This window comes from Mirounga leonina, unplaced genomic scaffold, assembly GCF_011800145.1.
Source record: "Mirounga leonina isolate KUSES-001 unplaced genomic scaffold, KU_Mleo_1.0 Mir_177, whole genome shotgun sequence".
NCBI classification, from domain to species: Eukaryota; Metazoa; Chordata; class Mammalia; order Carnivora; family Phocidae; genus Mirounga; species Mirounga leonina.
The window spans coordinates 5,375,743-5,445,467 of record NW_023270459.1 but is presented as its reverse complement, the minus strand read 5'-3'; the positions used below and the strand labels follow the sequence as shown (position 1 = coordinate 5,445,467).

General features: G+C 39.6%; 1 protein-coding gene across 4 annotated transcripts; it reads left to right on the top strand.

Annotated features, from left to right (window-relative positions):
* The first annotated feature begins 12,499 nt into the window (after positions 1-12,499).
* Positions 12,500-69,062, top strand: LSM14A (LSM14A mRNA processing body assembly factor). 4 transcript variants are annotated; one of them, XM_035023490.1, is made up of 11 exons: positions 12,500-12,788; positions 40,183-40,346; positions 43,678-43,807; positions 52,411-52,533; positions 57,471-57,647; positions 57,932-57,997; positions 60,633-60,815; positions 60,921-61,089; positions 62,349-62,580; positions 67,321-67,379; positions 68,318-69,062. In XM_035023490.1, exons 1-10 carry the CDS (start codon positions 12,668-12,670, stop codon positions 67,342-67,344), a joined length of 1,389 nt encoding a protein of 462 aa, XP_034879381.1. In that variant the 5' UTR covers positions 12,500-12,667; the 3' UTR covers positions 67,345-67,379; positions 68,318-69,062. The 4 variants fall into 4 exon arrangements, with proteins under 4 accessions (XP_034879381.1, XP_034879382.1, XP_034879379.1 ...); XM_035023488.1 differs by having other exon boundaries at positions 12,504-12,788; positions 60,918-61,089; XM_035023491.1 differs by lacking the exon at positions 57,471-57,647 and having other exon boundaries at positions 12,503-12,788; positions 60,918-61,089.
* The last annotated feature ends 663 nt before the right edge of the window (positions 69,063-69,725 follow it).

Below are 69,725 nucleotides of genomic sequence, written 5' to 3'. Positions count from 1 at the left end.
GGCCACCACCACCACTACGATGACCATGACCACCACCACCACCACCACCATGATGACCATGACTGCCACCACCACCACCACCATAACCACCATGACCACCACCATGACCACCACCACCTTAACTACCACCACTGTCTCTGCTCAGCACAGAGCCTTTAAAGCACATTTCCCTCACCTAGAACACTCCAAAGCCAGAAAATATTGTAGGGAATTACCTTCTTCCTGACACTAGAGCATACTCACGTCCAAGACACTTTGGGATTCCAACTAACTACGTAAATAAACACCAATATGGTGCCCAGATCTTGTAAGTGGTGAAGTGTATCTGGAAAGATGACCAGTTCTTTAAAACATTACCCCATGAAATACCTCTAATTTTTAATATTTTGGTAGAGGTAAGTGATGTGCATTGGTCTAAATATCATCATTTTCAATAAAGTAATACTTTTGGCAAGGCATCCAATAACATCTAAATTTAAGAATTACTGCTATGTAATTTACATAATGACTGCAATATAGTAACATATAATTTGCTGTTATATAATTTACTGTTCTTTTCATTATTTTGCTCAATTTTTTTACTTTTGTTCTAAAATTGTTTTCTATAAACTCTGAAAGTTGTTCTATTGTAATTTGTTTCTTTTTATGATGCTTTGAATCTCCAGGAGAAGGCCATTTTATGAAAGTGTTTTGCAGTACTATATTGATGAGTTACTCTATCATTTTTATTTGCCAATAGTTACACCTATACTTATCATAATTTACTTATTTATATCTTCAATAACTCAGGTCACTGTCAGAACACATAAGATATAAGGTAGAGCAAAAATGAATTTTGCACACAAAGATACAGAGCTGTATCAGTTACCAAGTGGTTGACTTTCTCTTCTAGCTGCGGTAGACAGAACTGAGGTTTGGAATGAGAAGCTGTGAGTGCTGGTCTTGGCTCAACCATTAACCGCTTGAGGTCAAAACCACCACCCTCCCGGCGCTCAGTTTTCTTCCCACTGTAAAGAGAGGAGCATGATCACACTGGCTTTCTGCTCTGCAATGCAGGTCATAGGAAGATCAAATGATAAAATGCTTTACTATACATTCGTGGGCTGGTTGTTATCATTTTGTGGCATGCCAAAGCTGTCCGTGGGATCGTGATCCCTAATGCTGTGGTCGCATTGCTTTTCTTTACAGATGTTATCAGAACAAATAGCAGTCCTCTCTCTCTTTATTGGAATCCTACCTTGGGAATGAGTGCCTTCTTAAATTGTGTGTGTTGGGGTGCCTGCCTTGCTCCACCTTAGCTGTGGCCCTAGTGCCCTGGGAGAGATGCTTACAAAGCTTGCAGATACAGAATAAACCATTGGAGTTGTTTCCTGGCCTATCGTGCTCTGGTTACTGAAGCTCCATCACAGAGGGGTTGGCCTTCTGCATTCCTCTGTATTGAGCTAACCATGGACCTAGAAGTCATTAGCTTTTAACTTGTGGCTGCCCACGGATTAAATCTCCCCTCTCTGCAAACTTTACATCTATGCATACACTTCAGGGAAAAAAATCACAAGAGCAGCTATGAAGCTGTATTGCAGATTCTCTTTTGTTTTTTGGTGGGTTTTTTTTTTTTTTTTTTTTTTTTGGCAGGGGAGAGCATGCAAGCAGGCAGGAGTGGGAGGGAGGGGCAGAGGGAAAGGGAGAGAGAGAATCTTAAGCAGGCTCCATGCCCAGAGTGGGACCCGTCACAGGGCTCGATCTCATGACCCTGAGATCATGACTTGAGCCGAAATCCAGAGTCAGAGCCTTAACTGACTGAGCCACCCAGGTGCCCCTGTAGATTCTCTTTTGAATCTTGGACCTGGGGTTGATGTATCTCACCAAGTTGGGGGAATTTTGAACACTGGTATTTGTTCTTTTTTTCTTTTAATAATTTTTTTAAAGATTTTTTTATTTATTTATTTGACAGAGAGAAACACAGCGAGAGAGGGAACACAAGCAGGGGGAGTGGAAAAGGGAGAAGCAGGTTTCCTGCAGAGCAGGGAGCCCGATGCGGGGCTCGATTCCAGGACCCTGGGATCATGACCTGAGCTGAAGGCAGACGCTTAACGACTGAGCCACCCAGGCGCCCCTTGAACACTGGTATTTGGAATATATTTTCTCCCCCGTTCTTTTCTTCATCTCCTTTTGGCACATATAATAGACCCTTTGATACTGTCCCAAAGGTCACTGAGATTCTATTCATCTTCTTCAATCATTTTTTCCCTATATTTCATTTGAATAATTTCTACTGACATGTCTTCCAGTTGACTCTCTGGCATTCAGCAGTTCCAAGTCTGCTCAATTAGGCCATCCAAGGGATGTTTTTGATTTCTGATCACTCTCAACCCTGGGCTTACTTATAAGTCACGATCCTTTTGGTTTTCAAGAGAAAGATGTAGGACTTCACTGAGCCCCTCCTACCTGTCAGGACTTGAACTTCAAACTAGTATAGACATTTCTGCCTAAAATTCTAGCCAAAACTTTCAGCTGGGTTCCCTGAGGTCTTGCCATGTGCATGTTCCCTCTAGGAGTCAGCCAGAGATTACAGGGAATTTATATGCACATTTTGTAGTTTCTCCTTATGACTCTCTTCTTCTGGGCAGCCCCCTTCAATTCCCAGCTGTTTTGGCAGCCCTGAAGTCTAAGCTCCCTCTCTTCAGCTAATAAGACCTCCACTTGATATTTTAACTCTACTGGACCATGTCACATGTTCCTGAGAACTAGAAGTGCCCTCCGAGGAAAAGCCTAATAAATTGGAGCTAACCCTATTTCCTTCCCTTCTTACAAGACTCATGTGTCCTTCAATTCCTGCCCACTTTAGGTTATTTACCAGTGCCCTCAAGCAATAGCATTAAAAAATGTGGGGTTTTTTTTGGGGGGTGCCCGGGTGGCTCAGTTGATTAAGCATCTGCCTTCAGCTCAGGTCATGATCTCCGGGTCCTGGGATCGAGCCCCATAGCAGGCTCCTTGCTCAGCGGGGAGTCTGCTTCTCCCTCTGCCTCTGCCCCACCCCCTTCATTTTCTCTCTCTCTCTCCCTCTCTCCTCTCAAATAAATAAACAAAATCTTTAAAAAAATGTTTTTTGTCCAGGGCTAGTAATTGCTATCAACAGGTAAGTGGGTCCAATACAAGATACTGTCATTTCCAGAATTAAAACCCCACCTTCCATAGCATTTTATTTATTTTTTATTTTTTTAAAGGATTTATTTATTTATTTGAGAGGAAGAGAGAGAGAGAACCCAAGCGGGGAGAGGAGCAGAGGGAGAGAGTGTCCTCAAGCAGACTCCCCGCTGAGTGCAGAGCCCGACGCAGGACTCGATCCCAGGACCCTCAAAACATGACCTGAGCCGAAACCAAGAGTCAGACGCTTAACCAACTGAGCCACCCAAGTGCCCCTCCATAGCATTTTAAAGGAGCTACTTTTTCTCTGACACTTTATTGCAATAAACTCATACACAGTGAAGATAGAAATCTTAACGGTTTCCTTTCTTTAAAAAAAGTTTTTATTGTGGTATGATATCCATAACATAAAATTGACCAATTCCACCATTTTAAGTGTGCAATTTAGCAGCATTAAAGGTATTGACACTGTTGTACAACCATCACCACCACCTCCAGAACTTTTTCCATCTTCCCAAACTGAAAACTCTGTACCCATTAAATAAATACTCCCCACTATCCCCTGCTCCAGCCCCTGGCAACAACCATGCTACTTTCTGTCTCTATGAATTTGACTACTTTAGGTACCTCATACAAGTGGAATCATACGTTATTTGTCCTTTTGTTGGAATATCCCCTTTTCAAAATGAGTGAACTCCTGGTTATAAAGATGGCTGGATTTTTGTTTTGTTTTGTTTTGTTTTCTGTTTTTTAAGATGGCTGTTTAGGGACGCCTCGGTGGCTCAGTCAGTTGAGCGTCTGACTTCAGCTCAGGTCATGATATCAGGGTCCTGGGATCAAGTCCAGCATCGGGCTCCTTGCTCAGCGAGGAGCCTGCTTCTCCCTCTGTCTGCCGCTCCCCCTGCTTGTGCTCACTCTTTCTCTCTCTCTCTCTGGCAGATAAGTAAATAAAATCTTTTTTTAAAAAAAGATGGCTATTTAATCCCACCTTTTTATCTCCATGCCCTCCCACCCAATACCCTACTAAAATAATAGTAAAGGAGGTAAAAGGTGCAAATCCACAACAAGAGATGGGAATTTCAATAGAAATCAAGAAATAAGACATTTCAGCAGAGTTATTAAAGGTGTAAAATAGAGAATGGACACAAAGAACAAATATTGTATGATTCCCCTTATATGAGGTACCTGGAGTAGTCAAATCATAGTCACAGAAGATAGAATGGTGGTTGCCAGGGGCTGTGGGGAGGGGTGAACAGGGAGGCATTGTTTAACAGGTACACAGTTTCAGTTTGAGTAGTTGGAAAAGGTCTGGGGGTGGATGGTGGTAAGGGTTGCACAACACTGTGAATGTAGTTAATGCCACGGAGCCATATTCTTAAAGATGGTGGAAACGGTAAATTGTATTTATGTTTATTTTACCCTATGTATACACAAAAATAGAGAATGGAGGTAACCACTAAAGCCAAGTACAGAAGGCCAAAGACTGGAATGCACATGGTGGGGGAGAGGGAAGCGGCAGTCAAGCAGGGAGCAAATCACCCCCGGGACCCCCAAGTGGCTTGTGTCATATAAATACCCAGTACTACAAAGGGTAGGCATAAGACAAGGGCTGAGCCTTACCCTCTCCCCACCACTCTGAACAAACAGCCATGTGATGGCTTGACATGGCACCCCACGCCCAGAAAAATGGCAGAGGTTCTTCTCTAAAAAAGAATTGAACATCCCCGAACTCCCACAGTCTTGCTTTTAGAGGTCTGCCGGTTAAACGTCTAAGAGAGCGGCTTCCCACCCGATGACCCTAAGTGAAGTCCTTCAGTCTGAGTCCACTGCAAGCACAGAGGCCCCATCACAGAGAGGATTTACGATCTGTTTCTCCTATGTGCTCCAGTAGTCACCAGAGCTGGATGAAAGCCTCCAAAATGAAGACTCACCCGAAGGCAGCACTCAAAACATACACCCAAGAGGCGAGGGGCATCCTCATACAATGGAACTGTCAATAAAGCAAAGGCTGCACATAGAACAAGACACCACCCGGACATAAGGGGCCCACCTGACAATGCATGCAGCCTCGGTCCCGCACGACAGAAATAAAGGCAACTCGGGAATGGAAAAGAAGTTTAAAATACCTCTAAGTACTACCCCCGTGAGAGAAACCTTCATTTAACATAGCTAGAAATTAAGATAATGTCTAAAATGGATGAATCAAGACCTGGTGATGTAAGCATATTATTTAGAGAAACCACCAAGAGAAACAGCCGAATGAGTTAAAAGGGGTTGGCCTCCATGGGACCATGGCGGGGGAGAGGTAGGCTGGGAATAATTGCTATCCAATATAAGCCCTTCTGCATGATTTGATGGTTTAACCTTATGCATGTATTAGCAGCACTTTGATTTTTTTTTTTAATTTTTTTTTTAAAGAAAATGCCTGGAAGGTTTTGTTTTTGTGTTTTTTGTTTTTTGTTTTTTTTTCTCGTGTAGCGTTGTTTCATTCTGGAATTTTCCAATTAAGCTTTTGGCTAAACACATACATATGATAATGATAATTATTCAAGAATCGGGAGGTTTGTAAAAACGTTGTGTGCCATTAGAGTAATCAAGCTCAGCTCTAACACATCTTGGCTTTTCAGGATAATTAGACCACACTGGAGGCCCAGATGGGGTGAATGAGAAAGCCATGGGTGTCTGCCACATAGTAACAAGAAAACATCACCCAGAACTACTCAACTGGCAATTGAAATTTGCATGTTAGCTTAGTACACAACAAGAAATGAATAAAAAATGCCTGCATTTGAGGCAAAACATTTCACTTTAAAAACCAAACATAGAACATAGGTGTGATAACGAAGCTCCTACACAACTCATTTTAAGCCCTCAAGCATTAAAATAGAATCTGTAGGGCGCCTGGGTGGCTCAGTTGGTTAAGCGACTGCCTTCGGCTCAGGTCATGATCCTGGAGTCCCGGGATCGAGTCCCGCATCGGGCTCCCTGCTCGGCGGGGAGTCTGCTTCTCCCTCTGGCCCTCCTCCCTCTCGTGCTCTCTGTCTCTCATTCTCTCTCTCTCTCAAATAAATAAATAAATAAAATATTTTTAAAAAATTAAAAAAATAGAATCTGTAAAGCTAGAAGTGGTTCCTCCATATCTCCTATTTTTTAAAAAGGTCACCTTCTACTGTGAGCGTCTTTCTTGAAAATTCACAAAACACCAAAAAATCGTGTGTCTATCAATTCACCCGACAGAGATGTTCTGCATGTCTGCACAAGTTCCTGAGTTGGTACTAAGAATGCAGAGGTGACAAGGCATATACAGTCCCTGCTATCAGCACAACTTACTGACCCGGGTAGAAAATGGATACAGAACTAGGCAATTCACCTCAACGTGATTAGCTCAACAGCAGAATTAGCACAGGTTGGATAGGATCACATGGACCGAGCAACTGTCTCGGACAGCCGCTCTCGGGACAGCAGTGAGAAGGCCCTGGGACTGGTATCTAGACAAGGAGTCTCAGGGAAAAGACTTCAGAGGGAGAAGAATCCCAGAGAAGTCTAATGTGACTCCCCGAACCGAGGGACGAAGGCTGGAGGGTAGAGACAATGAAAGAGGACTTTAACTGCCTCCAATTTTGACCTCAAACTTTCTAGTTGGTTCTTCTTTCCAGCCTGTCCCTTGGCTCAGGTGGAAGACCCTATGGGCAAAGCATCCCGTGCTGGGAACCAAAACTACCCCCTCAAGCAATAATGACTGTCCTGAGCCAGTAGACCCTGCCCAGGACTGTCTTTAAGATAGTGATCCATTTGGGCGCCTGGGTGGCTCAGTTGGTTAAGCGACTGCCTTCGGCTCAGGTCATGATCCTGGAGTCCCGGGATCGAGTCCTGCATCGGGCTCCCTGCTCGGCAGGGAGTCTGCTTCTCCCTCTCCCGCTCCCCCCTCTTGTGCTCTCTCTCACTCTCTCTCTCAAATAAATAAATAAAATCTTTAAAAAAAAAAAAAAGATAGTGATCCATTTGAGCTTCACTGCCTACCTGCTCACACCCACCCACCTTTGTCCCACATTTTCCTAATAAACCTGGGAGTATTTTCTGCACTTTGGAGATAATCTTTGAGACACTAGTCTGCTGTCTTCCCCGAGGTTGGCCTCACTGAAGTAAAGTCCTTTCTCGTTTCCCCACCACCCATCTCGTGCCTTTGGATTTCATCAGTGGTGAGTGGCCAAACCTGGTCTGTTTGAGACACCACCACCCCCCCACCCGCCCACCAGGGATTGTGCACCACCCCAACTGACTACAAGAGCAGACAGTCGAGGGGTTAGAGGTAAGACAGGAGAATTAAGCAGGAGCCAGTTCACACAACAGACCCTAGGTTATTCTAAGGTCATAGAGCTGCAAGGAGTCATTGAAGGTTTTTTGGGATAGGACTTGAGGACCAGGTCTGGCATCATAAGATTTGCATTTCAGAAAGATTTTCCTTGGATAAATTCATTAGAGACTAGTTTCTATTATTTTGCTTACTTTCCAGTCACACACACTTCTTACCCATTTCTGTCGTTTGTTGTTAAGGTCGTTGGACAGATATTTGAGTAGTGGTAAGATTAATAATATAACTAGGGGAGCCTGAGTGGCTCAGTCGGGTAAGAGTCTGACTCTTGATCTTGGTTCAGGTCATGATCTCAGGGTCATGAGGTCGAGCCCTGCCTCAGGCTCCTCGTTGGGCATGGAGTCCACTGGAGATTCTCTCTCTCGAAATAAATAAATAAAAATATTTTTTAAAAAAGATTAATGTAACTAATTACAGAGTGCTATTAAGTTTACAAAGCAGTTTATGCACTCTCATGGCAGGTACTTAGGAGGCAAATGGTATAGACTGAGATTTCCAGGTATCACCACTCTTCCACCTTGTGTCCACGGAAGATACTGATAACCAATCATGGCACAAAGTCCTGATGGTTTCAGACACATCCTCAGAATTGTCAACACGAATCTCCTGGCAGGCAGTGCCATCTACTTGAGTTGTCCTCTGATGAAAAATTCGATCTGCCATCCTAGAATGAGGTAAAGCACATCCATTATAGAAGCATATGGATGAGGTTGAAATTCATGATTTCCCATCTTAGTGTTGGATCTAAGTTACTTGATATCCCTGAGCCTCAGTTTCCCCATCTAAAAATAAAAATAAGAAGGGCACCTGGGTGGCTCAGTTGGTTGAGCGGCCAACTCTTGATTTCAGCTCAGGTCATGATCTCAGGGTAGTGAGATGGAGCCCTGACTCAAGCTCAGGACTCAGCAGGGAGTCTGCTTGAGGATTCTCTCTCTCCCTCTCCCTCTGCCCCTCCCCCCTCTCAATCTCAATAAATAAATCTTTTTAAAAAATTAGAAATAAAAACATGTTATTCAGAGCTACTATTAATTAAAAGGCAGCAAATAGGCGCACCTGGGTAGCTCAGTCAGTCAAGCGCCTGACTTTGGCTCCGGTCATGATCTCAGGGTCCTGGGATTGATCCCTGAGTTGGGGAGGGGGGGGTCCCTGCTCAGCGGGGAGTCTGCTTGTTCCTCTGCCTCTCCCCCTGCTCGTGCTATCTCATGCTCTCTCGCTCTCTCTCCAATGAATAAAATCTTTTCAAAAAGATAAAAATAAAAGGCAGCAAAAAATGAAATTGTATCATCTGTGCATTTACTTACGGAAATTTAATGATGATGCTCTGAAAAGAGAGAGGGAGAGGGACAGAAATCAGTCACAATTCCACATAATGTACTGGCACCGCAGACCAAACATGGGACCATCAATTAGTCTCAGTTTTAATGTGTATCTCATAGAATGAGCATCTCACTGCACAGAGAGTGGTTCTTTGAAGGGACATATTTTCCAAAAACATAAGCCTTAAATGCAAGCCAACAATGTCATGTTACTTAACTGAAAGGCTAGCAGTCTATCCCAACTCTACTAGAAGAAAAACTGACTGGGAGGGCCTCTCTAAGGATAAAATGGACATATGCCTAATGGATATATATAACCAAAAAAAATCTCCCCAATTCCACTTCCAATTAGATTGAAAAGGTCACAGCAGACAATCACTTCCCCTGTAATAATGGGGGGGGGGGGAAGGAATGGGTAAAGTAAAATATGTTTCTTTTTACAGATATCACAAAGTAGTCTAAAGGAACTAAATTCTGGAGAAGGGGGACAAGACTTCATAGATGAGAAGAGATTAGTGGCTACCGGGGGCATTTACCACATCTGGGCATGGGCAGGCAAATAACGGGGCCTGCCACAGTCAGAGGGCTCTGCTTGGCGAAGAAGAAACTACTAATACTTTAAACATTTCTGTGGGGTAAAGCAACAGATAAGAATAGATGAAAATTCAAAACACAGAGCTAGTCTTCCTCTTTGGTTAAATGGGTGGCAGTGCAGAAGGCTGGGGCCTGAACTGAAAGACATCATCATCTCCTGATGCTTGGGTCCAGGTCCTACTAGAAGGGGAAGCCTGTAGGACACATAAATCATATCTTGCCCTAAAGGCATTTGAAGCCCAGGTGAACTTGTTATACTGTGATTTATAATACATATTTGGTCTTCATCCTGTTTCTGGAACAGAGCTCCTAAAACACTTGGAATTTCCTAAGTAATGATAGTGATAAAGGTGTCTTCTTGTATGTAAATGAGGTAACTTCTAGAAAGCGCCTAAGAATGGAGGCTGGTTGCCAGTGCAGCGGACCTGGTAATTACAGGGTTAGACCTCTCAGTGCCACCCTCCCATTCTCTACCCCCCACTCCGTTGCCTCCAGGGAGGCAAGAGAGTCTGGAGATTGAATCAATGGCCAATGGCCAATGAGTTAACCAACCATGTCTGCGTAATGAAGCTTCCATAATAACCCAAAAGGATGGGGTTTTGAGAGTTTCCAGGTTGGTGAAGATGCAGAGATGCAGGGAGGGCAGCATGCCTAGAGAGGGCATGAAAGCTCCAGGCCCCTTTCCATATACCTTGCCCTGTGCATCTCTTCCATCTGGCTATTCCTGGGTTATATCCTTTTATGATAAACCAGTGATCTAGTAAGTAAAATGTTTCTCTAGTTCTGTGAGTCACTCTAGCAAATGAATTGAACCCAAGAAAGGGGGTTGTGGGAACCTCTGATTAATAGCCAGTTGGTTAGAAGTATGGTAACAACCTGGACTTGTGACTGAGTCTGAAGTCCAAGGGGGCTGGGGGTTCATTGGAACCCCCAATCTGTAGCTGGTTGGTTGGAAGCACAGGTGATAACCTGGGCTTGTGATTGGCATCTGAAAGGGGGGCAGTCTTGTAGGACCTCAACCTCAACCTATGGGATCTGATGCTATCTCTATGTAGATAGTGTCAGAATTGAGTTGAATTGTAGGACACCCCAGCTGGTGTCCAAGAATCGCTTGTTGTTATGGAACTCCCTATATGCACATTGGAATTGGGATCTTGTGGCTCTTAAGCAGGGGAGCAACATGGGATTTGGGTTTTTGGAAGCCATGGTAAATGAAACATGTCACAGTTCTCAACTGTTTCCTAGCACACAAGGTGGAGATTCATATACATAATAGACTATGGGCTATCACACTGATCAGCTACAATTATGCATGGTTCCTGGTGCCATAGGGTGCGGGAAACCATGAGTCGCAAGACATTAACTAGAAGCAACAAGTTTGGTGATCCATGGAGTGTAGCTAGAGGAGTACTCTTGGTTTCAGTATTGGATACCTGGTTCAGTCCTGGGGCCAGTGATGCGAATGAGGAGCATGATAAAGGGCAGGTTTATTTGGGGAAAGGAAGGGTACAGATGCAGATAATTTTGAACATGTTAGGTTGGAAGTGCCTGTGAGACACACCCCAAACAAGTGCATCTAGAAAGTACATAGTTTGTGTGACATGGGAGTCAGGAGATCCGGAAGGAAGATTTAAATCTGGGAATCATCAGCTTTGAGATGGAAAAGGATGAGCTCAGGAAGCATGAGAAGCTAAGCTAGGTTCCAGGCCTGGAAGGGAAAGGAATGAACACGAGTAAGAGCTCAATTCCCTGTCAGGAAGCCGGTACTGAAGCAGGTTATCTCATAGCCCTCCTTTGAAGCCATTGTGCACCAGGCTCAACACAACCTCTAGTCTTCTTTCCTGCTTCCTGCTCTCCGCGTTGCCGCGCTTCTGGGTGAAGAAAGGGCGGCTAAAACAGAATGGTGAAATGAGGCAACAAGGGGCTAAATCATACATGTTTTTATAAGCCTAAGTAAAGAGTCTGGCTTTCACTCGGTGTGACAAAGGATCACTGGGGAGAGGAGTATTGAGTAGAGGAAGGATGTGATTTGACTTAGATTTTGGCAAGATCCCTCTGGCTGCTGTGTGGAGAATTAACTACTTGGGGCAAGAACAGAGGTAGAGGGACCTTTTAGGAGGCAATTGTGGTAACCCTGGGCAGGGTAAGTGGGGTTTGTTGTAGAGGGGTAGGGATGGAGATGGTGAGAAGTGATCAGATTCAGTTTATATTTTATAGCTGGAAAGGACAGGATTTGCAATCAGAACAGATTTCGGGGTGAGAGAGAAGTCAAGGATGACTCCAAGGATGAGCAGTCGAATAAATGGTACCAGTTACCTCAGTGGTGAATAGTGGGCAAAGGTTAATTTTAGAGGGAAAATAGGGAGCATTGCTTTGGAGACACAAAGTTAATTAGATGCCGATTAGACATCCCACTAGAGAGGCTGAGGAGACTATGGCTTGTATGAATCCAGAGTTCACAGAATTGATCACGGCAGCAGACAAATGCTTGGGATTGGTCTGTGTAGAGTGGCACTGAAAGCCACGAGTCTAGACGAGACCATCTCAAAAGTGCTGGACAGAGTCCCAGCTCCAGCAGCTGCGAAGGGGAGTAGAGGAGGGGACTTGGTTGGGTTATGGGATGCTGTAATGGGGTCTTGGGAGCTTCAAGAGGGGCACAGTAGCCTCAAAGGGGAAAGGACCGGGTCTTAAAAGGGCTCGCCAGGAGCTCACAGGCGGATGGGCCACTTTCCAGGCTGAGAGATCCGCATTAGCAGACACGGGACGCAAGACAAAATACGACGGGTCCGGAAATGGCGGAGGCCGCAGGTGAGGTCAAGAGGGCCGCGCGCGCCTCCACTCCAGCCCACCGTGTCCTGGCGACACAAGGTACTCCGCCTCTCCCTGAATCGCCTCTCAAGCGGCGCGACCACCGCCGCCCTGAACCAGGCCAAGCAGCACCGACGGGACTACGGCGACCGCCGGGGAAGGCTGAGCCGCCCGCAGCCGGCCGAGTCTCGCGAGAGCGCGGCCTCGCCAGCCCAGCATGCCCCGCGCCGCCGCCGCCGCTGCCGCCGCCGCCGCCGCGCCGCGGCTTGAGGGCGGGAGGCTGGGGGAGGGTAGCGGAGCCGGCGCCGCCGCCATGTTGGGTCTGAGGCGGCTGCTGTAGGCGCCGACGGAGCGAGCGGGCTTGCGGAGCGGCGACAGCGGCGTGGGATCTGCCTCTCTGCGAGCGGCCCGGAGCGGCGGCGGCGGCGGCGCCATGAGCGGGGGCACCCCTTACATCGGCAGCAAGATCAGCCTTATCTCCAAGGCGGAGATCCGCTACGAGGGCATCCTCTACACCATCGACACCGAGAACTCCACCGTAGCCCTCGCCAAAGGTACGCCGGGGCGGGCCTCGGGGTGGGGTGCTGCGCGCGGCTCTCGGCCCGCGGCCTCCTCGCTCCCTCCTTGCCCCCGCCGTGGTCCTCCCGGAGGCCGCTCCCTTCCCTCCCTCCGGGCTCGGGCGTCGCGGGCCGGGCCGCGGCCTCCCCTGGGCTTCCTGGCTTCTACCCCGAAGGTCCGCGCCTTCAATCCGGGAACTACAGGACCGAGAGCGGGGCGGGCGGGGCGGCCCGGCCCTGAAGTCCGAGGACGGGCCGGAGAACACGGAGAGACGTGTCTTCCAACTCCGAAATTCGGGGGTTCTGTCGTCTTGCCACAAAACAAAGCCTGAGTATTCAAAGAATTTTTCCGCCTAGCTCGAGTTTAGTGATTTGTTGATTCTGAGGCACCTATTTCCTCACGTTCTTAATTTCGATTCGTTGCGGTATTCATCAGGTGAACTGTTAAGTAATGTGCCAAAACTTTGGGTTTGCCCAGCGACGCAGACGGTCTCCAGATGCCACCGGGTACCATCGAGCAGATCGCATCCCACTTGTCTCCTACGTGGTATTTACCTGTTAAACCGGAATCCTCAAAGACTGTTGTGCAACCATCTCTTTAGAAACGCTTGCCCTTCTCGCATCGACCCTGTTTCTGGAAAGCCGGTGGGGAGGGGGGGTCAAGCTTGATCCAGGAGCCTTGTTCCGAAGGCAGATCTGAGGAGTCGGTGGGCGCTGACCGGTCGCTGTGGAGGCTCCCTGGGATGGCGAGTTCTGGGCGTTGAGGAGGAAAGTGTCGTACGCGTAGTATTTCATTAAGCGTCGCACAGTCTGAGTGGGTTTTGTTTCCGTTCACACGTGCTGTGCCTTAGCTCCGCCAGAAAACCAGGAAGAAAATAAACTTTAGCTCCTGCTCTTAAAACAAATCTCCCAAGTTTGAAATGCTTAGGAGAGGGTGGCGAGATAACGAAGGTGGCTTTCCAGTACATCTAGTAGAATTATGGAATGAATACCGGCGTAGAGACAGAGGTTCAGGGCTAGGAAGAAATTTTCTAAATCTGTAAAAAGAAAAATTTAATCTATAACTAGTAGGAGAGTCATTTCACAGTATCACACAAGTATTTAGTGACATTTTTGGGGTCCTTTTTATTTATTTTTTTTTTTTAAGATTTTATTATGATAGAGAGCACAAGCGGGGGGGAGCGGCAAGCAGGCAGAGAGAGGGGGAGTAGACTCTGCTGAGCTAGGAGCCCCATGCGGGGCTCGATCCCAGGATCCTGGGATCATAACCTGAGCCGAAGGCAGACGCTTAACCGACTGAGCCACCCAGGCGCCCCTTGGGGTCCTTTTTAATGACACTCGTGTTGGGACAAATTTTATACCCGAGTAAGGAGTCTTAATTTTATTATTTTTTTTAAATCTTCGCTTCTTTTCCACTCCCACCTCATGGATATTTAGCTGTATAGTGTCTTAGTTTTGATGGCTTTATGAAATTATTAAAAATCTTTGAATGTATCATTTTATATAAGAAAACAAAAAGTCTGTATTGTTAATGAGCCACATTTAAAAAAAATCCTTTTCAGCTTCTAGAGTCAATAAACTGCAGTTTTATTAGTCTGTAATAGTTCAGTTCATATGCCAATTTGTTCCTTGTATCATGACTTGATAAATATAGCAATGAAAATATTTTTTTAAATCATTGAATGTATATCCGTACTTATGGCTGTGATAATTAATCTCACATACATAATATATGCTTTTCTTAAGCAGTAGGAGTTATTTAATATGTAACAGAGGTTTGGGAATCCAATTGTATTTGCAAAAACTGAAGTTACAAATTTTGGTAGCTTATTCTACTTAGCAGTATCTAATCTAAAACTCCTACATAGCTATCCAGTCAACACTGGGCACTTCAAATTTCAGAATTAGAAGTGGGGTATTTGGTCTTAAAATTTTAGAATTTATATGACTTGTGAAGTAATTTGCTTTCTGATATTCCACCTTTTTCAAAATTTGGAGGAAGAATGGCACTCTAACAGATTAAAGCCAAAGTTTGTTTATGGAGTTTAGAATACAATGTGTATTTGCATTTAGAGATCCCTGTTATCTTTGTGAACTATCATTTGAGTTAATCTCTTCAAATGACATTCTTAGAATTCTCTTTTGGAAGTTAATTTTTTTCCCCTCTGGGAAGAGTTTTTTTTTCCCCCCTTTTATTGTGAAATACCCCACATGTTGAAAAGATACATAGATAAGAATGAAGTATTTTTAAACAGAGATCCTTGTAACTACCACCCTGGGCAAGACAGACATTGCCAGCATCCCAGAATCCTCCCATTCCCTGCATCTTCCCATCACCACTACTACCCACTTAAGCTGGATATAAACATTATTTAACATTTATAGTCTTATCACTTAAGTTTACATCCCTAAATAATAGAGTTTACATTTGTCCTTTTTTGAACTCTATATAAATGGAATCATCTTGTATATATTTGATTTTGTTTTGTTGTGGCATATTATTTCATCAGGCATATAACAAGTTTATTCTGCATTTGTTTTTAATATTCTACAGTTAATGTTTAAGTTGTTTACAGTTTTTGCTATTGTGAACAGTGCCTTTATGAACATTTGTGTTTAAGTGCACTGATGCCTGTTTGTGTACTTTTCTTGAGGGTGTATATTTGAATTGAAGGATCGTGGGGAAGGTGTGTCTTTATTAGGTAATGCCAAGCAGTTTCGTTGTTGTTGTTTCCTAGTTTTTATTTCAGTTATTGGTATATGAGAGTTCTAGTTCCACATCCCTTACCAACAATAATACTTAGTACCAGATATTTTAATTCTGTCCAGTCTGGTGAGTGTGATTGTGCCTGGCTTTAAACTTCCTGATTACTAATGAGCTGAACACTTTTTCATATCCTAGTCATTTGGATTTCACCTTTCATGAAATGCCTTTGAAATCTTTTGCCCATTTTACTACTGAAATATGGGTCTTTTTCTAGAGTTCAGTATTCTGAGTACGAATCCTTTGCTGGGTATATCTGTTGCAAACATCTTTTTCCATTTAATGGTTTCTTTTGGTGAACAGAAGTTCATTTTAATGTAGGCATGTTTATGGCTAGTGTTTCTTTTTTTTTTTTTTTTAAGGAATTTTCCCGTACCCCAAGGTCATGAAGATACTTTGATTACTTTTTCAGAACTTTTTTGTTTTCCCTTTTCACTTAAATTTAGTAAGGGATTCACTTGGTTTACATGATCCAGATTAAAATTTAGGTCCTTTGCTTGAATGTTACTTAAAATTTAAATTCATGTGGAACTATACAGTGCTCTTAAAATTTTGGATTAGTTATATTTGATATGGCATATAGTTATGGTGACCATAAGGCCTGGTTTACCCTGGTGGAAGGTCCTTGTTTGTGCCTGTTGTTGTGGCATAATTATTAAAACATCCCTTTTCGGGCGCTTGGGTGGCTCAGTCGTTAAGCGTCTGCCTTCAGCTCAGGTCATGATCCCAGGGTCCTGGGATCGAGTCCTGCGTCAGGGAGCCCACTTCTCCCTCTCCTTCCTGCTTGTGCTCTCTCTTGCTATATATGTCTATCTCTCAAATAAATAAAACCTTTTTTTAAAAATTAAAAAAACCTTAAAAAAATAAAAATAAAGCATCCCTTTTCTCTCTTGAAAATGTTCCAGTTTGGGTAATAAATTGTATGATCACACTAAATATAATCAAAAGCCCAGTCCCAGAGGTAGTAACTAACTGGGTGATGTCCTTTATTTTCTGCTAGAGATTTCACAGACTAGCTCTAGCTCTATAAAGGTAACATTGAAGTAAGTTTGATGGGCTTTGATACACAGAATCTTCTATATGAATGTCAAGGAGTCTTAAAGGCAACCTGGTAAGAGACTGATGTCAGTCTATGAAGTATGTTAATAGATCATTTGGTCTGTAGTTTGTCTCTTGGAGTCTTTGTCACAGCTCTCAGTTTATTTTCTTCCTAACACTGATTATGACCTGCATGTAATCTTCTTTGCTCATTTGCACGTGTTTATGTCACCTTCCCTCCCCCCATAGAGTCTGAGCTCCTGGGAGAACGAATGTTTATTTAATGAATAAATGGAAATGATTTAACATTTTAGTTTTAGTTTATTAATCTTGTAGAAATCTCTTGGGGGAATCTCCAAATAGTACTTTCCATGTTCACAATTGTATATCTCTTTAAAATTGAAATGCTTAAGATACGTTGCCCCCCACCCCGCCCCCAATAGTGAGAGATTTTGGAGAACAAGAATGCAGGAGGATAAAATCTTACAACAAAACTGACATTGTTAGGGAGATGGAGTTTTTACCTTATGACTCAAGCTCAGTTATAATTTTCATTTAAAATTTAAGGGAAGAATTAGTTCAGGATGTTTGAGGGAATTGGAGGTGGTGGCATGCATGAATAGTTTGTAGAATATTTCCGATTACTGTATATTCAAACCTATGTCTGTGAATATGATGCCCAAGCACATACTAGAGCCTGGATACCAAGAGATTGCCCACAGAATGGAAGTTGCACGAATGCAGAGTTTTTGTCTCATTCACTGCTCTATCCTTGGTGCCTAGAACAGTGCCTTGACATAGCAAGCCCCCGGTAAATATTTGAATAAATGAAAGGATAGTTGTAGTTATCAAAGATTTCTAATTATGGGAATTTCAAAGTTGGAGAAAGTACATATTTCCCATAAGTGTTATGTTTGTAGATTTCTACAATATTTAAATAAAATGGGCTAAAATGAGTGAAATTCTTATGTAATATATATTAAGTTAGCTATACCGGGATAATTCACCACTCAAATGAAAACCAGGTTGCCACTGCATTAGGAGAAGAGACTTTGTGAAGAAGAATGATTAATAAGCCAGCTGCTTTTAAAATGATTTGTCCTTAAAATCAAGGCATTCGTAGAGGACTATCAAAGCTGGTCATGGATTATTTACTTAAGTCAGCTGCTAAGTCCTGCCCATTGGTATATTAGCCACTTCTTGATTGTTAATTAGCCACATACTCATAAACTCCATTGAGTGAGTAAGAGAGCTTTGTAGGATGAATGAAATTCCTGTGAAGTGCTTTATTGTTTATTTGTGTTCTCACATGAGTTGGGGACCTAATCTAGCAGTTCACACAATCACTACCTAGAATGTCAAAGATCTGGTAACACTTCAAGCTGCAGTTTCTTTTGGTTGCCCTGTTTAGTGAGGTTGCCAGAACTTGGAGCCTTGGAAACAGTTTATTGTTGCTATACAGTCCACAGAAATATTTAGTAATTTGGGGAGTCTGAAGTCAGTGCCAGAAACTAACTACATTTTCCAGTGGAGTAAGATAAGCTGTGGCTTTCTGAATCAGAAGTAGAGAAAACAGCATAAAGCCTGAAGAAAATAATAGAAGGAAGGAAATAGGAAGAGTAAAGAAATTTTATCTGTGCTTGACACATAGCAAGAGTTTTATAGTGTTTATAACTCAGTGCCAAAGTAATAATACCAGTAACTGCAGATGGTTTAACTTGAGTTTACTACTCCATGGTAGAAGATGCCCTCTACTGGAACAATTTACCTTTTTATTTCTTTATGCTTTACATTAAGAGAGAGGCACATGTGTGCACGTGGGGGAGGGGCAGAGGGAGGGAGGTTAAGCCGGCTCTAAGCTCCTGGAGCCCGACCACGGGACTTGATCTCACAACCCTGCGATCATGACCTGAGTGGAAATCAAGAGTCCAACAATTAACTGACTGAGCCACCCAGGCATCCCTGAAGTAATACTTTAATTAGCCATATTAAAATCTAGATATCATTGAAGTAAGTTTTTTAATGTTTAAAGTGTGAGTTAGTTTGTAAAATATTTTATTCACGGGGATGTTATTCTAGTTTTGTGTTTTTGGTTTTTTTTTAAGATTTAGTTATTTATTTGGGGTGGGGGGCAGAGGGAGAGGGAGAATGAGAGAGAATAGAATCTCACGCAGACTCCCTGCGGGGCTCGATCTCAACCCTGAGATCATGACTTGAGCGGAAATCAAGAGTCCAACGCTTAACCGACTTAGCCACCCAGGTACTCCTCTTATTCTAGTTTTGTGGGGTGTTTATTTCTCAAAGAAAATGTGGCCCAAAAGGCCATTTGGAATGCTTAGTAGCTCTTTGGTCTTGGAGATGTTATTTAACCCCTAGTTTTAACTTGTTTGTTTTTTCTTTTAAGTTTTTTTTTTTTTTTTAATTTATTTATTTGACAGAGAGAGACACAGCGAGAGAGGGAACACAAGCAGGGGGAGCAGGAGAGGAAGAAGCAGGCTTCCCGCCAAGCAGGGAGCCCAATGCGGGGCTCAGTCCCAAGACCCTGGGATCATGACCTGAGCCGAAGGCAGACACTTAACGACTGAGCCACCCAGGCATCCCTTAACTTGTTCTTTTAACTACAGATAATAGTGCCCATCATTCAGTCATTCTGAGAATTAAATGAGGTAGTATCAAAAGTGACTAGTTTATTGTAGGTGCTTAATAGAGAGTAACTCATTGTTTTTTCCAGCCGCCATCTCCATCTCTGTCTCTCTAGACCTGAACTCCGTAAGTCATTCAGACCTACTGTAATCTACAGTCTGTTGAACTTACTACCTTTCACTGTTCCACATCCCCCTCATGGCTTTACTCCCCTCTTTATCCTGTTTAAATTCCATGAGCAGTTACAATCAGTACTTACCATAACCCCTCTGCACTTCTGCTTTCTTGTACAAGCTTAGAGAAACCACAGTCCTGATTATATCAACACAGACATGCTGACCAGTTTTACTCTAAATTTACCTTCACTAACCTCATCAGTCATGGTTACTTTCCTGTAGTCATACTGTATTTCCATAGTCTACTCATTCCATTTTTTTGCATGAATCTTTCATTCCTTCTGTTTTCCTCCTCCAATACCTCCTACCCATCTTCACTTTCAACCTGTGGACCTTGCTTCCTATTTAATTGAGGAAAGAATAGCAAGCAGAAGAGAATTTTGATTAACTCATCCCACAACCCCACATATTCCCACTTACTCACATCTGTGCTCCACACCTCTACTTTTTCACTGGTCAGTGTAGAGAAAGTGTTCTTTCTTCTCTATCAGACCACCCTTCCCCTTATGCAATAGACTTCATTCCCTCTTGATTCGAGGTCGTTGCTTTAGCAATTCTGTACTCTGTCCTGTGAATTCAGTTTTTCCTTCTCTACGAGATCTTTCCTGTCTGTGTGGAAATATGATGCCAACTCACCCATCTTAAGAACAAGCAACAAGAAAACACTACTATTTTTTTTTAAACACTACTACTCTTAACTGTTTCTTCTATCACCCCATTTCTATCCTTCCCTTTACACCTAAATTCCTTGAAGGAACTGTCCACACCACTTACTTATATTACTTTTTGAACCCAGTTTATTTAGGTTTTTATTTGCACAGATGACAGACTTCTTACCAAGATCACCAAAGACTTCCGTGTTGCTAAATCCAGTGGTTGGTTCTTATCCTCAGTCTGCTTGACCAGTCACCAATATATGGCACAGTTGGGCTGTTCTCCTTGAAATATTTTATACATCTGACATTATCCTGGTTTTCTCTCATACCTCATTGGTTGCGTCTCAGTCTCTTTTGTTGATTCTTCAACTCTTAAACCTCCAAATGTTGGCAAGCTCAAGGTCTCATTCTCTGTTTCTGTGTGTGTGTGTGTCTTTCACTGTATCTTTTAAAAATTTATTTTACCATCTGCACTTTTCTCTTGATAATCTCGTGCAGTTCCTGGCTTTGAATACTCTCTGTACATTATTGACTCCTATCTCCAGCCTGGACCTCCTCACTTGTATACCCAACTGCCTCCTTAACACCACCACCTGGAGAAATGTCCAGTAGGTATCCACATACCTGTTTCTCCATCTAATTGAATGACAGTTCATCCTTTTAGTTGGTACGTCCAAAAACCTTTGAATCATCCTTAATTCTTCTGTTCTTCTCACACTTCATATGCATTTCTAGTCCCTATCACCTCTATTTTGAAAATACATCCAAAATTTGACCTCTTATTGCCTCTACTGCTCTACTTTGGTTTATTATCTCTCACCAGACTTCAGAGACACTCAAGCACTCGTATTTCAATGTTGGCCTCTTATTTGATTCTCTTTTCACCCCCAGTTGTGTTTTGAGTGCATCTTTACCATTTAAATAAAAAAACAAACTACATGGAATGTGTGGGTGGCAAGTTTTTTTAGTGAGCCTGTGTTTTTCTTAATTACTTGGCTGATTATATCATTCTAAATTCAGAATTTTTTTTTCAAGATTTATTTATTTGAGAGAGCGCCTGCGAGGGGTGGGGGCGAGAGGGAGAGTATCCTCAAGCAGATTCCCTGCTGGGCAGGGAGCCTGGCGCAGGGCTCGATTCCAGGACCCATGAGATAATGACCTGAGCTGAAACCGAGTTGGAAGCTTAACCAGCTGAGCCACTCAGGCACCCCAAGAATCTTTTTCTATAAAACTTTGAGGGTGTTGGTTTGTTGTATTCTAACATTCTGGCGTTGCTGATGCCAATCTGATTCTTAGTCACTTTTCTCTCCAGAAGCTTTATTCTTGGAGTTCAGAAATGTTACCACACTGATTCCTGGGTGGTTCTCTGTGGACCTTATAAATCCAAAGATTCCAAGTATCTTTAACCTAATAAATTCTCTGTCTGCCTTAGATTAGTTTCTGTTCCTCCGTTCTTCACCCATGTTTGTTTTGAATTCCTCTTGAAAGCAATATTGTGTGTGTGTATATATATATTTTTTTTTCTGTTATTTTCATCTATGTCTTTTGGTTTTATAGTCTGGGAGATTAAAATATAAAACCAACTACAAGGGGCGCCTGGGTGGCTCAGTCATTAAGCTTCTGCCTTCGGCTCAGGTCATGATCCCAGGGTCCTGGGATCGAGTCCCGCATCGGGTTCCCTGCTTGGCGGGAAGCCTGCTTCTCCCTCTCCCACTCCCCCTGTTTGTGTTCCCTCTCTCACTGTGTCTTTCTGTCAAATAAATAAAATCTTTAAAAAATAAAAAACCAACTACAAGAAAGAAATCACAACTAAAAGCAGCTTAAAGAGTAAAGATTAAATTTAGACTGCAGGTTGGACAAGATTTTACTTGCTGTTGATAAATCCATATAGCTAAAACTATATGCAAGGGACTTTTTTGTTGTTTTAGGCATAAAACCATAAAGGACAAGGTAGATTTGGAAAGGAGACAAGAGCAACAAAATACTGGAATTTGAAAAGCAAATGGATGAATTTAAATGACTTAGAAGAGTTGAGAAAGCTACAGCCTAAGTAGATAGTGGGTTAAGCCAAGAACTAACCTGATTTATACCCAGACTCCTGAAAGGCTCAGCAATTGGCATCACCAGTTGCAATGGAAACTAGAAGACTATGAAGTAATGAGGACTGAAGATGAGAGTTCAAAACTGGAGGATTAACTCAAAATTTGTTTTAATGGTGGTCAGATTTCCAATCCCCTTTTGCATTTCACACAACTGGATAGCTATTCTTCTCCAAAACTGGGACTCTCTGGAGAGGGTAAAATAGAGTTTCTGGGAAAACGTGGGCACTGTTAAGAACAGAGGTATTTCCACACTAAAAACAGCTTGGAGCAAATGGGGCATAGAAGCAGCTTGCATCTGCCTGGTGCTTATTATTTAATAAGCTATTCATTCAGGAGAATTACTGAGCACCTACTATGGCTACATGCTAGACAGTATGCTAGGTGCTAGGAAACAAAAGAGCATTAGAGACAAGATTCTTGAGAACATAGCATTTAAGATGCAGCCTGACAGATAATTACAGTTAGCCACATGAAGAGGATATCTAGGAGTAAGTGTCTGGTCCCAGGCCACAGAGAGTTTGCAGTCTATCAGGGAACAGCTAGAGCCCAAACTTTTATCCTGACCCATAACACCTTGCAGCTCACACTTAACTCTCATTCAGGTCCTCAGGTCAGTCAAGTTCCTTCAGATTTGAGGCCTTTACACAAGGTGCCTTTGAATTGGAGTTCTCTTCCCCTACTCCTTATATGGCTGTGGTTGAAGAAATGAACAGTGCAACAACAGATTAAGAAGTCACAGTGGAAAGAAAAAAATTAAGAGCTCTGGAAGGCTTAAGTGACAATGAAAATGTGTCAAATAACAAGCTCAGGCACTGTCCCCTCCCCTTTTATTTTGCTTCCACTGCTAAGTTTATCTTAATATATTCAATTTGTCATTTGAATGACAGGCTAACAAGTCTGAATTTTCTTGGTGGATTTAGGGAGCCATTGAAAGTTTTTTAGCCAATAAGGTAACATGTCAGAGTCTAGCTTTAGGAAGTTTATGCTACAGCATTGTGAAAAAACTGATTGCGGGTGAGGGGAGAGGCTGACAATAGTGATGTCAGTTGGGAGTATTTTAAGAGTTTAGGAAAGAGGAAATACAGGCCTAAACTAGTTAGGAGAGGGAAGAACCAGGTATATGAGAAATTAGGAAAGTGGGTTGGCCTTAAAAACATTGACTGGGCAAGGAACAGGGAAGAAATGAGTGATGGTACATATAGTGGTTCCTATCAACTGAAATTGGGAATGGATCAGGAGGGAATTAGGTTTATTTTTCCGTCTGCTTGAGCATCATCACCCCTGCAAAGCCTTCTCTGATTCCCGTAAGCCAAGAAATGCTAGATGTACCTTCTGTGTTCTCTTTTTGTCTTCTATTTTCTTCTTGTGCTTCATGCCTGTCTTACTATGTTTCACAACTAGACATCAACATCTTTTCCCCCTTGTGTTCATTGTACATAGCAAATTAACTATTTGTTGAACACATAAAGCATTATTGTTTCTGAAAATTTACCTGGTCTGAAAATGTGTAGTTGAACAGCGTGATATTTAATAGAAAAAGACCGTGTGATAAATGAAGACAGTATTAAAGATATTTTAATAATCTCTCAGATTAATAATGATGAGTGTAATTCAGTTTTCTTTTGCCATCCTGTGCTTTATAGAAATGTTTCAGGATCTTTCTTGTCTACAGTTTCAAAAGGGTCCTTGTAAATATGTTTAGCATTATTACTGCTGTTTTGTTGTTACTGCCTCACCATCTTAATTTTTGAATTGCTTTTTGGTTGTACAATTCTCTCTTCATGCCACTCTTCCTAAATTCTTATTCTCACAAGTCATTATTCCCTTATGCTTAGCCTGACATTCTCATGGTTGAGAAAAATACGTCAGGTAAAATCTGCAAATATTAGTAATTCAAGGGGAAGAATCTTGCATGGGGAAAGCAAGTGAAGTTGCAAATGAAAGGAGTTAATGAACTGAGCAAGGTCTCAAATCTGTAATTGTGGGAGATGACTTTAGGTTAAAAGAAATGTAAGGATCCTTCCTCCTCTGAGTGCAAGCAAGAGGGAAGAAAATGAGTGAAGATGATGAAATGTATTAATGAAAAGGACAAGATGCTTTGGGATCTTTTTAGACAAACCAGAGGTTACTTTAACCTTTAGAGTCAAAGTAATAAGGAGTTGGTTTTAAGAATGTTTGGAAGGTGAGGGGCACCTGGGTGGCTCAGTCAGTTAAACATCAGACTCTTGATTTTAGCTCAGGTCATGATCTCAGTTATGAAATCAAGCCCTGCATCGAGCTCCACACTAGGTGTGGAACCTGCTTAAGATTCTCTCCCTCCCTCTGCCTCTACCCCCTCTCTAAAAAAATAAAATAAAAATATTTAAGAATGTTTGAACAAGGGCGCCTGGGTGGCTCAGTCAGTTAAGTGTCTGCCTTCGGCTTAGGTCATGATCCCGGAGTTTCGGGATCAAGTCCCACACTGGGCTCCCGGCTCAGCAGAGAGCCTGCTTCTCCCTCTGCCCCTTACCCTGCTTATGCTCTCTCTCAAATAAATAAATCTTTAGGGAAAAAAAGAGAATGTTTGAGTGGTGAGAGGAAAGTCACCTGCATTTTGAACTCGAGGTGGAGGTGGTTTTCTGTCTTCGGATTGCCAGTGGTTGGTGTGTGATAAGTGCTGAGGAGATTGACAATATTGCAGAGAGAAGGTTGCTAGAGATGTCTGTTGGGGTGACAGGTCTGTAATTGGGTAAAGGAAAAGGTGATAGAGGCCAGAGACAGATGTTTTCACTCAGTGCAGTAATATTCCCTAACAGAAAGTAGTGTGGGTGAGGGTGAAGAAGGGGCCAAAGAGGAGAGTGCAGGTGTATAGAAAGTGAAGCTTGTGGAAGACTGATGAATCACAGACCTGTACCTCTGAAACAATACATTATATGTTTAAAAAAAAAAAAAAAGATAGTAGGAAGGGAAAAATGGAAGGGGAAATCAGAGAGGGAGACGAACCATGAGAGACTATGGACTCTGAGAAACAAACTGAGGGTTCTAGAGGGGAGGGGAGTGAGAGGATGGGTTAGCCTGGTGGTGGGTATTGAGGAGGGCACGTTCTGCATGGAGCACTGGGTGTTATACACAAACAATGAATCATGGAACAGTACATCAAAAACTAATGATTAACATAACATAACACAATATGGTGATTAACATAACATAATAAAATAAAATTTTAAAAAAAGAATTCCATTTTGATATATCTATTCTGTTTTTGAGCATCTCTGTATAACTTTATTAATGATTGTGGTATTAAATAGATGTAACTTATCACAAAAAAAAGAAAGAAAGAAAGAAAGTGAAGCTTTGTGGAGGCAGTTTTTGATGTGATACACAAGCAGTCCTGTGACCCTCCCAAGTAAAAAATCAGGAGGGTGCTTACTAAATCCTCCCATCAGGGTCTGCAACAGTACTACATTGTAGAAGAGATAGCTTTATAAAGCTACTCTTCGTATTTAAATAATTAAACCATATGTAACAGCATATTCCAAATATGCAGTATCTCAGATTTTTTCAACGATAGTTAGTGTATGATACTAGTTGTGCAACAAGAACTGTACTTATGGATAAATATCAGAAAGAGAAGAAAAATGCCAAGTGCAACTTTTCACTTTTTTTTCCCCTGGTTCGATGCTTTTGCATATATTCTGTTTTTTAAGTAATGCTGTTTTTCTATTTTCCCATCCTATTGATATCCAGTTGTTCTTTCTTTTTGATGTAGTCATTCTCCCATTTTATTCTAAGTAGGAGTATTGTATAATTTAATTCAATTCCCTTGATATTAAACAATGTTCAGTAATTTTGGAAATTGCTTACTTAATAGCTTTTTCCACTGTGGAATTTATTCAAGAAATATGCAAATGTGAGCAATATGTAAGATACAGTGTTAGATGTGAGGGAGTTGCAAAGATTATTTAGATACAGATTTTACTCCTGAAAAAAATTTTTTTTTAAGATTTATTCATTTGAGAGAAAGCAAGTGGCAGGAGGGGCAGAGGGACAGGGAGAGAATCCTCAAGCAGACTCCCAGCCGAGCTCGGAGCCCGACACGGGGCTTGATCCCACAACCCATGAGATCATGACCTGAACTGAAACCAAAAGTCAGATGCTCACCCAGCTGAGCCACCCAGGTGCCCCCCTCCTGAAGATCTTTAAATTCTAGGATGGGGCAGGTATAGACACTGTGACAGAATGCTGTCATTTTTAGAGGAAGAATGTCTTCTACCTGGAAGTATTATTGATAGAGTTGTGTGATGGTTGATTTTGTGTCATCTTGGCTGGGCCAAGTGCCCAGATTTCGTCAAATATTCTGGATGTTTCTGTGAAGATGGTTTTGAATGAGATGAATTTTTAAATCAGTAGACTTTAAGTAGATTACTCTCCATGATGTGAGTGGGTCTCATCCAATCATGTGAAGGCCTTAATAGAGCAAAGAATGACTTCCTCTGAGCAAGAAGGAATTTTGCCAGCAGACCACCTCTGGACTCAGAGTTCAGCTCTTCCCTGGGTCTCCATCCTGCCAGCCTACTCTGCAGATTTTGGATTTTCACATTAGCCAGTTCCTTAAAGTAAATCTGTGGGGTGTGTGTGTTTCCCTGTAGAAAGATGATGAATACAAGTAGCATATAAGCTGAAATTTAGGGTGTGTTGAGTGTGGGGAGAAGCTATGGTAGAGGACAGGGAACCTGCTCTGGCTATAGAGAATAATGAGCTTTGTTAGAACTTAAGTTTGTATAAGTGGGATGGGACTAGGTCTTACAAGTGATGCTTGACAAAAGTTTTAACTTTAAGGCTACATCAAAAATCTTATTCTAGGGGCGCCTGGGTGGCGCAGTCGCTTCAGTGTCCAACTCTTAGTTTCAGCTCAGGTGGTGGTCTTGGGGTCGTGAGATTGAGCCCAGCATCGGGCTCTGTGCTTGGTGCGGAGTCTGCTTGGGATTCTCTGCCCCTCCCACTCTGCTCACTCGCTCGCTCGCTCTCTCACTCTCTCAAATAAATAAATCTTTTTTAAAAAATCTTATTCTAGATTTACATTTGAATTTAGGCTTAGATTTCTAACTTACTTTGGGCATTTCTTGAATAATTCAACCTTTCATTTATTGCTCTCTCATTTTGGTATTCAACAGACTTGTTTTTCTTCCTTACCAATCCGTATTAGAGCCTAATTTACAATTTTTAATTTGTGTCCAAAAGTGAAGTCTTTTGGAAAATACTAATGATGTCATTTTGGGCATACTGACTGTATTTAACTATGTATATGTTTGTCAAGTTTAAACTTATAAAGGTTTGGTATTTTATAATGGAGATACTGTATTAGGAAGTTGGTCATTACAGCTCTTCCCTCCATCCATGTAGTATGACTGTATGTTCAGGTATTAATATACTGGTAAGTAGGTTTGATATTAGTGTGATGTTTGAACTTGATCTATTAGAAATAGAGTGGTTTTTTTTAGATAAATGATTTTGCCAGAACCTTAACCCTTTTTATGTATTTTTTTAAAAGACAATCATGGGATGCATATCTCAGTAAATTGTAGTCAGAAATAAGGAATTGATTATATTCTTTCAGACTAATAGAGAAAAGTTTTTCCCTATTTCCCACTCCCTTTTTTATTTTTTAAAGATTTTTTAATTTATTCATTCCAGACACAGAGATACAGAGAGAGAGAGAGAACATGAGTAGGGAGAGAAGCAGGCCCCCCGCCGAGCAGGGAGCCCGATGCAGGGCTCGATCCCAGGACCCTGGGATCATGACCTGAGCCAAAGGCAGACGCTCAACGACTGAACCACCCAGGCACCCCTGGGCCTTTGGCTTTTATGAGTAATACTGCTTTAAACATTCATGTGCAAGTTTCTGTGTGGACATAGGTTTTTACACATATGAGTGAAATTGCTGAGTAATATATATGGTAATTCTACGTTTAATTTTTTGAGGAACCACCAAGCTGTGTTTTCCACAGCAACCGTACCATTTTACATTTCTCTTTGCAATGTCAGGGATGCCTATTTCTCTATATCCTTGCCAATTTGTTATTTTATTTTTTATACATTTGTGTTTTTTTATTAAAATTCAATTAATATATAATGTATTACTGGTTTCAGAGGTAGAGGTCTATTTTGTTTTATTATTAAAGCTCTTCTAGTAGTTTGTTTTTGTTGTTTTTTTTATGTTATGTTAGTCACCATACATTACATCATTAGTTTTTGATGTAGTGTTCCATGATTCATTGTTTGCGTATCACACCCAGTGCTCCATTCAATGCCGTCCTTAAAACCCATCACCAGCTAACCCATCCCCCCACCCCCCTCCCCTCTAGAACCCTCAGTTTGTTTTTCAGAGTCCATAGTCTCTCGTGGTTCCTCTCGCCCTCCGATTCCCCGCCCCCGCTTCATTTTTCCCTTCCTACTATCTTCTTTTTTTTTAACATATAATGTATTATTTGTTTCAGAGGTACAGGTCTGTGATTTGTCAGTCTTACACAATTCACAGCGCTCACCATAGCACATACCCTCCCCAATGCCCATCACCCAGCCACCCCATCCCTCCCACCCCCACCACTCCAGCAACCCTCAGTTTGTTTCCTGAGATTAAGAATTCCTCATATCAGTGAGATCATATGATACTTGTCTTTCTCTGATTGACTTATTTCGCTTAGCATAATACCCTCTAGTTCCATCCACGTTGTTGCAAATGGCAAGATTTCGTGGGGATTTTTTGATGCCTGCATAATATTCCATTGTATATATACACTACATCTTCTTTATCCATTCATCTGTTAATGGACATCTTGGCTCTTTCCATAGTTTGGCTATTGTGGACATTGCTGCTCTGCCCTTCTAGTAGTTTCGAAGTGGCATTTCATGATAGTTCTGATTTGTATTAACATAATGACCAAGGAGGGGCGCCTGGGTGGCTCAGTCGTTAAGCATCTGCCTTCGGCTCAGGTCATGATCCCAGGGTCCTGGGATTGAGCCCTGCATTGGGCTCCCTGCTCCGTGGGGAGCCTGTTTCTCCCTCTCCCACTACCTATGTTCCCTCTTGCTGTGTCTCTCTCTGTCAAATAAATAAATAAAATCTTAAAACAACAACAACAACATAATGATCAAGGATATTAAGCCTCTTTTCACAAGCTTGTGGACTGCTTGTCTATCTTTTTTTTGAGAAATATCTTTTCAAGTTTTTGCCCATTTTTAATTAGGTGCTTTGTCTTTTTGTTGTTGAGTTGTTGGGGGTTTTTTGTTTTGTTTTTTTTTTTTTAAGATTTTATTTATTTGTCAGAGAGAGAGAGCAAGCAGTAGGCAGAGGGAGAAGCAGGCTCCCTGCTTAGCAAGGAGCCTGATGCAGGACTCGATTCCAGGACCCTGGGGTCATGATGTGAGTCAAAGCCAGACACTTAGCCAACTGAGCTACCCAGGCATCCCTGTTGTTTAGTTGTTAGGAGTTCTTTATATATTCTAGATATTAAGCCCTTTGATATGACTGGCAAATATTTCTCACATTCCATAGCTTGTCTTTTACCATTCTCAATATTGTTCTTTGATGCACAAAATGTTTTGATTTTTGTGAACTCCAGTTTATTTTTTCTTTTGTTGCTCTGCTTTCAGTGTCAAATCTAAGAATCCATTGTCAAATCTGAGGTCATAAAGATTTACTCCTATGTTCTCTTAATAGTTTTATAGTTTTGGCTTATATGTAGATTGTTGACCCACTAAAAGAAAAACCGTGTGGGATGCCTGGGTGGCTTAGTTGGTTGAGTGTCAGATTCTTGGTTTCTGCTCGGATCATGATCTTGGGATCGTGGATGGAATTGAGCCCCATATTGGGCTCTGCACATAGTGCAGAGTCTGCTTGGGATTCTTTCCCTCTTCCTCTCCCTCCCCTTGGTGCACGTGTGTGTGCACTCTCGCGCTCTCTCTCTCTCTCTCTCTCTCTCGCTCTGTGTCAAATAAATAAATAAATATTTTAAAAAGGAAAAAAAAACCTGTGCTTTTTCCTCTACTCGCAAGTTTACTCAATAGTTCTGGCCACCACATGTTCAGTCATCACATCAACCAATTCTCCCAGCTCCCTAGACACCAACTGGGTATCCTACAATTTAATTCAGTTCTGACACTATCTACGTGAAGTTAGTGTCAGATCTCACAGGTTAAGGGCTCAGTCCCATGAAACAACCCACACCAGCCTACTTCACACACCAGTCTCAAGTTGCAAATTATCAACTGTCCTTCTGACCAACTGGCTAAAAATTGAGGCTTCCCACGACCCCCTCCTTGGTTTGATCATTTGCCAGAAAGGCTCACAGAACTCAGGAAAACAGCTTACTTACTGAATTACCAGTTTATTATAAGAGGGTACAACTCAGGAACACCCAGATGGAAGAGATACATAGGGCAAGATATGTGGGAAGGAGTATAGTGATCCTGTCTTCTCTGGGCAAGTCATCCTCCCAGCACCTCCACATGTTCAACAACCCAGCAGCTCTCTAAACCCCATAGTTTAGGGGTTTTTACGGAGGCTTCGTCACATGGGTGGCATGATCAACTCCATCTCCAGTCCCTCTCCCCTCCCCAGAGGATGGTCTTTCTGGTGACCAGCCCCTTTTCTGAAGCTATCCAGGAGCCCACCAAGAGTCTCCTCATTAGAACAAAATATGCTCTTATCGCCCAGGAAATTCCAAGAGATTTAGGAGCTCTGCATTAGGAACCAGGGTCAAAGACCAAATATTAGAACAAAAGATGCTCTTAGTACCTTTATTTCTTAGGAAGTTATAAAGGTTTTAAGAACTGTGGCCAGGAGCTGGAGACAAAGACCAAATATATATTATTATATCACAACATCACATCTGCTTTGAGTTAGTTTTTGTTTTGGAATAGGTAGAGTTCCAATTTTATTCTTCTGTATATTGTCATCCAGTTGTCCCAAAACCATGTTTTGAAGACTCTTCTTTCCCCTGTTGAATATTCTTTGACCCTTACCTAAAATCAATTGGCCAGGGGCGCCTGGGTGGCTCAGTCAGTTAAATGTCTGCCTTCGGCTCAGGCCATGGTCCCAGGGTCCTGGGATCGAGCCCCACATCGGGCTCCCTGCTCAGCGGGAAGCCTGCTTCTCCCTCTCCCACTCCCCCTGCTTGTGTTCCCTCTCTTGCTGTCTCTCTCTCTGTCAAATAAATAAATAAAATCTTTTAAAAATACATTAAAAATAAAATCAATTGGCCATAGATGTTTGGCTTTATTTCTAGACTGTTCCATTCCATAAATCCTTATGCTAGTACACACTGACTACTGTAACTTTGTAGTAAGTTTTGAAATTGGGAAGTACAAGTCTTCCAACTTTTTCATGAATTTGAAGTTTGGTTTTTCCAGTTTGGGGTGGTGGATTGTAATTTTGATAGGGATTGCACTGAATCGGTAGCTCACTCTGGGAAACATTGTAATCCTTTTTTTTTTTTTTTTTTTTTGAGAGAATGCACACGCAGAGGCAGAGGGGGAGAAGGGAGAAAGAGATGCACACTCCCCACCAAGTGTGGAGGCTGATGTGGGGCCTGATCCCAGGACCCTGAGGTCATGACTGAGCCAAAGTCAGCCACTTAACCGACTGAGCCACCCAGGCACCCCGGAGCATTGTAATCTTAATATTAAGTCTTCCAGTTCATGAACATGGGATGACTTTCCATTTATTTAGCTGCTCTTTAATTTGTTTCAGTAGTCTTTTATAATTGTCAGCATACAAGTCTTTCACCTCCTTGGTTAAATTTTTCTTAGATGTTTTATTCATTTGGATGGTCCTGTAAGTGAAATTGTTTTCTTAATTTCTTTTTGATTGATCATTGTTGTCTATAGAAACAGCTGATTTTTGTGTGTTGATACTGCAGCTGTAACTTTGCTGAATTCATTTATTAACTCTAGTTTTGTTTAGTTTTTTTTATGGATTCAGTATAGGTAGAATTCCCATATATGGAATCATGTCATCTGCCAAAAGAGAGTTTTACTTCTTCCTCTCCAATGTGGATGCCTTTTATTTATCTTTCTTGGTAATTATATTGGCTAGGACTTCTAGTACATTGAATAGCAGTGGTGAAAGTGGACATCCTTATTTTGTTTCTGATCTAAGGGTAAAGTTTTCAATCTTTTACCATTAAATATGATGTTAGCTATTGGTTTTTTATATATGCCATTTATCCTGTTGAGGTAATTTCCTCCTATTCCTTATTTACTAAGTGTTTTTATCATGAAAGGGTGTTAAATTTTGTCAGATGCTTTTTCTGCATCTATTGAAATGATCATGTCAGGTATTTTGCCCCCTTAGTCTATTAATGTGGTATGTATTACATTGGATTTTTTTTTATGTTGAATCACCTTGCTTTCTTAGGATGAAATCCCCATTGGTCATGATATGTAATCCTTTTAAGATACTCTTGGATTCTGTTTGCTATTATTTTGTTGAGGACTTAATGTATTTGTGTTCATAAGAGATACTGGTCTATAGTTTTCTTATGGTATCTTTGTCTGACTTTGGTGTCAGAGTAATGTTGGTCTCAAAGAATATATTAGGACATATTCCCTTTTCTTCTCTTTTTTGGAGGCGTTTGAGTAGGGTTGGTGTTTTTTTTTTTTAATGTTTGCTAGAATTTACCAATGAAACCATCTGGTCCTAGTTCTTTGTTTGGAGGCTTTTGATTACTGGTCAGTCTCTTGTTGTAGATCTGTTGAGATTTTCTGTTTCTTCTTGAGTCATTCTGGTAATTTGATGTTTCTAGGGATTTTTCTATTTTATCTAGATTTTCTAATTTGTTGGTATTTGTTTGTAGTTTCTTTCTTATAAACCTTTTAAATTCAATGAGGTTGGTAGTAATGACCTTACTTTCATTTCTGATTTTAGTGATTTGCATTTTCTCACCTTTTTCCCTTAGTCATTCTAGCTAAAGGTTTATCAGTTTTGTCTTTTCAAAGAACCTACTTTTGGTTTTGTTGATTCTGTTTTTCTGTTCTCTATGTTGTTAATCTCTGCTCCAAACTCTTCTTTCCTTCTGCTGGATTTGGGTTTAGTTTGCTCTTATTCTAATGTTTAAGGTGCAAAGTTGATTTGAAATTTTTTGTAAGACTCTTTTATTTGAGAGAGAGCACAAGCGGAGGGAGAGAATCTTCAAGCAGACTCCCTGCTGAGCGTGGAGCCTGACGTGGGGCTCAATTCCACAACCCGTGAGATGATGACCTAAGTTGAAACCAGGAGTCCCAATTCTCAACCGACTGGGCCATCCAGGCACCCTGAGATTTTTTTTTTTTTAAGATTTTATTTATTTATTTGACAGAGAGAGAGCGCGCGAAAGCAGGAACACAAGCAGGGGGAGTGGGAGAGGGAGAAGCAGGCTTCCCGCCGAGCAGGGAGCCCGATGTGGGACTCGATCCCAGGACCCTGGGATCATGACCTGAGCCAAAGGCAGACGCTTAACGACTGAGCCACCCAGGCGCCCGAGATTTTTTTTTAAATGTGATTATAGCTATAAATTTCCCTCTTGAGTATGGCATTCTTTACATCCCATAGTTTTGGCATGTTGTGTTTTCTTTTTTATTTGTCTCAATTTTTCTTAATTTCCCTAGTGATTTCTTCTTGGACTCATTGGTGGTTTAAGAGTGTGTTAATTTCCAGGTCCAGTTTCCTTTTATTATTCATTTCTAGTTTTATTCCATTGTGGTCAGAGAAGATACTTTGTAAAATTTCAGGTTTTTTTCAATTTATTGAGAATTGAATTTAGCCTAACGTGTGGTCTATCCTGAAGAATGTTCCATGTGCAATTGAGAATAATGTATATTCTGCTGTTGTTGAGGGGGGAAAGGATAATCTGTTGCTTTTAAAAACTTTCAGGACACTGCTGGGGAGGTGCTTTGGCGCTTGAGGATTGAAACAACAGTCCCTCTGTGAATTACCAGGTAGTTCAAATCATACAACCCTGATTTTTGTGGGATATGCTTCCTGTTGCCCACCTAGGACTAGCAAAGCTGCACCAGGATCATGAGCCACCACCCCCATATCTGCCTTTGTGGAGATGGGAGTTAATGAATAGTAACAGCTAGCCACTATGCAAAATGCCAAAATTTACCACAAGTTAACATCCTTACTTCATCAAGTACTCCCATGGATGCTACAAGTGTGTGATTAGACTCCATAATTCCAAAATGGTTTATTCAGACTTCACGTGCCGAGTCAGTAGTTGTTTCGGTGTTCGGACTGATTCCTGGATCTTCTACTTTGCCATCTTTCATGTCAGTCATCTCTGTGTTTTTATTTTAGGTAGTTGTAATCTTTTGAAAATTACAGCTTTAGGGGCTCCTGGGTGGCTCAGTCGTTGGGTGTCTGCCTTAGGCTCAGGTCATGATCCCGGGGTCCTGGGATCGAGCCCCACATCGGGCTCCCTGCTTGGCAGGAAGCCTGCTTCTCCCTCTCCCACTCCCCCTGCTTGTGTTCTCTCTCTTCACTGTGTCTGTCAAATAAATAAAATCTTTAAAAAAAGAAAAGAAAATTACAGTTTTGTAGTCTGCCCCATATAACATGTTTAATGTTACTATTATATTCACCTGATTTTTAAATTTTTTTGAAGATTTTATTGATTTATTTGAGAGAGAGAGTGAGCAAGCATGAGAGGGAGGAGAAGCGAGGGAGACCGAAAAGCAGACTCCCCACTGAATGCAAAGCTGGAAGCGGGGCTCAATCCCAGGACCCTGAGATCATGACCTGAGCCGAAGGCAGACACTTAATTGACTGAGCCAGCCAGGTGCTCCTTAATTCTCTTTTTTAAGTAGGGGCTTAAAAGCCCCCGACATGGGGCTTGAACTCACAACCCTGAGATTGGGAGTTGCGTGCTCCTCCAACTAAGCCAGCCAGGCGCCCCTATATCTACTTAACTTTTTGATATCACAAATAGTATACCTATTTTGAAAAATAAAAAAAGACCAGAGTTGTAGAATTCTAAGTAAGAAATTGCATCCAATAAATCATATTCTTTTGGTGAGTTTGAGTCTCAAGACTGTTGCCTTTCTTTTAAGTTCCTCTTCACCGTTACTTGTCTGGTAACTTCCAAACTGGTCTTCTTCCATTTTCATTTTGTTTCCCACCATCACAGAAGGACAAATACTGTAGAATGGTGGTTGCCAGGGTCTAGGGGGGGTGGAAATGAAGAATCATTGTTCTGTGGGTATAAAGTTTCAATTAAACAAGATAATAAAGTTCTACATCTCTACAACATTTTGCTATATAAATACTGTACTATATTGCTTTAAAAATTTTTAAGACGTGTTCTTACCATGATTTTTTAAAAATTAAAATGATAGCATTAACAAAAGTGCTGGTAGTGAATTATATCTAATAAAGTTGTTTGTCAGCTTCAAAGAAAAAATTGAAAGCCTGATGGAAGAAGATACAAGAATTGAGGCTTGTTGCTGGAGACAGGGAAAGAGTGCATCAAGATCAGGGAGAACCGTGCAATAAGTACTTTTAAGACTAATTATGTAGCCGAATTGAGCCAAGAGGAAACTTGGGGTGAGTGGATATCATATACTAGTTTTCCATGGTTTGCTGTGTTTAGCTTCTGTTACCTCCAAGTGCAAAAATTAAATTTTAAACAAGAAAAATTGGGGATGAATCAATGTGATTTCTCACTGTACTAACAGTTCCTTTACTTAATTTGCACATAAGCTAATTCATGTGTTGAAATGTGTTGTAGCTGAACAGTAGTGGTGATTTTCTACCGTTTCTGTGCTCACCATGCCTTTCTTTCCACTCTCAATGCCCAGGTTGTATTATCTTCCAGTCATGTGTGTCCTTCCGATCTCTGTTAATTTGTTCTTTACAATGGTACAAGAATTGTCTGTTGGAAATATTATATCTGATCAAACCAGTCTCCATCATTAGAGCATGCTTTTCATACTCTTGGTGTGTGTAATTCATTCTCCATGGTCTCTGTTTTCATACTTTTTCATTTTCCTCTTTTGCTGTATGATACAGGTTTTCTTCACAGCACATTTTGGAAAATATGCCCTTAGTTTTAAAGTTTAATGTTGGTTACCTTTAGGACCTCAAATAACCTTTTTTTTTTTTTTTTTTTTTTTTGAGAGAGAGGTAGAGAGCCAGAGAGAGCACAAGCAGGGGGAGCGGCAGACAGAGAGAGAAGCAGGCTCCCTGTGTGGGACTCGATCCCGGGACCCTGGGATCATGACCTGAGCCAAAGGTAGACGCTTAACTGACTGAGCCACCCAGGCACCCCTCAAATAACCAAATGTTAAGCCTACATATATTAATTTATCAACTTCCCAAAAAATTTTATCAAGTGACTCCCTGCTATAACAGATGAGAGTATCAATTTATGTATTTTCTTTTGTGTTTTCCTCTATTTCCACTCATCTTTGTCTTCCAATATTTGTTAGACTACTATGTGATAAACCATCCTGACTTTTGTCAGTATGTAAGTTAGTAGCTTTTTTCGGAACATTAAACTTACATTCTGTTCTAAGACCATAGTAAGTTGTCATACACATTTGTGTGCTTAAATGAATTTATTCTTCGGGCGCCTGGGTGGCTCAGTTGGTTGAGCGACTGCCTTCGGCTCAGGTCATGATCCTGGAGTCCCTGGATCGAGTCCCGCATCGGGCTCCCTGACCCTCCCCCCTCTCATGTGCTCTCTCTCTCATTCTCTCTGTCTCAAATAAATAAATAAAATCTTTAAAAAAAAAAAATGAATTTATTCTTCATCTCTTATTTAAATTCAATTAATTAACATATAGTTTATTATTAGTTTCAGAGATAGAGTTTAGTGATTCATCAGTTGCATATAACACCCAGTGCTCATTACATCAAGTGCCCTCCTTAATGCTCATCACCCAGTTACACCATCCCTCCACCCATCTCCCCTCCAGCAACCCTGTTTGTTCTGTAGAATTAAGAGTCTCTTATGGTTTGTCTCCCTCTCTGATGTCATCTTATTTTATTTTTTCCTCCCTTTCCCTGTGATCCTGTTCTGTTTATTAAATTCCACATATGAGTGAAATCATATAATTGTCTTTCTCTGACCTATTTCACTTAGCATAATACCCTCTAGTTTGAACTCATCCACATTGTTGCAAATGTATTCATCATCTTTTAAATTTTGTTTGATACCACTGTTTCTATGAGTTCTTTAATTTGATATAGCAAAGGATAATTCTCTATAGCTTATAGTGCACTAGATCTTTTTCTGGAAATACAGCAAAACCTTTTGATCAAATTTAGGTCTTCATGTCAGGAAATTTCTGTTACATCTTTATATTTTCTCTTATTCTCTTGTCTGGATCTGCATAACAATCATCTTCAACCATTTATTTCTGTACTTTTTCTTTACATCTTACTTCCTTTTTCTCAGAATTGTTCTCTATTAATGACTTGGTTTTACTGCTTTGACTGTTGTGTTGTTGATATAGTTATTCTGCTGTTACATTTGTCTTGTCTGTTCTCTTTCCTTAACTCTGTGTGCTACCTTTTCTTTTCAGTGTCATTTTGATCATAAGAATTTTATTTTTCTCAAGAAGGTAAAGCAATTCTTTTTGAAATTTTCTTCTATTTCCTGTGACAAATATTAATCCTGAATGGATTTTTCATCTGTCTAGTGAACACATGGGTATACTTTGAATGGTTTCGTTAGGCCTTGGAAAACCTAATGGAGCTTGTCGGTGGTTTTTGTACAAGGAGGACTTTGAGAGGGCGCCTGGGTGGCTCAGTCAGTTAAGCGTCTGCCTTCGGTTCAGGTCATGGTTCCAGGGTCCTGGGATCGAGTCCCACATCGGGCTCCCTGCTCAGTGGGAAGCCTGCTTCTCCCTCTCCCTCTGCCCCTCCCCCCTCCCACTTATGCTCTCTCTCGCGCTCTGTTCTCTCTCTCTCTCTCAAATAAATAAATAATCTTTTAAGGAAAAAAAAGGAGGACTTTGACTTTTCCTCCCTCTGCTTCAAGATGAACTAGTGTATTACTAATGAGACCTGAGGCTGTATATGGCGTACTGGTGATGCTGCTGCCGCTGCTGAGGTTAGGACTGATGCTGATTTGTATGTAATTTTCTTAATCCTGATTTTTCTAGCTCTTTATTCTTCCTTTAAGATAAAGGACAAAATATAGAACCTTGTCACTTACTCCTGCTGTTATAAAGTACTCTCTGGCCACTAGGGGAAGAGGAACTTCAACTAGGGTATTCCACATCTTTTCCCTTACCACATCCATGCTCCTGTCCCCATCTGCTAATGTGGAGGTACCAATGAGCATTTCTCAGGTCATGCTGCATATGGATTCTCGGATTGGTCTTCCAGTTTGGACTCACTCATTCAGTATTAGAGTGATACTTTTTAATAAAATTTCAGGCTATAAATGTGAGATCTCCTAGTTTAGGGATATTTTAACTCTTTTTGGCTATTTAGTTTTAGGGAAGGATATCCTCCTGCAAGCCTACATCTATGCCACCATCTTTTCTGGAAGTATCATAAGTAATAGAAAGACTTTTTAGGAGGGAGGCATTATTTAAAATGAAATGATATTCATATTTAATCTAACCCTGGACCAGTTCTACAGAAAAATGCATACATTCAAAACATTGCACAGTCTTAAGGGGTTTACTCCCTCTAGGACATTCTTAAATAGATAATACATGATCTTTCAAACTTTCTTATTTGAAACTTCTGTATGGATGCAGACGTTTTCACAAGTCTAAGATAGTGAACCTGAAACTTTAGTATTCCTGAGAAACTCGAGGAATTGGTTTAAAATGCAGATTTACAGGGGCGCCTGGGTGGCTCAGATGGTTAAGCGTCTGCCTTCGGCTCAGGTCATGATCCCAGGGTCCTGGGATCAAGCCCCACATCGGGCTCCTGGCTCAGCGAGGAGCCTGCTTCTCCCTCTCCTTCTGCCTCTCTCCCTGCTCATGCTTTCTCTCTCTCTCTCTCTCTGTATCTCTGTGTCTCAAATGAATAAATAAAATCTTTAAAAAAAATAAAAAATAAAAAAAAATAAAATGCAGATTTACAGACCCATTCCTCAGAACATCTTGATTCAGTGTATTTGAATAGGATCCCAGAAATCTTTTTAGCCAGGGGCGCCTGAGTGGCTCAGTCGGTTAAGTGTCTGCCTTCGGCTCAGGTCATGATCCCAGGGTCCCGGGATTGAGCCTCGCATCGGGCTCCCTGCTCAGTGGGAAGCCTGCTTCTCCTTCTCCCACTCCCCCTGCTTGTGTTCCCTCTCTCGCTATCTCTCTCTCTGTTGAATAAATAAATAAAACCTTTAAAAAAAAAAATCTTTTTTAGCCAGCTTACCCTGGTGTAGGTGGTCCACAGTTTAACTTTGAGTAATGCTATCTTAAGTGTTGAAATAATCCGATTTAATTATGAGATAGGTATTTTAGGTAACTAGGGCGTTTCAGGCTGTCCCCTGGGGCTGAATACCTGACAGCTGCTTGGCTTGGCTTCTAGAGGACCTACCACTCACTGAGATAGATGTTCCCTTCATTGTCTTCTCTTAATCCAAAAGCTTAATTTCCCAAACTTTGGGATTTTGTGGACGGGGAAATCTTCACTTGCCATTCCACCCCCCAACAAGAAATCTCACATAGGTTTGCCAATTTTTTATTTTGCTGAATGATATTAAAAATAAATCAACAATGAAAGAGTACATTTTTAACACCTCCTCTCACCACAACCACCAAAGATATAAATAAATAAAAACGTAGGAAGAACATGACCTCATAATACAGATTGTCTTTTAAATTGAGTACATTTGGCTCTTTTAGCTCTAGGCAGAACCCACTCTATTTTCCTCTTTTTTTAAACAAAATTTCTTGAGCTACAGATTAATGAATATTTTCTCACAGATGACATTTAAGAACTGCTGTTTATTGGTATTTGGAAGAGTGCATTTCTAAGAGGCACTACTTGAATATGATGAGTAGACATATCTCTCATATCCTCTGTTTTCTCACCAGTTCGGTCCTTTGGTACAGAAGACAGACCAACAGATCGTCCAATACCACCTCGAGATGAAGTCTTTGAATACATCATATTCCGTGGGAGTGATATTAAAGACCTCACTGTTTGTGAGCCACCAAAACCACAATGTTCTTTGCCTCAGGACCCAGCTATCGTTCAGGTATCTCATAGTAAATTTGTCTTGGAGTGCAAGAAAACTTTAAGTACATGGCTAGTCTTGGCTTTTACCTCTCTTTTATTTTGGTTTTGGGGTGTTTTTGTTTGTTTTTCCTCAATTGAATGTTCGTGTGCTTATCATTTCCTAGTTACCTAGACCTAAAATACCTGGATAATGTTTTCATCTAGGCTTTTTTTCTTTAGATCATAAGTTGGGACTAAATAAAGTAAGAAATATGGGGTGCCTGGGTGGCTCAGTCGTTAAGCATCTGCCTTCGGCTCAGGTCATGATCCCAGGGTCCTGAGATGGAGCCCTGCATCAGGCTCCCTGCTCAGCGGGGAGCCTGCTTCTCCCTCTCCCACTCCCCCTGCTTGTGTTCTGCTCTCGCTCTTTCTCTCTCTCTGTGTGTCAAATAAATAAACAAAATAATTTTAAAAATAAAGTAAGAAATAGAGGGATTTATTTTTATCATAAAATATTTTCTAATTTTAGCAAGTTAAAATAGCTTACATTTATTGAGGTCTAACTGTATGAGAAGCACTATTCAGACTACTGCACATACAGTAAGTCAATCCTCACAATACTCTCTGAACTTGGTACTATAATTATAGTATAACTATATAATTCTCCTTTTTTTACAAGTGAGTAAATTAAGATAGAGCCACAATTTGGACAGAACCAGATAGTCTGGTTCTGGAATCCAGGATCCATGTCACTTACTATGTTATTCACATTTGGTTCATATTACAAACCAGGGTGGTAATGGCTACTCTTAGGTGAGATTATTAGGTTCAATGAAAAAAAGTAATAAATCATATTGGTATCATACATATATATAACATAATACGCATACAGTATTGTATAATACAGCACAAACATAAAGGGATTTTAACACACATAGGTATATTACTCGATTCTCTAAGTAAGGTATAAAACGTGATGGCTGGGTGGCTCAGCCTGTTCAGCATCTGCCTTCGGCTCAGGTCATGATCCCAGGGTCCTGGGATCTAATCCGCATCGGGCTCCCTGCTCAGCGGGGAGCCTACTTCTCTCTGCCTGCTCTGCCTGCCGCTCCCCCTGCTTGTGCTCTCTCTCTGACAGATAAATAAAATCTTAAAATAAAGAAATAAAATAAGGTATGAAAAAAGAAGACCCTAAGTATTCTCAGTAAAAGAAATAAAAAATTTATATTTTATTAAAAACAGAAATACATGATTTCTAAAAGATTATGTTATGAATTAAGGAGGATATTTATTACAGTGCTTGTTTACATGATAATTGGAAGTATATAGAAACTGCCTGAATTTTAGTTATAACAGGAGAGGAAGCAGATTGATGTAGGAGTGTTTTCATTTTAGGGCATAGCTGATTAAAAGCTTATGGCTCCCATGATTTTCCTCTTGGATCCATTTTCTTCTCAACCCTTTTTCTTGTCAGTCTTTGGTCATTTGCACTAAAATATGCTTGTTGATTTTTTTAAAGTACTGTAATACTTTTAGATTTTTTAAAATTAACTTTGTTTTATGCTGTGATGAAATCTTAGTTTTCCACAAAACTGATTCTTAGAATATATATTATCTTGCATAAGATTTGTCTTACTTCCAATATTAAAATACCTAATGAACTCTTCTAAAGAAAATAATAAGTGGTATATAAAATTATATTAAAAAAAACATTTTTAAAAAATCTTTTTTAAATAGAAAAAAAAAGAGGGGTGCCTGGCTGGTTCATTTGGTGGGGTGTGTGACTCTTGATCTCAGGGTTATGGGTTTGAGCCCCATGTTGGGCATAGAAATTACTTAAAAATAAAATCTTTTTTTTTTCCTCAAGATTTTATTTATTTAAAAAAGCACGAGCACAGGTGGGGAGGAGGGGCAGAGGGAGAGGAAGAAGCAGACTCCCTGCTGAGTAAGGAGCCTGATGTCGGGACTCATTCCCAGGATCCTGGGATCATGACCTGAACCGAAGACCGACACTTAACTGACTGAGCCACCCAGGCGCCCTAAAAATAAAATCTTGTAAAAAATGGGAAAAAAAGAGAAAGTACCTTTTAATATTTATTTAATATATTTATCTTTCCTGAATATGTTTTTAAATAAATAATTAAACTTATTCTTATAAATTGGAGAAATTCTCTCCTCTTCTCCCCCCCGCCCTTGTTAAGTCTAACTTTTAAGGAAATACGTCTGAAGGAATCCTGAGAAAATGTGAATTTTCTTAAATGGAGGGAGAAGAAACACATTTTAATAGAGATGGCCTGCACCAAAGAGTGGTATTATCTGACTCTCTCTTGTATAGATTTTCTGATAATTCTCCAGGGAAATAGTTATTTAAGTTATCAGCTTTATGGAGTCCCAAGAACCAAGAAAACAGAAGTCAAACTGGTGTTGAATAACTTCTTCCAGTCACCGTAATTTTGACTTTTGACCTTTTGATTCCTACATCCAAAAGTATTTATTGAACACCTGCCATGTGCCTGATACTAGCAGTGAACACACAGACAAGGTCCTACCATCAATGAGCTTATATCCTTTTGGTAATTAGTACACTTCATATTTGTATTATGAGATATTTTATATGAAGATAAATGAATATATAATATGCGTATATACGTTCTATAATATATTTTAGGTTTAGTAAGTTGAAATTTTTGTAAAATGTTCTTTAACTTGATGAAAAATATATTTTAAAAATGTAAATGGTCATGGGGCACCTGGGTGGCTCAGGTGGTTAAGCATCTGACTCAATCTCAGCTCAGGTCTTGATCTCAGAGTTGTGAGTTCGAGCCTCACATTGGATTCCATGCTGGACATGGAGCCTACTTTAAAGATAAATAAAAAATAAAAATGTAAATGGTCTTGTGTGGGATAGTTTGTTTCTGCATCTCTTTCCTGTAAATTTAATAGTGTACTTCAAATGATTGAAATATGAGCAAAATCACAAGTGAGATACCTTATTTTTGTCAGCACCAGACTAAAACTCAGTATAACCAAATGTAATTTTTCCCATATTCTTTCTTAAAACAAAGTTACTTTACTTATTCAAGTAACTTTTCTTTCATTCTTTCCTAAACTTGCTATAAAACTCTTAACTCTACTTAACTGTAGAAAAATATATTTATAAGTCACATCAAGTATAATTGGCACATATACAAATATTGAAATCAGGAGGTTGTTAAACTGTTTTGATATTAAGTGCATGTTGTAAGTTATTATAATTGCTTTTGTACCTAATAGTTATAATTTAAAACCTTTAAAAATGTAAATATTCGAATTTTTTTCGTTATATACATGTTGTATAGAGCCTGGAAAAATAACCCATGATCTTTCTTCAGTCTTCACTAGGCTCATCTACTTCTTCATTCCAGTCAGTGGGTTCCTATGGACCTTTTGGCAGGATGTCGACATACAGTCAGTTCAGTCCAAGTTCATTAGTCGGGCAGCAGTTTGGTGCTGTCGGTGTTGGTATGTTGTGCTTTTTTCTTTTTTTTTTTTTTTCCTTAAATTTACCTGTCTTTACCATAAATTTACAGACATGTTGTTTGGTGTTCCTTTGTAACCTATTAATTTAAAGGTTTTATTTAACGTCCTTAATAACTAGTGGTTTTATAAAGGTCATCTGTCAGAATAGTCACTTTTTTTTAAATCTAGATCTATTCAATTGCCAAATATCATTGAATGTTATTTTAAATTTACGTAAGATATCTCCATTTAAAATAAGCCTTTTTTTCTGGAGTACCTGGCTGGCTCAGTTGGAAGAGCATGTAACTCTTAATCTCGGGGTCATGAGTTCGAGCCCCACACTGGGTGTAGAGATTACTAGAAAAATAATCTTAAAAAGTCATAAAATAAGCATTTTTTTCCAACAGGATGGGTTTTCAAAAAGGGGGTTGGAGATAATGCTATTATTAGGGAATAATAATGCCATTAAGGAGTATTTATATTAGGTAGAATGTGAAAAGATAATCACACATAGCATGTTTGAGGGCATGATGCTTTGTTTATTGTAACAATGTTTTAGAAACATTAACACTGTAAAGAGAAAGCTAGATATAATCAGATCAGCTCTGTTTTTTTTGTTTTTATAGCTATGCATTTTAGCTCTTTAGTAGAAATTTTCATAGTAAAGAATAACTTTATTTTATTTTATTTTATTTTTTAAAGATTTTATTTATTTATTTTGACAGAGAGAGAGAGAGACAGTGAGAGAGGGAACACAAGCAGGGGGGATGGGAGAGGGAGAGGCAGGCTTCCTATGGAGCCGGGAGCCCGATGCAGGGCTCGATCCCAGGACCCTGGGACCATGACCTGAGCCGAAGACAGACGCTTAACGACTGAGCCACCCAGGCACCCTAAGAATAACTTTTTAAATCTCAAATTCTAGCCCTTAAATCTTTTTTAATTCAATTGAAATAACCATTTATCAGTTTACCTTGTTTCTCTGCATCACAAATCCAGTTTCAGGTGTATCTTGAAACCCATTAGCATGTTAACAAGTTTTGTTAAAATTAATTCCTTTTTATAAATATACTTTTTTTATGTAGTTGTGACTTTTCAAGTATGTAAATGTTTTGCTTATTCACAAAATCAAAAAGGATGGGAAAAAATAAATCCTAAAATTGAATGGATATAAACAGAAATAACTGGTGTTAAGTTTATATCAAATTGATAGTATAACCACACAGAAAAAAAGAATTTAAGTAACTTTTACACTCTTAGTAGGGGTATATTATAAGAACAAATGAAACTGTAAAAATCCCTTGACTTAGGGTTTGTAATTGGTAGTGGTATTGGTGTTAATTTTGAAACTGTTTTGTATGTATTATAGGAAAGGGCAAATGACTAATATAGTGATGTTGTTGGGAAATGCTGTTCTTTCCTTGGAGAAGGGAGAAAGAAACATAGGAGTAAGGAAGAACCCTGTGATGTTGAATGTGAATTGGAAGCATGAATGTGAACTTTTTAAAAACTGGTTATTTCCCAACTCTGTTCATAGAAAGGACTTAGAAGCAATGATACCCTGTAGCAAAGAATATGTGTAGACCCAGTTCTTGGTTTCTAAATACCATTCCCCACTAGAAGGAACATGGGCCCCTTGAGAAAAGAAGGGGAAACACTGCTGGTTTTTTTTTTTTTTTTTTAAGTTTATTTATTTAAGTAATCTACACACAATGTGAGGCTCAAGATCAAGGGTCACATGTTCTTCCGACCAAGCCAGCCAGGTGCCCCAACAATGCTCTTTTTTAACAGAAAAGTCCCAGCTAATAAATAGAAGGAATGGTAGATACAAAAAATCACCATTTTTGTAATATCCAGTGTATTAATTAGCAAGGATTATCAGTGGATGCTAAAATCATTGGGTGAACAGTGTTGGACAGAGTATTAAAATGGCCTTAAAATATCATCCCACAGTTAATTAATTACAGAGGGGACGACATTGTGCCTTTATAATGGAGACCTCTCATAGTCACCATTTTAATCAAGTCTTAAAGTTTGGCATTGCCATAGTTAACTAATTAAATGTCTCCTAATGTGATGATGTAGGAAGTTGGTAAATCCCGATTTACCCTGTTAGCTATAACTGTTAGAATCCTATTCTGAGGACTTAAATAAGGGGCAGTTGCAAGTTATCCTTTGAGACTCCTTTCACTAAATTGAGTAGTTGGCTAACATTGAGATTATTACTGCACTTACCTCGTACATTACCGTGAAGTTTGTATGACTTAATATGTGTAAAGCATTTGAATAGGGTCTAGCATATAGTGTTACATAGTAAATACTGCTTCTACCATTCTTCAGAGCCTGCTTTTCTAATCAGAGTGTCTATTTCTTACAAATGCTTTTATCTAATTTTGATATTATTGGGAATTGCTAGTTTACTGTTCTTTGGGTGTCACAAAGGTAGAGGGTTTTATTTGTATTTTCCATGTCAGTTGAGTAATTTTTGCAGTAGATGATTATTTTTCATTTGTTGATTTCCATATTGGTAGGATAATTTGTGCAGTGACTAGAGAGCTATATATAATATTCAGAAGTTGTTAAATGAGGAGGAGGAAGAAAATTACTGCACTGATTAAGGTGGTAGGTGATTTTTAGAAAAGGAGTTAACTCACGTATGGTTTGTGTTAGCATGAATTAAGCCAGATTTTAATCCAAGCCTCTTGTTTTTGATCCCTAATGCAGTTGACCCTTGAGCAAATGTATTTGAACTGCACAGGTCCACTTACACGTGGGTTTTTTCCAATAAATACATTAGTAAATGTATTTTTTTCTACCGTGTGATTTTTTTTTTTTTTTTTAAGATATTTATTTGAGAGAGAGAGAGCATGTCTGAGCAGGGGGAGGGAGAGGAAGGGAGAATCTTGAGCAGATACAGGCCTCAGTCTCACGGCCCTGAGATCATCACCTGAGCTGAAACTAAGAGTAGGACGCTTAAATGACTCAGCCATGCAGGTGCCCCCGTATGATTTCCTTAATAACATTTCCTTTTCTTTAGCTTACTTTATTGTAAGAATACAGTACAGTGTTCTGACTTAAAAAGGAAGCTTAAATCAGGGAAACTCTTGCTATTTGGGAAAATTTTTTTCCGTTTTAATTTTTATATGTTATAGTCTTTTTACAGGTTTTTTTTGCAGTTTATATCATGAAGATTAATATCTGTAACATCTATAGGGCTTCCAAAACTAAGGACCTACAACCCAACAGAAAAAGAGGCAGGTGTTAGGAACTAACTTTGCCTTTTTCAGAAAGAAAGTAATACAAATGTCCTTCAAATGTGGAAAAATGCTTAAGTTTTGCTTATGATAAGAGATACACAAATTAAATCTGTACTGAGGCACCATTTCTCACTATCAATTTGGCAAAAGCCCAAAAGTTTGAGTGTGTATATATGGTATTTTTGCAAGATAGTGAGGAAACAGATACTCTCATACATTGAAAAGAATGATACACCAGACGGAATTAAAACATTATTTTTTTAAAGCTGATGCTAAAATAATTCTTAAGTGCAAAGATTAGGTCTTTATTGACTTTAATTGATGGATCCTTAGGAAAAATTAATGACCCCACAATAAAGGAAACAGCAAAACTGCCATGGCATGCTAAGTCTCATAATACCCTGTGGACAAGACTGAGAGCTGTTGGCTGAATAGACAGACAAATTGGGTACATTTTAGCTGGTTAAACATAGTCAAGCCAAATTAGACAATGATTCTCTTAGGTCTCCAGTATTTCATACAGATTAATTTTTAATGAAAATTTAGATCATTTTGATGAACATTTAGAAGGCAGGCTTATGAACTTTATAGTTAGCATAAAGCCAGTTGAGTATTTCATACATTGGGGCTGACAGACTAAGGATTGTTCAAGATCCACTTTGATAAAGTGTAAGGGAATTAAACATTCCAGTTAAAAGGCAGAGATCATCAAACTGAACTCAGAAAAATAACAAGACCTAACTATGTAATGTTTGTAAGAAATACACTGAAAGAGGAGAAAACAAAAAACAGCATGGCATATCATACAAATACTAATAACAAAACTATGTTAGACAAATTAACAGCAGACAAAGAAACTTGAAAGATTAGGGGTACTACCAGCGATAAGAAGGATTCTTCCTAATGGTACAGAGGACAGTTCATCAGGAAGCTTTAATAATCCTCGATGTAACTTTGATAAAATAGTGCACCCCAAAATTGTAGAATATAGATTCTTTCCATGTAAATATGGACCACTTAATGGGATCAAATCCTGAGCCATGAAACAAGTTACATTAAATTTAGGACTGAAGGGACACCTGGGTGGCTCAGTCGTTAAGCGTCTGCCTTCAGCTCAGGTCATGATCCCAGAGTCCTGGGATCAAATCCCACATCAGGCTCCTTGCTCAGTGAGGAGCCTGCTTCTCCCTCTCCCTCTGCTGCTCCCCCGCTTGTGCTCTCTCTCTCTCTCTCTCTCTGACAAATAAATAAAAATCTTAAAAATAAATAAATAAAATTCTATTAAAAAATAAATTTAGGATTGAAATCATACATGGTATGTTCTCATAACCATAAGTTAAATAAATATAACTTGAGGGGCGCCTGAGTGGCTCAGTCGTTAAGCGTCTGCCTTCGGCTCAGGTCACGATCCCGGGGTCCTGGGATCGAGCCCCGCATTGGGCTCCCTGCTCCGCGGGAAGCCTGCTTCTCCCTCTCCCACTCCCCCTGCTTGTGTTCCTGCTCTCGCTATCTCTCTGTCTCTCTGTCAAATAAATAAAATCTTAAAAAATAAATAAATATAACTTGAAAAATTCCAAATAACTGGAAATTGAGCAAACTTATAAATCACTAATGAATCAAAGAAGGAAGCATAAGAGAAATTAGAAAAGACTTTTTAGTGATCATAAAATGCAGCATATCAAAATTTGTGAGTGGAGCTTAGAGGAAATTTTACACCTTTAAAAAATTTTATACTTTCAAATGCATGTATTAGAAAATAAGAATGTTTTAGAATTAGTGCTCTAGACTGCCAGCTTAAGAAGCTAAGAAAAAAGGAAAGAAAATTAGTCCAAATGTAGTAGAAGGAGAAAAAATTAAAAGCATAAATCAATGAAAAGAAACAAGCCAAAATAACTTGATGTAATGAGCACTGGGTGTTATATGCAACTGACGAATCACTGAATTCTACCCCAGTAACTAGTAATATAGCATATGTTAACTAAACTGAATTTAAATAAAGAATTTTAAATAAACAAATAAAAAAAAGAAAAGCCAAAATATACATAACATCAGCAAAGCCTGATCAAGGAAAAAAAGAAGACCCAAATTACCAATATGAGGAATGAAAGAGTAGATATCATTATAGATCCTTAAAGAACAGATCTTATGGACGAGTTTATGTCCACAAATTTGACATCTTAGGTAAAATAGATTCCTTGAAAAATACAACTTTCCTAAACCCAAACAGGAGGTGATAAAAACATGATATCCTGGCTAACTAAGATACCAAAATCTAATGAGGTCATTACAAGAAAAGAAAATTACAGCCCACCATCTCTGTGGACATATATTTAAAAATCCTTAACAGAATATTAGCAGTGAAAGTCAGCAATTCATAAAAAGAATAGTACATAATGACAAAGTTATCTCAGAAATGCAAAGTTGTTTTAACATTTGAAAATTATTAGTAATTTACCACATTAACAGAATAAAGGAGAAAAACTGTAATCCCAAGAGATACAGAACAGGCATTTGATAAAATTCAGCACCTACTTATCAACAACTGAGGAATGGGAGGGAATTTCCTAAATTTAATCAGTGAAATGAAAAGTTTACATACATAAAGGCAAGAAAGAAAGATACAAAGATTGAAAAGGAAGAACTAAAAATGTCTCTATTTGAAGGTGGTATGATTGTGTACGTAGAAAATGCAAAAGAATATTCAGACCATTAGAATGAATAAGTGAATTTAGCATGGTAAGGGAATACATGGTAAATATACAAAATGAACTATATTTTTTATTCTAGAACAGATGGGTTGGCAAACTGTGATCTGTGGACTGAATCCAACCAGCCTCCTGTTTTGATAAAGTTTTATTGGAATACAGGCACACCCATTTATTATATGTTGTTTATGGGTGCTTTTACACTACGTAGGCAGAGTTAAGTAGTTATAATGGAGACCATATGGCCTGAAAAGCCTAAATATTTATATCTGGTCACTTGTAGTTGAAGTTTATTGACATGTGATCTAGAACAGATTGTTGAGAAGTGAAATGTAAAGTGCACCACAGCTTGCAGTTAGCACCAGCAACATTAGATACCCAGGAAATAATATAACAGAAGATATTTGAAAACATCTACAACAGTGGTTCTCAGTGGAGGAGGGTTAATTTTATCTTCCTCCTGCAGGGGACATTTGGTAACGTATGGAGACCTTTTTGGTTCTCACAACTGGGGGATACTAGTATGTAGAAGGTAGAGGCCAAGGATGCTACCTAACATCCTACAGTGCATAGGACAACTCCTCACAAAATGTCAGTAGTGCTGAAGCTGAGAAAACTGCTCTGTAATGAAAACCACAAAATATTGCTGAGAGAAATTAAAGTTCTAAATAAATGGAGAGTTGATCCAGGCTCGTGGGTTGGAAAATTCAGTATTATTTTTAAGGTGATATTTTTCCCAAAATTGATTTACAGAGTAAACAGAATCCCAGTAGACATTTTAAAATAGAAATTGACAGGGGGCGCCTGGGTGGCTCAGTCGGTTGGGCATCTGACTCTTGATTTTGGCTCAGGTCATGATCTCAGGGCCGTGAGATCGAGCCCCATGTTGGGCTCTGCGCTGGACACAGAGCATGCTTGGGATTCTCTCTCCCTCTGCCCCCCATCCCCACTCCTGCTCTCTCTCAGAAAGAAAGAGAGAGGGAGAGAAATTGACATGCTGATTCTAATATTTGGTAGAAATACAAAACCTAGAATAGCCAAAATAGTCTTGAAGAAAGGGGGCATCTGGGTGGCTCAGAGAGTTAAGCGTCCGATTCTTGATCTCAGCTCAGGTCTTAATCTCAGGGCCGTGAGTTCAACCCCTGTGTTGGGGCTTATGTCTTGGTCATTGCCCAGAAATAACTAGGGATAATGGGATGGATTTAACTTCCCACAATCATTGAGAGCATTAGTCCCCACATTTCTGGAGATGTAGAAAGTTATGTTAGGCCTCTCCTGAACTGGCCAGGACTGTAGCCTGACTGGATTCCACACCTTCAGGGGAGTCCCATGAATCTAATTATGAGATTCGGTACTAGGTTCTGATGCCCTGTTTTAAAAGGGATATGAATAGGGCGCCTGGGTGGCTCAGTTGGTTAAGCGACTGCCTTCGGCTCAGGTCATGATCCTGGAGTCCCGGGATCGAGTCCCGCGTCGGGCTCCCTGCTCGGCAGGGAGTCTGCTTCTCCCTCTGACCCTCCCCCCTCTCATGTGCTCTCTCTCATTCTCTCTCTTTCAAATAAATAAAAATCTAAAAAAAAAAAAGGGATATGAATAACTAGGATTTATTAAATTGGAGGGGACAGTATTAAAGACTGGGAAGTGGGAAGGTAAGTAGTGGTTGAAGGAACTGGGGTTGCTTAGCTGGGAAATCAGAAGATTCCTAGAAGCGTGATCATGATGTTCAAATATTTAAGAGCAGACTGGTGAAAAGAGGGAAAGTGGTGAGAAAAGAAGTAGACAGATAAGGGGAGGGCCTGATAAACTGAGGTAAGTAATCTGAACTTTTTATCTTAAGGGCAGTGGAAAGCCATCACAGGGTCCTAAGCGCTGTGGTAATGTGGTTATATCTGTATTTCACAAGAGATCGTTCTGACTGCCATCTTCAGATTGGATTTAGAGGTGGGGGAGGAAGGGCTACTGAAATAGTTCCTGCTGGAGAAAACCTACATAAATTAAATATTAAGTCAGAAGGGAACACAGCATAAGAAATGATCTGTAAGGACTATAGACATTTAGAGGAGATTGACATAAGCTCATATAGCAAAGAATTTGGGCCCTTTCTAGGGATTTGTTATTCATGTTACCAGACTTTTTGTGGTTGCTTTAGGCAAAATGCAGCCCCATGGTACCATCCTGGAGGGAAGCATTAAAATGAACTGTAGTCCATTGGCTCCTTGGAAATGCTGGACAAGCTCTTCATAGACCTCTCTGCTAATTTGGCTGTTTGTGCAGATACTCGGTATTAAAATAATTACACCTTAATACTGGTGTAGAATGTACCGTTTCTGCTACTTCTCTATCTGACATCAGTCCTTGCTGTCCTATCTATGTAACTGCCTAGGACAGTATTGCTGTTAAAAAATTGTTTGCATCCAAGGATGCTGGAGTATATATTGGTTTGTTTTTTCCATACAGTGTAAAAGATTTCTCAAACTATTTTTGATGCACTTTGGTTAATTTCCAGGATTATTAATTTGCACACATGTTGCAGGGGGGAGGGGCGGCAAGTTATTATCATCGTTAAAATGGTGTATTACTTTATATAATTGAAAGGTTTAAATTTAAAAATATATATTTTTGTCATTTAAAAAAAAATCTCTTAAAGCTGGAAGTTCTTTGACATCCTTTGGAACAGAAACATCAAACAGTGGTACCCTATCCCAAAGTACTGCAGTTGGTTCTGCCTTTACACAGGATACAAGATCGCTAAAAACACAGTTATCTCAAGGTAAGCTGTTTTTTCTTTCATATATTTCCATTCCTAACATCTTTAGTCGTTTTTGTCTTTCTCTTTGAATGTAAGGAGCTTTTGCAGCTTGCAAATCACATGTATACTTTCTATTTGGTCCTTTTAAGATTTTTCTCCTAGTTGCTGTTATAATAAGTATATTATTGAATGACATCCACTATTTAGACTCTGCAATTCTGAGATCATAAAACTGGGAACCAGTGAACATTCTCTAAGTTTGAAACTTTCTTGCAAGGCAATTATATGACTTGTATATAATACTTAAATATATCAAATTAGTCCCAGACTCACCACTGAAAATGAACTATTCTTGATGAACTTGAAATAGCAGCTTAAAGAACCAAACTATTCTTTACGCTGTTGGATCTTTCCTAGCATCCTCACAGGATCTAGAGCAGTGGTTCTTAGTGTGGACCACCCACAACCAAATCATGTGGAGAGCTTCTTAAAAATGTAGATCCTGACAATTGCTATATCAGAATCCTTGGAGTTTGGCAATGTGCATTGTAATTAGCTTCTTAAAGGATCCTGTTTAGGGCGCCTGGGTGGCTCAGTTGTTAAGCGTCTGCCTTCGGCTCAGGTCATGATCCCAGGGTCCTGGGATTGAGCCCCACTTTGGGCTCCCTGCTCGGCGGGAAGCCTGCTTCTCCCTCCCCCCATCCCCATGCTTGTGTTCCTGCTCTCACTGTGTCTTTCTCCGTCAAATAAATAAAATCTTAAAAAAAAAAAAAAAAGGATCCTGTTTAATTTTTTTAAATCTATTTTTCTACCAGCCAGTTTTATAATCTTCGGTGGTCCCAAGAGTCTGTATCTTTTTTATCTGCAGCTGAAGTGGTTGTGTGTTTTTGTTTGTTTTTAATTCATTTGAGACACAGAGATAGAGAGCAGAGAGCATGAGCAGGGGAAGAGGCAGAGGGAGAGGGAAAAGCAGGCTCCCCGCTGAGCCAGGAGCCCAACGTGGGGCTCAATCCCAGGACCCTGGGATCATGACCCGAGCCAAAGGCAGACGCTCAACCAACTGAGCCACCCAGGCACCCCTGAAGTGGTTGTTATTGGCTCGTTGCTTTATATGGATGTTCACTTTTAAATAAAACAATGTAAAGTCATTTCAGAAGGATGCTATAATCACAGGATAATATTGTTTAAAGCTGTTGAGGGTAAAATCAAGCTAATACTAAACATAATCCTATATATCTCACTTTAGATATTTTGAAATAGTCATTCATATTGATTTAAAATAATTTAATTTTTAATTTTTTAACATTCTAAAGATTTGTTGTAGATGAATTAGAAAATATAGTAGGTATAAGGAAGAAAATAAAAACACCCCATAGTCCCACTATCCAGAAATAACAAATAATTACTTTTTGTTGTATACACGTCAGACTTTTTTCTAGGTTAATAGAAGTGTATATTTCTCTATAGGTCTTTGGGTCTTTTTTTCTTTTAAGAATTCTTTCTTACCCTGCGGGGAACCTGCTTCTCCCTCTGCCTGCCGCTCCCCCTGCTTGTGCTCTCTCTCTCTGTCAAATAAATAAATAAATTCTCAAAAAAAAAAAAAAAAGAATTCTTTCTTAAATAAAATTCTTCACCTTTTTAAGCATTAGTTTTCTAAACTATAAAATGGGACTTTAGGGGTACCTGGCTGGCTCATTTGGTGGAGCACATGACTTGATTTTGGGGTTGTGGATTTGAGCCCCGTGTTGGGTTATAGAGATTACTTAAAAATAAAATCTTTATAAGGGCGCCTGGATGGCTCAGTCATTAAGCGTTTGCCTTCAGCTCACGTCACGATCCCAGGGTTCTGGGATTGAGCCCCGCATCAGGCTCCTGGCTCAGCAAGAAGCCTGCTTCTCCTTCCCCCCTCCCCCTGCCACTGTTCCCTTTCTTGCTGTGTCTCTGTCAAATAAATAAAATAAAATAAAATCTTTATAAAAAATAAAAGGGGCACCTGGGTGGCTCAGTTGGTTGAGTGGCCAACTCGGTTTTGGCTCGGGTCCTGATCTCATGGTCCTGGGGGATCAAGCCCCACAGTGGGCTCCATGCTGAGTGTGGAGTCTGCTTCACATTTTCTCACCCTTTCCCTCCTCCCGCCCCACTCACGTTCACACTCTCTAAAGTAAATAAAACCTTAAAAAATAAGAATAAAATAAAATGGGGCTCTATGGGTAAGTAACTTATTGTGAGAATTACATTTTTTAAAATGTATGCAGTGCCCTTAGCATAGTGTGTGGGATGTTAATTATTTTTTAATCAATAGTGAACATTAACCTTAATATTAAAGCACTTACTAAAATCATAAGGATGCCTGTTATCATTACTACTCAGCATCATTCTGGGAATTTTTAGCTAAATCAGGAACACATGAAAAGAAATATGAAGCATAAATATTGGAATTGGTATTATTTGCCAGTGCAATTGAGAATTGACAGTTGAGAATTCACTGAAAAACCTAGAACTAAAGGACTGAAATTAGAGGTATTTAAATTCACACGTATAAAAAGCAATAGTTGTTCTAAAACCTAACCCACTGATTATGTAATGGAGATAAAAGATGTCATAATAAGAAATAGAAATTAAATATAAAATACATAACAAATATGGCAAACCTCTGTAGAAAATACAAAATGTAGTAGAGGGACATAAAAGAAGTCAGAGGTCATCAGAGAAACCAATCTTATTCCTAGATACAAAGATTTAGTATTAGGAAGACCTTGTGTCTCATATTAATTAAATTTACTATACTTTTAATAAATCCACATGAAATAGTAGGAGAACTTAATTAAAAAGATACACAGTCTTAAAAATAAACATGGAAGTATAGTTAGACATATTTTTCAAATGAAAGTAATGACATAGGGCTTACCTACTTGATAATAAAGTAAAGCAGTGCAGGAATAAAAGCCAGAAATAGTTCCAAATATAAATAAGTGATTAATACATGATAAAGATATTCTTAAATTAGTAGAGGAAGGCTGGCTATCCAATAAGTGATATCGGGACAGACAACTGCCTGATCATTTGGGAAAAATAGATCTAGATTCCTTCCCTCATACTTCGGACTAAGATAAATTTTAAATAGATTAAAATATTTTTAAATTCTTCAAGTACATATTATAAGAAAGATATATTTATATAAAGCAGTAATGGAGAAAGTCTGGGACCCTGCATTTAAGTTTCATCAGTGAAAACTGAACTTAACAAAATACCTAGAGTCTTCTTCGAACTGGTAAGAATGTGCAGATAAGTCAGGGGGTTGTGTTTTTATTATGCCGAAACCAGCTTCTGTGTTTATCCTAATGGTATATCTAGCATTACCTGTATTTCCCTGTGGATGACACAGCTGCCAATAAGACTAGGAGACTTCAGTCACAAAGGTTTTGAAAGTACACAGCAGGGGACACCTGGGTGGCTCAGTTGGTTAAGCATCTGCCTTTGGCTCAGGTCATGACCCCAGGGTCCTGGGATAGAGTCCCACATCGGGCTCCTTGCTCAGCGGGGAGTCTGCTTGTCCCTCTCCCTCTGCCCCTCCCTGCTGCTCATGTTCTCTCTCCCTGATAAATCTTTTTTTAAAAAAAGAAAGAAAAAGAAATTTATAAGATCATTTAATGTCATATTATAAAATTGAACAATAGGCTTTTCAAAAAACTTAGCACTTGTTTTATAAGTAAATCCCTGTACAAGGTGATAAATGATCACAAAATGTTTTCTCATAGGCCAGAACTTCTACAAACCACCATGATTCCCGTTATAATCAATGGGAACATTGCACTGTTTCTCTTAATGGTAGAGTAAACTTTGGCATTAATGGCTGGAAATGGTGATACACATTTGTAATTACGTACTTTAGATAACTATAAACGTGGGAAAATTGCTAATGAACGGTCCCTGAAGCATCTGGTGCATAATAACCAGTGCATTGTCAGCACTCACCAGTTCACCAGTGGTCGGAGCCTGTGCAGCTCTGCACTGGTGGGGAGTAACATTTGCAGCGTACTTGGAATTTTTTTTTTACATGAAACGAGCATAATTTTCTTAAGCAAAACATATCCCGTGCAATATCATGAGATATGAGAGCACCTTGAGAAGAGATTTACAGCATACATAGAGACAAAACATGATGGGAGCATCCGATATTATATTCTTCTGTTTGTACTGTGACCAGGCTCTGAACTCATAAAAGGAAAAATGGAATTTGTAAGTGCACAACTCATATTTAGCAGAAGCTTCCAAAAGATCTTTCAAATGGCCAGAAATGAATATGGGGCTACTCTGTTATTTTATGAAGGGTGTATTTGTTGCTGGCCTTTGAGTATTGACATAAAATTTCCCAAGCCCCTAGGGTATTGAAGGACTTCACCTGTCTTTCTAGTTCTTTACTTCCTTTATAATGGAAATGTAATGGAGATAATACCTATAAATATAAAAAGTACCACTTTGGACATATCTTCAGAAAGTACTAAAAATTTTAGGTTACAGCCTCTGGAAATAATGGCTGAAGTGTCAATATAATTTTGTGGTTGTCATTATTGGGGAAAGCCTGCATCCTACCTGCATACAACATGATCTTTGATAATATTCCTGGGAAGTCTTGCCCAGGCAGCAATTTTTTAAAAACTTACTTAAATCTTATTCCACCAGGTAGAAATACAGAAAAAGTTCCCTTGGTTGGTTGGTTGGTTGGTTGGTTGTTGGGGTTTTGGGGGTTTTTTTCAATGTTTCTTTCCTAGCCTAGTGACCCAGCCCACTAAAGATAACCCCCTTTTAAACTCTGGTCTAGTAAGTAGATGAATTCAGATTTGTGCTAAGGATTTAAATTGGTAGAAATAAAACTGTAGACCTTTTTTTTGAGGGTCTAGATAATTTTGAAATCCCCAGAGGATAGGGTAGTTTCTTATCTTTTGGTTACGTTTTAGGTCGTTCAAGCCCTCAGTTAGACCCTTTGAGAAAAAGCCCAACCATGGAACAAGCAGTACAGACCGCCTCGGCCCACTTACCTGCTCCAGCACCTGTTGGGAGAAGGAGCCCTGTATCAACCAGGCCTTTACCATCTACCAGCCAGAAAGCAATAGAGAATCAAGAGCACAGGCGAGGTAGAACTTTAGCTATTTACTATTCATTAATTGACTGATCAACATTTTCCATTCACCTTATTTTTTATTGAAAAGATTTACTGTATATGAATGATCCTAGAAGGTTTAAACTGAACTTGATAGAATGTTCAGTCTTTCAAACTTGACTCAAAAGTAGTGATGGTGGTGGGGGTATAGATTTTTTGCTTTTGTTTTGGGTTCCTTTGTTTTTCCCATTTTGAACTTTACGGAAGTTTTTGATTTTGTGTCCTGAGCTCATTCCTGATTTTGTATATCTTTTATAGCTGAAGTACACAAAGTTTCAAGACCAGAAAATGAGCAACTCAGAAATGATAGCAAGAGACAAATAGGTAAGTTACCTGAATCTGAAAGCCATATTCTGGGCTTCTCAATTAAAAAGAACATTTGATGCATAATTACTATTAAAAAATGAAAGCCTGCAGGGCACCTGGGTGACTTAGTGGGTTGAGCATCCAGCTCTTGATTTTGGCTCAGGTCATGATCTTGTGGGTTGTGGGATCAAGCCCCATGTCAGGCTCTGCTCAGCAGGGAGTCTGCTTAAGACTCTCTCTCTCTCGGGGCGCCTGGGTGGCTCCGTCATTAGGCGTCTGCCTTCGGCTCAGGTCATGATCTCGGGGTCCTGGGATCGAGTCCCGCATCGGGCTCCCTGCTCAGCGGGGAGCCTGCTTCTCCCTCTCCCACTCCCCCTGCTTGTGTTCCCTCTCTCACTGTGTCTCTGTCAAATAAATAAAATCTTTAAAAAAAAAAAAAATCACTGTTACATTTCTGGAATAAACTCTACTCGATGGGAGGCAGTTGTCTTTCAGTATATTGAATTTATCTGCCATTAAGATTTATACACTTATATTTACATTGTTGTGTGGTTTCCTCTTTAGTACTATCTTTTGTATTTTTTTACGTTTTTATGTCAGTTTCTGGTTAACATTATAAAATTTTTATTGTTTTCGGGAGCTTTTAAGAGTGGATTTATCTGTACCTCGAAGGTTTGAGGTTTTCTCATTATAATTATTTAAGCCCTGAGTTTTTTTTCCTTTAAGTAATTGTTCAAGAACTTTAATTTTCTTTCATGGTTATTGAATTAATAAGACCGTACACTTTGTGTTTTGTAATCTATAACGTTTATCCCCAGATTCATTTATTTTATCAATACTTTCAAATATATTACCAGAGAATAAATTTATTATTTTAAACGTCCAAATTAAAAAATAAAGGCAAGGTGTAATCACCTTATTTAGATAATAGAAAATGATCTTTCACTTAATTTCAGAAAATGTATACTGAATTTCTCCTGTACATTGCTGTATGTGCTATGTCCCGTGGAATTCAGGGGTTTTGGTTTGATTTGCTATATTTCACTTTTTTTTATTTTGGAAAAGAGAACTTCTCTCTCAAAATAAGATAATTGCCATACTACCATCATTTAAAAATCATATAAAGTAATAAATAAAAGTACCTTACAGTGCGCTTCAAAATTGCTCCCCCAAAGGTTCATTAACAGAACAATGACTATTCTTTCAGACTTTTTTTCTTAACGATTTTATAAACATTGACTATACTTAAAATTTTTTTTTTTTTTTTTTTAAGACGGAAAGATTGTGCTATATTTACTTCCTGGCTTGTGGCCAAGGTGTTTTTAATAGTGAAGTTGAATGTTTTAAACATCCTGCTTATCTAGATTTAAGTGTCTGGATATGCTGCTGTAGGTTTTTGTGGTTTGTTTTTTCAGATGTGTGCAATTTGCAAAACTTCAGCAAACACTGAACATAACCTGTCTGTTACTGTGTAGTCACTTTCTGATCTTTGTCACTATATATTAAACATTTCACATAATTATAATCATTGAATTCATACTCCTTTGTGCTCAGTTTCTGTTAACTCACATGAATTACTGTTCCATATTCCTCTTTTATTTTTTTCTTAACTCTTTCTCTTGTGTTGGATATTTGGGTTCTCAACTTTTTACTGTAATTTATGCTATTTTGCTATTGCTTTATCATACTTCATAAATCCTTTTAGCACAATAGAGAAAGTAGATACAGGAAGATTTGAATAATATGAAGCCATTTAGAGGGAGACAAGAAAGGTGAAAGAGGAAGTGGTTGGAGTAGTTGACGTGGTGGTGCTTTTTGTTTTCTGTGATATTTGTGCTTATTAGTGTTCATTTATTTTCTTATTATAAATCTTGGTTCTTGTGATACTTTCATGGAAGACTTCCTAAATTTTGAGAACCCACTACATGTTTGGCACTTTGTAGGAATTAGAACTATAAGCAGAGCAGAGCCCCTCCCTCAAGGAGTATGACAGTAATTACTATAGAAGTCTTCAAAACAGTTTGGTTGTGTACTTGTGAGAAACATGTATGAGTTTGGACCCCATAAGTATAAATTTCATGTGTGCTGTTCTCAGTTCACTATGTATTAGGTTAGTGAAATTTCATTTCTTTTTTAATTTTTTTTTTTGAGGATTTGTTTATTTTAGAGAGAGAGAAAGAGTGTGTGTGTGAGTGGGGGGAGGGACAAGGAGAAGATCTGAAAGCAGACTCTCACAACCCATGAGATCATGACCTGAGCCAAAACCAAGAGTCAAGCACTTAATCGACTGAGCCTCCCAGGCATCCCAATTTATTTTTATAAAAACTACAAATAGGGGCGCCTGGGTGGCTCAGTTGGTTAAGCGACTGCCTTCGGCTCAGGTCATGATCCTGGAGTCCCGGGATCGAGTCCCGCATCGGGCTCCCTGCTCGGCAGGGAGTCTGCTTCTCCCTCTGACCCTCCCCCCTCTCATGTGCTCTCTCTCATTCTCTCTCTCTCAAATAAAGAAATAAAATCTTTAAAAAAAAAAAAACTACAAATATAGTAATGTGTATAGAGACTTTTAAGAAGCATTTTTGTTGTTGCCCATTTAATAAAGACCATTGTAATAGCTTCTGTCTTAAACCAGCTTATTCTTCCTTTATTGACATAGTTCCAGGTGCTCCTTCAGCTCCAAGGAGAGGGCGTGGGGGTCATCGAGGTGGCAGGGGACGATTTGGTATTCGACGAGATGGTCCAATGAAATTTGAGAAAGACTTTGACTTTGAAAGTGCAAATGCACAATTTAACAAGGAGGAAATAGACAGAGAATTTCATAATAAACTTAAATTGAAAGGTGAGTTCATTTTTCTATTCAGAAAATGTTCTTATTTGGCTTGTGAATTGTGGATGTTTAATAAAAATCTTGACTTTCTGGTATGTGCTTGTTTTTCACTAGAAGATAAACTTGAGAAGCAGGAGAAGCCTGTAAATGGTGAAGATAAAGGAGACTCAGGAGTTGATACCCAAAACAGTGAAGGAAATGCAGATGAAGAAGATCCACTTGGCCCTAATTGCTATTATGACAAAACCAAATCCTTCTTTGATAATATTTCTTGTGATGATAATAGGTACAGTCTTTTAAGCTTCTCTTATGCTCTTGGGAGGTTGAAGTATGAAATGATTTCCTATAAATTCACAAATAGTTTAATGAATACTTAAAAATATCTAAGGACTACAATTTTTTAATGTTTTATTTTGCTAAAAGAAAATAATCCGTACTAAAATTTTCAGTAACATTACTCCTTATGAAGAAGAAATAACCATATACTTTTGTTTAGGCATGCACTGACATTTGAAAATTAGTAATTAGGGCGCCTGGGTGGCCCAGTTGGTTAAGCAACTGCCTTCGGCTCAGGTCATGATCCTGGAGTCCCGGGATCGAGTCCCGCATCGGGCTCCCTGCTCGGCGAGGAGCCTGCTTCTCCCTCTAACCCTCCCCTGTCTCATGCTCTCTCTCTCTATCTCATTCTCTCTCTCAAATAAATAAATAAAATCTTAAAAAAAAAAATTCGTAATTAAAACAAAAGCATTCATCTAACAACTAAGTAAGACCTTTTACTTTACTCCTCTACAGTGTAGTTCAAATGAAGTCACGGCCAAATATGCTAATGTTACTTTGAAGTTTGCTGATACAGTAAAACTTCGCCATATCGCAGCAAATGTGGATCCAGAAAATTGTCAGGTTAATTAAAGGAGCCAGCATAACAGGAGTTCTAGAGTTTCTGTTACCCGTTCCAAATTTTCCTTCTCCTCTCTGTAGTTTGGTGCCACCTGGTGGCAGTTGTCTGCTTCAGCGTAAACATGGAGGGGGATGATCTGATCTGAGTCCTGCTGTAGGACTGGGCTGTACGACAACAGCAGTAGCAATTTAAACACTTGCTTCTGACATCAGGTCCAGGGATTGGGCTAGGAGCATACTAGGACCTTACTTTCCTAGCAGACTTGGACTTACTTTCCTTCTCCCAGCTTTCTGAGACAGAGTTCCCTTTCCTGGCTTTGCGCTCTCTCACATTGGGGCTGAGGGGAGAGTAGAGTCAATTGCCAATCCTACTATATTTGAATTCCCATTATATTGGGGGCTGTTACGATGTTTGCTTCATCAGCTGTATTCATGAAAGAAACTAACACCAGTCATATTTTCACATGAAGTTTAATAGAATATTATGGGAACATACTGCCATGGACAGTTTGTGATGACTTAGATAAGGTGCTTATTTTTATTTGATCTAGGATTTATTTATCCTTAATTTGGGAATTCGTGCCACATTGTTTTGCTGGAAAATGTTCTTAAACCCGATACACTAGAGATGATTTGTTCTTATAACAGAGAACGGAGACCAACCTGGGCTGAAGAAAGAAGATTAAATGCCGAAACATTTGGAATCCCACTTCGTCCAAACCGTGGCCGTGGCGGGTACAGAGGCAGAGGAGGTCTTGGTTTCCGTGGTGGCCGAGGGCGTGGTGGTGGCAGAGGTGGTACCTTCACCACCCCTCGAGGATTTCGTGGTGGATTCAGAGGAGGTCGTGGGGGCAGGGAGTTTGCAGATTTTGAGTACAGGGTAAGTATTACATGCTTTGGGGTTGGCATGCAGTTTTATGAAATTCAAAATGGTTTTATTTTGAGTGAATATTTTTAAGACATTTGTATAACTTCCAATTTGACTGTTCAGTGGGGGATTAGGTTGTTTATATAATTTTAAGGAGCAGTAACTTCTCGGCTGATGAGTCCAAAGTTTTTAACTGTTTTCTTTTCAATTGGAGGAAGTAAGAGATAGAAATGAGATTGGGGTGGAAGGGGTCTTTTTTATTGTAGAACCATAGTTTTAGATTTCATGGACTAGTAAAATTTCCCCCAAAAATGTATTAGAAATTGATTTAGGGTGTTTTTTTTGTTCTTCCTTCCTTTTCTTTTTTTTGGAGGCATGGGGGATTACTAAAGTATTTATACCAAAAACTATATCATATCACCTTTATTTTATATTACAAAGTGTGTTTTCACACCAAAAGAGTCTAGGAAGGACATACTCCAGAATGGAAAGCATCCATAGCAGCCAACATTTATATAGTACTTTGCATGTATTAGGCATTGTTCTAAATGTTTTTCACATACTAACTCTAAATCTAACGTAACTGTGTAAGATAGTTCTGTTCTTATCACCATTTTACAGAAGAAGAAATAGGTATAGAGATATTAAATACCTTGTCCAAGGTCAGCTAGTAAGTGATGCTGCAGGTTCGTGAGCCTAGTAAGTTTGTTCCTGAGTCAGTGCTCTTAATTTACTTTTATGGAAAATTCAACTGCATTTTCCCTGGTTTTCTTATTTTACCTTGGCCTTGAAAATATTGTGATATATTGGCATTTGAGAACTGCTGCTAGAAAACTATGTAGCTCAGTATAGTTTGTTTATATGTGTAGTTAATTTATTGAAAGGAGTCGGTAGATGAAGTCAGTGTCACTCTCCTAGTTTATTGATTTTTAGGTTCAGTAGAGAGGAAGGCTATATAATCACAGAAAGGATCAAAATCCTCTTGTAAAGAGATCTACTAGAACAAAGGGTAGCTGGAAACAAGAAGACCTGCTGGCAGGAATTTTATTGTCCGTTACTTGAAACTGGCCATTGTTGAGGTCCCTCTTGAAGGATCGATGTTAGTGGCTTTGGGGTCTGGTCTGTTAATTCTGACACCTCTGATACTGTATCATCCAGCCAAGACTGCTGAAAATTAGCCTCAAGTCATTAACTCAGGCTATTCAGCCGCCGTGGCCTGGTGCAGCAGCTGCAGGACTTGTAACTTGCAAAATTGCCATTCTAGCTGGGAGAGCCCATTGCTTGTCACTATTATTGTTCTTATTACTGCCCTTGCCAGTGGGGCCTTTTGCTTATAGAATTCAAATATTTGCCCTTAACCCTTCTGAAGTATTTGACACTGATAACTGCCCACCCAACTTGGAATCTTTCTTTCTAGTTTTTTAAAAATACTGTTATTTGGGGTGTTTTTGTTTTGTTTTTCTTTTTAAAAATGACACATGTTCCAGGGCACCTGGCTGGCTCAGTTGGTAGAGTATGTGACTCTTGATCTTGGGGTTGTGACTTTGAGCCCCATGTTGGGTGTAGAGATTACTAAAATCTTTTTTTATATATAAAATCTTTAAAAATAATAATAATACATGTTCCTCAACACAGCCTGTAAACACTTCATGATCTGCTTCTCCAGTTCAGAAGTCTTGTACTGGCTCTTGTCCTTTTTGCCATTGAGACTCCCCTTTTCTATATTCAGTCTGCTGCAGAAATGTGGACCACCTTCTTGCTCTTGTTCAGTGCCAAGCTTACTCTTATCTCAGGACCTTTTCACCCATTCCTTCTGCCTAGAATGTTCGGTTTGCTCCTTAAAAGCTTTTATGCTCGGGGTGCCTGGGTGGCTCAGTCAGTTACACATCTGCCTTAGGCTCTGGTCATGATCCCAGAGTCCACAGGATCAAGTCCAGCTTTGGGCTCCTCACTCTGTGGGGAGTCGGCTTCTCCCTCTGACCCTCCCCCCCCCCACTCTCTATAAATAAATAAATAAATAATAAATTAATAAATAAAAAATAAAGCTTTCATGCTGATGTTTGTGCTTGCTCTTCTTCCCCCTTCTTTCTTGTCCCTACCTCTCTTCCCTCCCCTTTCTTTCCTCCTCCCTTTTGTGAGCTTGTTGATACGTAGCTTTTAATCAGTTTTCAGCTTGGACCTTGTGTGCTTCCACTTACATTTCTCCATCTTTATCTGCTTTATGTCCTTTGACTAACTTAAACTTGCCCTTCTTCAAAATGACCTTACCATCTTCTTGCCTTCCCACCACCCCAGCATCCACACTGGCTGACAGTGTGGCGTAGCCCCTTTCCACATTACCACATTTGTTCCTATTCGATGTCCCTGCCCACTACCATAATAACCCACTGATTGGTCTGCAGACATTCAGTCTCTTTACCTCACTTAAGGCATATCAGCTACCTATTGAAGAACCTGTGACAGCTCCTTGTTGAAGACCACATTGACTCAACTTGGCTTGAGGAAAAAGTACATTTAAATTAAACTTGGATCCTGATGAGAATTCTAGTGATTGTTGCTAGTGTGACTTCAGTTGAGTCGTTAAACCTTTCAGGCCCTCAGTTTTTACATTTTTGGAAACAAATCAAATACACATTTTATCAAATACACATTTTAAAGATCATTAAAGTCTCAGAGTTGGGAAGCATCTGAGAGGTCTGAGCTCCTGGCCAAGCCGGGAGTCCTGACGTATCCCTTATAGGGGCTGGCAGCTTACTTTTACTAAGAGCATCCATCCCACCCCAGGGATGGTCTAATTAGTAGGATTTCACAATGTGGGTGAAGATCTTTTCCCCTATATCTTCAGTCTTAGTTTAACTCTACCCTTGTAAACAAACAGAATATACATACTCCTCTTCATGATAATTCTGCAGATACTTGACAAAACCGCGGTCATATTGTCTGCAAGATTGGACTGTTATTTCCCGTTACCTGACAGTCATCAGTAAGCCTTTGAATAACTGCCGAGTGCATGGTACATGCATTTATTTATTAATTCAGACTTTCTGAAGCTCTGTCTCACTGTTCAGTCATTTTGAGCCTCCAGTGAAAACCCCTATCCCACACATTGCAGAATTAGAGTGCATTGTAGAGGTTGTCTGCATGAGTCTTTACCCACATTAGTGTATCCTTGACAGATAGTCCGACTAGCCTCTGCTTGGGTGTTTCAAGGCGTCATAGATTGACTGGGCCCTAGATATTGCCCTGGTGGTAAGAAGGTTCTCATGTGACATTGTACTGCCTGCTCTTCTTACTCTGTGCGGATCCCACTGCTATTTCCAGCCCCATTTCTCATTGCCCTTTAAGCTGTCTGGTTCAAGCAAGTTGACTCATGGTCAATGCTTATATGCACTGTCCTTGATTCCGACTTTGACCTCGTTTGTTGACCAGACATATTGCATTCTTCATATATGGCATGCACTGTGCTGGATATTAGTGGTAAGCAAAACGGATGCAGTCCCAGCCTTCTTGGTGTTTTAGTCCAGTGGAGAGATAGACACAGCTAAAAGTCAAGGGGTTCCCTTTCACATCCTTCACAGTCTTGTCCAAGGTTTGCTCTGTCCTTGGAAACTTCTCTTCTTTCCTACACTGATTTCTTCTTTTTCTGACTCCTATGGTATCTGCTTTCATCACACATTTTAAATACACTCATGTTCCGTATTTCATGTGTTTTGTTCTGCATTTCCAGCTGGATATGAGCCTCTTGGCATTAGTGAACGTGTATTTTATTTTCATTTCCTCCAGTGGACATGGAACCATAGTGGGCTTGAAGTAAGTGCTCAGCATTTTGATTAGGAATACACTACTTCAGCCTTCAGTAAGGCAGAAGGTCCATCAGTGTGGCTAGTCCTTCCTTGTCCATTCCAAAGTTAAATGACCCTGAAGTCTGGCACTAGAGCCCTGACCTTCTCCGCATTCTACGTCTTCTAAATCATATCACCTGGTACCTTTAAAGGCAGAAAGAGTGAGTGATCACTATTACATGAAGGAAATTTACCTTCAAGGATTAAACTCCCTTCTAAAACTACATCTAATACTTCTTAGAGAAATGGAGGTCATTGGCATTTACAGCAGCCTTCATGTAATGGGTTGGCTTTCTTCTTTGTGTTCTGTTGGCATGAATCACTAGTTTTGAGGTGAGCATAAGCAAGTCTGGTTGTTTAATGAAAACATGGGCAAAGTGGGATTATAGATTTTTAGAACTCCTCAAAAATACCAGCTGAACTATAAGCTCTCTCTCACCCTACCCCCAATAGATCGGAAACCAAGGACCCAGAGAAGTTAACTCTCTTGATCGGGGTACAAGCTAGTAAAGCCAAAACTTAGTCTGTTTGACTTCTCGCCTAGTTTTCCTTAAGGATAATGTTAGAAAGATAAATTTGTGTTAAGCTTGGTCCTGTGGCGCTTTGTGGGGTTGGGGGATGAGGAGATCAAGTTGGGTTTGTAATAAGAGTATAGTCAGCTCCTATTTTATATGCTGCTGCTAAGGAGGTTAAATAAAACACCATGGTAGGTGAGACAGATTACCTTCCATTTGAGTCTGTTTTTTCAGATAGGGTCCAGAAACAAAGAGGTAACCAAAATGACTCAGCATGGTACTCTCTTTCCCTTTCCCCCTTTATTTTCTCCTCTCTTTCCCTCTACTTCTCTGTATCCCTCTCCCCCTCCCTTCTCTTTTCCTTTCTTTCTTGCTTTCTTTTTTTTACCTTTCAGAAAACCACAGCTTTTGGACCCTAAAGTAGGTCTGGATTGATCGTACAACTTTCTGAAAGGTAAAAAAAAAAAAAAAAAAATCGGGGCATGTGAAGGTTGGCTTCGGTGGGGAACTGTGGGGTGGGATTATCTTCAGTTTATTTCTTTCTGCACCAGTTCACACCATGCCACATGTATCCAGTTTAATGGCATTGCACAAATGGTTTGGTGCTGTATACACAGATAAAGTTAAGTCTTTAACATAGGAAATAATGTATTTCTAACAGTCAGGATGAGAATCAGCAATAAAAATCAGGAATGTGATAACAACTAGTCCTGAGGAAAACAGTAGCCCCTGGCTCTGGTGTTATGTACAGGACTTTTGATTAGGTTTAGTCTCACTGGAAAGCTAGAGGCTCCTTGAGATTTTTGTTTTTTCCCTGGTTACTTTTTAAAAATTACTACCCAGTCAACTCTGATTTTCAGAACTTATTTTGAATTTAAAAGTTATCCTTTTAAAATGAATTTCTAAATCATTGCTTTCTCCTGGCATGAAACTTTGGAGAGAAATGTTATTTTACTGTCTGGATATTTTATTGCTTAGTAAAGACATCAAAGACGTCAGGATTTTATTAATCCTTTTCCAGGGTATGTTGTCAATTGTATTTGATGAACTTGACTGCTAAGTTGAAGGTTTAAATCATTGTGTTTAAAAATTATTAAGATGCAACCAAAGATAGTGAGGTATGCCTGTATCTTAGGGGCCTTCTTGCTGGAACCAGCCCACACCACACCACTGCTGTAACCTCTAGTAACTGGAAAATGCAGTTAACAAATAATGAGCTACTGCTGGGTGTGGAAGTCATAAAATGTTTCCTGGAAATTAGTGAAATGGATTTATACATGAAAGGAAAAGGAGGGTATATTTGAAAGTAATGGGAAATATACTTAAGTAAATTAGAAGTACTTAATAAACCGATAATTTGAAACATGAGCTAATTTTTTTTTTCCTTTTTAGAAAGACAACAAAGTTGCTGCATAGTCTACAAACAAGTCTTTGAAAATAGGTGAATTTCTAGCTCTTCATGGTCCTGAGAATTGGTTTCAGTCTTTGAGAAGAATGAAGAAGTGAATTTGCTGTATATTTGTCACCAGCACTGGGTTTTTGTTTGTTTGTTTGTTTGTTTTTCTGCTTAATTTCAAAGATACAATGCAGTTACTTTTGGGGGGGAAGGCTCATCTTAAAAAATGAGCATTAAATATATTTGGATAGCAGAAGGTTAAGTAATTTCTTATGTATAGTTAAACTACAGCAGTACTTCAATGGGACTTATAAGTATTTTTTCATCACTGAAAGGATTTTTCTTATCACTAAATTGTATTTGGCAATTATTGTAAGTTGCCTGCAGATAGGGCCGTGATACTGTGTTTTGAGCCACAGAAGGTTGTGTGTGTATGTGTGTGTGTGTGCGTGCGCGCGTGTGTGTCTGTATCTTTCTCTCTTTCTTTCTTTCTTTTTGGAAATCCTGTAATATCCCCTTTGAGGTAGCTTATTTGGTCAATTAATTAGGGTGCTGGATGGTAGAGAATTTTGTCAGTCAACTATGTACACACAGTAAATACTGTTTCTTAGGCAAAGGTATCTTTTTTATATAGTTGTAAAATTCCATTATATTCCATTGCCAAAGAAACATTAAGAACTTTGTATAGCTGTATAAAAAGCAACTAATTTTTTAAAGAATAAACATTTTAAAGTCAGCAAACATACTGTGTCCTTGCAGAAGTTGATGTGCTGAGGAGCAGAGCTGTGGGTGGTGGGTCTTTTTTCATAGCTTTCCAGGCTTGAGATTTTTGATTTTGATTTTTTTTTTTTTAATGTTTGGAACATAAATGAAGATTTGATACATTCTTCCATAATCTGAAAAGGATAAATTACTCATACTCATTGTAAGAGCTTCATTTTTTAACAAATGGCATATCACAGGATTTGTCCAAATAATAAATATTTTCAGTATATGAATGTAAATAATCATAGATAAGAATATACTTAGCTGTATTTTCAAATAAGCACCCTCCCCTTTTTTAAGATAATAAAACTGGGCATCGATTAACCTGTTCTTCCTGATATGCCTGGAATTTTGTCGTGATACCTTGATTCATTCCATTATATTTCAAGAGGATTCAGAGTGCTAGAAATTATTTTGGCAACCTATAAGATATCCTAACACTGGTCCTTGGGCCCATGGCCCACAAATGACTCAGTAATAGAGTTCATTGCTAATTATAAATCACTAGTAAATCTTTTTGATATTTTAAGCTAGGGTGGAAAAAAAAAATCTGGCCACTTTTGTGTTTTTATGAAGGCCATGGAATAAAGGGATCCAAAGATTTAAATATTTTTATCTATTTTGATTTTTGTTAACTTT

What these genes read in the sequence shown, in the direction of transcription:
- LSM14A (XM_035023489.1), top strand. Translation starts at nt 12,668, where the DNA reads ATGAGCGGGGGCACCCCTTACATCGGCAGCAAGATCAGCCTTATCTCC. An exon ending in AAAAACACAGTTATCTCAAG is followed by an intron (nt 52,534 to 57,470) that starts GTAAGCTGTTTT and finishes GTTACGTTTTAG; the next exon opens with GTCGTTCAAGCCCTCAGTTA. An exon ending in ATTTCTTGTGATGATAATAG is followed by an intron (nt 61,090 to 62,348) that starts GTACAGTCTTTT and finishes TTCTTATAACAG; the next exon opens with AGAACGGAGACCAACCTGGG.